This window comes from Chinchilla lanigera, unplaced genomic scaffold (assembly GCF_000276665.1).
Source record: "Chinchilla lanigera isolate Chin_1 unplaced genomic scaffold, ChiLan1.0 scaffold00052, whole genome shotgun sequence".
Lineage (NCBI taxonomy): Eukaryota > Metazoa > Chordata > Mammalia > Rodentia > Chinchillidae > Chinchilla > Chinchilla lanigera.
Genome location: NW_004955453.1, coordinates 11,366,859 through 11,438,947, shown reverse-complemented (window position 1 = coordinate 11,438,947; position 72,089 = coordinate 11,366,859). Strand labels below are relative to the sequence as shown.

The 72,089-nt window shown below is 38.9% G+C and overlaps 1 long non-coding RNA gene and 1 pseudogene across 1 annotated transcript; both read left to right on the top strand.

Annotated features, from left to right (window-relative positions):
- Window positions 1-13,661: 13,661 nt before the first annotated feature.
- On the top strand, window positions 13,662-14,285 carry LOC102011948 (annotated as a pseudogene).
- A 17,822-nt stretch (window positions 14,286-32,107) lies between these two features.
- On the top strand, window positions 32,108-44,213 carry LOC106149763. The gene is made up of 3 exons (XR_001236133.1): window positions 32,108-32,151; window positions 32,591-32,725; window positions 44,126-44,213. It is a non-coding gene; the product is annotated as an uncharacterized LOC106149763 (long non-coding RNA).
- The last annotated feature ends 27,876 nt before the right edge of the window (window positions 44,214-72,089 follow it).

Below are 72,089 nucleotides of genomic sequence, written 5' to 3'. Positions count from 1 at the left end.
TGGTGCACAGTTTTAGAGGTTTTAATCCACGGTGAGCTGATCTAGCTGCTTTTGGGCCTGTATGGTGGCAGCACATCATGGCAATTGAAAGCAGAAAGAGAGGGTGGTTATGGTTGGTCTGATACCCCCTTCAAGGGCTTACCCCCTTCCTCCCTCCAATGACCTAACTTTTTTCCATGAGACTCCATCTCTTAAAGGTTCCACGATCTCTTAACAGCACTATAGGCTGGTAACCAGGCCTTCCCATGCCCTTAGTAGGGGACACTTATCCAAACCCTGATTTTTTTGTGGTACTGGGGATTGAACTCTGTTCTGTACATGCTTGACAGTCGCTCTACCGCTAAGCTACATTGTCAGCCTGAATGGGTTGTTTTCAGAAAAAGACTGTCTTTTTAAAGTTTGGATGATTTATGAGATATGCAAGTGCAAGGCTACTACAATTCCTTATTTTGTTTGTTTTTTGTTTGTTTGTTTTTTGTTTTTTTTTTTTTCTTCTGGTACCAGGAATCAAACTCATGACCTTGCGCATGCCAGGCAGGTGCTTTGCCACTGAGCTAAATCCCCAGCTCCTAAATTCCTTATTTTAGATGAAGAGCTATGTGTATAGCTGAGTGATAGAACACTTTCCTGGCTTGTGTGAGGCCCTTGATTCAAATTTGAAAGTAAAATGTTTTTTGAATTAAATCATATCTATTCATTGGCCTTTGTACCATCACTTCAAGTAAAACTCATTAAGCAAATATGAAAAAACTTTCAAGGGAACATGTTGTTTAGCATTTATTATATTAGGGTATCATTGTATTTTTTACAATATCCAAATAATAGCAATTTGTTAAAATGTACAGAAGTCATGCAACTACATTAAAGGAAAGTAAGACAAGAGAATGTTAAAATCTTCTGTATCTCAACATCTCAGCATAGCTGGTACCATTGTTGAATTTATCCTCATAGATATATGTTTTATGTAGTTCTAATAATAATGTGAATAACTTGCTTCACTCTAGGTGTATCTATAAAAATGACTATTTCTGGTGCCTACAGTGTGAGACAGTATTTGGAAATTGATTCACAACAGACAGTGAACAAAATCCTTGCCCTTGTAGAATTTATATTCTAGTGGATGGGAGTGCATGTGGCAGATGATACACAAATGGATGAATATGTAACATGGCAGAGATGGAAAGTACTATGGAGAGAAATATACCAGGATCAGAGGACAGAAAATGATGGTATGAAGGAGGTGGTTTGTTCCTCAGAGGTGGCCAGGAAAGTTCATCTAATAAAGTGACCTTTGAGCAAAGACCTTAAGGAAGTAAGGGACAGAACTTTGTGGTTATGTGGTCATGAGGAAAGTGGATTTCACACAAGGTAAGCAGCACATGCAATGGTCCTGAGGTAGTACTGTGCTCACCCCATTCTACAAACAAACCAGAAGCCAACAGCAGGAGCAGAGTGAACTAGGAAAGGGGACAGAAAGGGGACCACAGAGGGCACTGGGGCAGGGACAATCACATAGGCACTTATAGATATTTTAATTTCTTCCTTCCATGCCCCCCACCAGTCTCATCTCTTTCATGGTACTGAGGACTGAACTCAGGACCTTGCACCTTTTAGGCAAGTACTCTAGCATTGAACTACATTTCCCCTTTTTTATTTTTATTTTTTCCAAAATTTAAATTGCCCCAGCTGGTCATTGTAAGCTTGCCATCTTCCTGCTGCAGTCTCTTAAATAGATGGGATTGCGGGCAGGCATGTGCCTCTGCATCCAGCTCCATCGTAATGATTTTTCAAATCTTCAATTACAGTGAGATAGAAGCCTTTGGAGGGTTTCGAGCATTGAGGTTTTTGAAGTACTAAGAGTCTAATTTAGGTTTCAAAAGGACAGACCCACTGTAGCTTCTGTGTGAACAGACGAGAGGGTATATGTAGACAGGTAATCCGGGTAAGTGGGTCAGTTGACAAAGCAGAAGGGAAAGCAGTGTGGACTGCAAGAAGAATGCTGAGATTGCATGGATTCTGTAGGCCATTTGAAGATGAAACTTACCAGAGTTCACTGATAGGAGGACCAGAGTTCACTGGTCAGGAGGAAAAAGTAACTTTCAAGGAAGTTTCTGAGGCTTTTGACCTGAATCCCAGAACACCAGCATGGGTCTGTGTTTTTTAAACAGCGATTATTAATGTAACAAATATGTATAAGCATTTTCCATCATATGTGTCATCTCTATAACTAGGATCTCTTGCCTGTCCTGTTCAAATGTCACATTCTGAGACTTTCCTTGATCACCGGATCTCAAATTACAGCCCCTCCCGGCTTCCTGTCCCTCTTGCCCTGCTGTATTTCATTTTGTAAGGACACAGTTGGCTGTGTCTGGTGCGAATTAAAATGTGGGGTCTTTGTTATAAAATTAAGAATTTCGAGAAGGTTGTCAGCAAAGCATTAAAGCAGTTGGGAAACCTTTCTGGTTACAAGGCTGTCGCAGGGCCGTGAAGCCAGCCCCTCACATGTGTGACATGTATGCATTTGTTTGCTGTGTGTCCTTCTGCACACACATGTGGGGCCATGGGCGGGGGATGTCTCTGTGTTCTTGTTTCCTGACCTTCCTCTGGTGCCCAGAATAGTACCCTGAAGGTGGCAGGCACACAGTAAATAGTTTGGAATACCTAAGTTATTTTAATGGCTAATTAACATTTCATACCATTACGGCCCTGGAACTTTCTTAAGCATTCCTCCCTTAGCGAATATGCAGGTAAAATATTTGCTACTACTATCTCTGTAAATCATATGGCAATAAAAGTTCTCATCAATAAAGCTTTTTCCGGTTTTTGATTAATTCTCTAAGATTGGTTGTTAGAGTAGAATTTATGTAGGCCATGTCTGCTAAATGTGATTGGCTGGTTAACTTTACATCATATTAATTATCTTTTGACAATTTGAATGTATTTATTCATTTATTTATCACCCAAAAAAAGTGTCCTTTTCTGTTAACCCTCATGTATGTGAGTTTCTTTTTAAAAGAAAAAGAAATGGAGAATATTTTTCTTTTGCTTCAAGAATTTATTGTGTTAAAAGCCATTTTTCTACTGCTTGTTCTAGTTTTATGTCATTGAACTATCAATCAAAAAAGAGTAGTTAGGTTAATTTTATCATTTGCTCAGTAAATACATCCCATTTCTTTATGTGTTCTTGTCTCATTAGACGTTTGGTGTTCTGGTACTTTGCCACTGCTTTATGTCTCTCTGCTGAGACTATAGTTTGGGCAGAAAATGCATGATATCTATGCTCCCCCGGGGAATATCAGAAATTACCCTTTCAAATTTTTCAAACATTGATCCCTCTAAGTATTAGAAATGCCAACAAAATGAAAGCTCCAGTGACTTGTCACCCTGGAATCTGTCACTAGTTATGCAATCTCATGAAGCTTTTAGTGGCTCAGGTTTATGCTCTTTGTCATTTAGATGAGCTCTGTGGTTGGTTTTGGCATCAGGCAGCGGTCACCAAGAGCTATCAAGTATCTTCATACTAAAGCTGAAGAGAGTCAAGCCTAAACAAGAGATAGTAAGAATGTCACAGACTTCTGTTTTATAGGGTATTTTCTAGATAAGGAATGGCTGTTCTGTGCTCTGAATTAGCAGATCTTCACAGCAATATTTTGCAATTCCTTTGCCATTCATTCTGCTCCCATTTCCTGCCAAGGGTGAAAATATAAAGCATGAAGGTCCAAACCTCTGATGCAGGGCCACTGGGTGAGTCCAGCTAAAATCAAAAGCTGCATTCCTTCTGGAGGCTCTAGAGAAGAACCCACTTCCTTCCTCAGCTTGCAGATACCAACATTCCTTGGCTCCTGGCCACATCACTCCATCATGTTGTCTCCTCTTCTTACTCTGACTTTGTCTCTGCTGTCTCCCTCACTAAGGGCTCTTGTGACTACACGGATCTATATAGGTAATCCAGGGTACTTGCCCCATCTCAACATCTGTAGGTTAACACATGCATGAAGTCCTTTTCTGGGAATGTAATATTCCTTGGATCAGAACGTAGCCATCTCTCAAGTCATTGTTCTGTCAACCACTGAAGCTCTGCAGCTTCAGTTGAGTGGCCCTCACTTAGATGCAAAGGGGCTGGGGGACCAGAATCCTCAAGTTCATCTGTGACCTGTGGGGCTGTGGGAAGCTTTGCTGTAATTGTAGAGAGACATAGGAGCAGATTTCTCATCACAGGAAGAAGAGAAGCACAGTCAGTCTGAGTCTTGCATGTAGCAAACATGGCCAGTGCCCCGCCCACGTGTCCTGGCCCTTCCCAATCCAGTGCACTTGCTGACTTCACCCTCGAGCATCTAAATTTCTTTCCTTTTTTTTTTTTTTTTTGGTTTTTCTCTGGTACCAGGAACCGAACTCACGACCTTGAGCTTGCCAGGCAGGCGCTTTGCCGCTGAGCTAAATCCCCAGCCCCTAAATTTCTTTCCTTGAAGCTTTTCTCCTGCAACCACAGTCTCCTTAGCTGCCTGGAGTTCTTAAAAGATTAACACCCCAGGAGTAGCCCTGCACCTCTGGCAGACGGGAGAAAACTTATTTGTGAAGCATGTGTTCTCTCTTTGGCTTTGGAGTTTCACCCAGCACCGTTAAGTGCCTAGATGCACCCAGTGGTGGCTGCCTCAACAGGCAGTGTTAGTGTCCATCTGTTTTTCCCTGCCTGTGTTCTTGATCCTTTCCTGGTGTTTCCATGGGATTCCCTCCATCTTGCTTCTGCCTCTGGAAGACCCTAAGTTAAGCCCCAGGCAGAGCTCTGACAGGAGAGGGGCACAGACAAAGAATATCCAGATAAATGGGGGAAAGTGTTTCTCTCTCTCTCTCTTTTTTTTTTTTTTTGTCTTTTTGAGACAGGGTTTCACTTCAGGCTGGCCTTGAACTCACTTTTGTCACCTAGGCTGCCCTCAAACTCAGTGATCCTCCTGCCTCAGCCTCCAGAGTGCTGGGATTACAGGCATGAACCACCACACCTGGCTTGGGGAAATGTTTCTTGCAGAACCCTTCTTCAAGTAAAGCCCGGGGCAGGGACCAGGAACTAGTAAGTCACAGACATAGTATAGGAGATTTCACGGATGAAGGTTGGTGTCTTCCTTTGACAGTGTTCCAAGGAAATTTGAAGCCCTTCAGAGAAGCTGCATTTGAAAAGGCAACGGGTGTGGGTAATGACGGGGCGGGGCAAGCCCAAGCAGAGGGGACGGCCCAGCTCACGCTATCAGCCAGCATCCAGTATCTTGATGTGACAAGAGCACCCCAGCAGGCCACGCCAACCTTCCTCAGCCCAGGCACCATCCTGAGCCCAAGGAAGCCAATGAGGAAGAGGGTTCCTTTCTGAGCTGGCTGGACAGTTACCCTAAATAGGTGGCTCTTAAGTGCAAAAGAAAGCAACTGGGCTCTTAGCAAAATTAAGCTTGTATTGCTGTCATTTAAGAGAAACAGGGAGCTTAGAAATCTGAGCATAAAATACTACATCTGTCAGCAGAGAAGGTGTTTCATTGCCTATTTGATCTGTGTTCCACTCATACTGGCACCATAGGACCACACCCAGGGAATAATAGGTTTATTAGGTTATGTAGATGAACATGAACACGTTACACCCAAACCACTGTATTTCAGTCTCCCCCAATTCCCCTAAACTGCTTTCCTCTTGTGATTCTAAAGAAGTCAGGGGTCAGAGCCACCTTGGAAAGAGAAGGACTCTCAAGGTGCCAGTGTCGTGAGGTGGTCTGGTAACCCTTGGCCCAGCACAACGTCTGCAGGAGGGCGAAATGGGAGATGTGTCAGAGAGGGGTCTCCTGGCTGCTTCCCTTGGGCCAGTGAGCATACATGAGATGGAGCCTGTGCAACTTTTTATCGGGTACAATGGAATTACTGTTGATTTTGTTTGTTATAGTAATAGCAGGGTAGTTATTTTAAAAAAAGCTTATCTCCTAGGAGTGCATACTGAAATATTGCAGGAGAAATGGTATATCTTGAATTTTCTTCCACATTCTCCAGTAGACAAATACATTTAAAAAGTGGGCAAAGCCGGGCGTGGAATCTCACACTTGTAATCCCAGCACGGGGGAGGCTGGGAGGCAGGAGGATGGCTGTGAGTCGGAGGCCCACCTGGGCTACATAAGTGAGCTCAAAGCCAGTCTGAACTGCACAGGGAGACCCTGCCTCAGTGAGGAAGTAAGTAAGTAAATAAATAAATAGTATCAATAAAAATAGTTGGAGAAAAAACAAAAGGTGGGTGGAAAAGATCAGTGTCACAATGTATGAAAATGGCTGACGCTAGATGATGGGAATACAGGGGTTCATCATATTGCTGTCATCTGTGGTCTTTGAAAATGTTTGGATCGGTCTTGGAGACAGGCTTACTGCTGGCATCATGCATGCGATAGCAGTAACACTAACGATGCTTACATTTGAAAGACCTCACTAAGCACTTTAGAAAGATCAAGGAAATGATCTTGAATCCAGCTTCCCTGTTTCATTCTGCTCTTTTCTTCTTCTCTTCCTCCTCAGGAAGTCAGGGAGGGCTGAGGACGTAGCTCAGTGGCACAGCATCTGCCTGCAAAGTGCAAGGTCCTGAGTTCAATTCCTGGTACCAAAAGAAAAAAAAAAAAAGTCAGGGAAACCGTGTGTCTCTTTCCAAGGATACCAGGTGGGGAAGCTGGTGTTCTCCTTGCTCCAGACATCAGTGATGTCATTGCTGTACATCCTGGGGTGAGTGGATCTGGGGAGGCAAGAGGGAAAGGTAGGGGATTATTGATGCTATGCAAGCAGAATAAAAACACAGGCACTGCCTCTCCACGTAGTCTGTGAAGCTTTTTCCTTCTCACAGATACTTCTGAAATTTTAGTGCTATAATGCTGAGCTACATTCCCAGCCCTGATACTTCTGAAATTTTAAAGAGAGGTATGGTGTTGCACACTTATAACCCCAGCACTGTTGTAGGCTGAAGCATGAGGATAGCAAGCTTGACAGCCTGGGCAATTTAGCAAGACCTTGTCAATAAATAAATAAATAAATAAATAGCTAGGAGTGGTGGCACGTGCCTGTGGGAGGTTGAGGAAAGAGGATCACGATTTCAAACCCAACCTGTAGCTGGGGATATAGCTCAGAGGCACAGCACCTGCCTGGCAAGTGCAAGGTTGTGAGTTTGATTCCCAGTACCAAAAAAAAAAGAAAAAAGAAAAAAAATCAAACCCAACCTATGCAGTTTAATTCAGTGTAAAAGCCCTGAGTTTAATTCCCTACCTGCTCCAGGGGGGAGGGAAAGGAAGGAAAGAGAAAGGAGAGGAAGGGAAGGGAAGAGAAAGGAGAGGAAGGGAAGGGAAAGGAGAGGAAGGGAAGGGAAGGGAAGGGAAGGGAAGGGAAGGGAAGGGAAGGGAAGGGAAGGGAAGGAAACGACTCAGCTTTGTGGGACTTGGCCATTTCCTTAACTGGAAAAATCTGTGTGCTAAGATTGACCTATCTTCATGTCTGGGAGCCATTCAAGAGTTCATGCTGTAGATGCCAACCAATCCCAAGCTCAATCTTAAAAACCTGATTCCCCTCCAATCACGTAGTAACCCTTTGTGCACTGAAGAGCAGATCAGCTGGGCACACACCCAATGTACTGTTTTCTGCAAGATCTTTCTGCAGTCTGGGGATGTAACTCAGTGGCACAACACCTGCCTGACAAGCGCAAGGGGGGGATAAGTCTGAGTTCGATTCATGGTACAAAAAAAAGATCTTTCTGCAGCCTAGGAGCCTTTGAATTAAATCTGTGTATTGTCACAAACCACTTCCTCCCTTTCCAAGCCTGCCCTGTTATTAGATGTCATAAAAACACTTAACTAGGTAAATGAGGTGTTAAAGTTACAAAAGTACTTTCTCTTGGAGCTTGGATCTTCTTTTTGAGACATGAAAATAAGGTAAAGACTTATTAAAAAAAAACAACCTTCTCAGATGCCATAAGTAGGAGTTAATGAAGCTAGGACTGTATTGCTTTGCTTAGCATTGTGTGTCCTGATGTTTCTTTGACAGCTATGAATCCCAAAACTCTAAAGTGTGCTTGAGGGCTGACAAATATTAAAGATACCCAAGTTTCCAACCCAGCACTAATCTCTAATTCTTTGCAAAGGCCTCTGGAGTAAAAGGCTTCACAGACTATATGACCACACAAGTGGTCACACATGTCCCTCGGGTGTGTGATCACCAACTGAAAAATCTGAAAGGAAAGGGGATTATGAATGAAAGCATTTCACACTATCAACAACTTCACACTTTTGGTTTCCCTTGTTTTATCCACATGTGCATCTATTTATAATATCTTAGATATTCTGTCACCAACATTTGATAAAACAAAGGTAAACAGAAGTATTAGAAAGTCCAGATGTAAGTGAACTTATCTTTGAGTAGCTTCAAAACCCTCACTGGTGTAAGTATGTGTGTGTGTGAACATGTATACCATAACATTTGCCATCACAGCCATTTTTAAGCACACAGTTCAGGAATGCTAAGTACATTCATCACTATGAAACTTCTTCAGAAGGTTTTCACTTTGCAATTACAAAATTCTGTATCCATTAAACAACAGTTCCCTTTCTACTCACTTTCCTCCAGCCCCTGGTCACCATCATTCTACTTTCTATTTCTATGAACTTCACGATGAATCATATAGTTTTTGCCCACTTGTAGCCGGTTTAATTTATTTAGGATAATGCCCTTAGGGTTCATCATGGTGTACGTATACCATTTTGTTTTAGCTACTCATCTATTGGACGTTTAGGGTTGCTTCCACTTCTTTGCTATTTATGAAAAATGATTCTATGAATATGGGATTGCACATATTTCTTCAGTAAACTGATTTCAGTTTCTTTGGATATATATCCAGGAATGGGATTGCTAGATCAGAAAGCAGTTCTAACTCATTTTTTAAGGAAACTCCGTACAGTTTTCCATAGTGATCGCACCATTTTACAATTCCACTAACAGTGCAGAAGTGTTCTGATTTCTCCACTTCCTCACCAATATTTGTTATTTTCTTTTCATTCTTTTTTTAATAGTAGCCATCTTAATGGCTGTGAAGTAATAGCTCATTGTGGTTTTGACTTGTGTTTCTGATGGTTGTTGTCGAGTTGTAGTTCTTGGTATATTCTAGATATCAACCCTTTATCTTTTCACTATGTTAAGTGTATTCTTTGATTTACAACCGTTTTAAAATTTGGATCAGGGCCAGGGATATAGCTCAGTGGCACAAGCGCCTGCAAGTGCAAGGTCTTGAGTTCGATTCCCGGGTACCACACACAAAAAAATTTGAATCAGTTATCAATTTATCCATTTATCTATTTTGCTTCTGTTGCCGGTGCTTTACTGTTGTGGTCAAGAATTTATAGCTGAGGCAATTTTAAAAATTTCCCCCTATGTTTTCTTCTAGGAGTTTCATAGACTTAGGTCTTTAATCCATCTTGATTTAATTTTTATATACCATGTAAGAGTCATTTAGTTTTTCCAACACTTTGTTGAAGAGATTGTCATTTCCCTACTGGTCTTGGCTTCCTTGTCAAAGATCATTTGATTATATATGGGAGTTTATTTCTAGGATCCGTTTTCTGTGCCAGTGAGACAGTTCCTCCTTTTTTCCCTGGTGTGAGAAGTTGCTAGGGATGGACTTAGGTAAGTCCTCGCCCACTGAGGTCTGCCCCTAGCCTGGTACCAAACTTTTGACTCTTGTAGCTTTGTAACATCTTCTGAATTCAGAAAGTGGAGTCTTTTAGTTTTGTCCTTTTTCAAAATTGTTTTGGCTATTTGGGGGTCTGTAGATCTTCCATATGAGTTTTAGGATGATTTTTTTTCCATTTCTGTGAAACATGCCACAGGCTTTTCATAGGGATTGTACTGATAGTCTGTTCTTTATTGGAAAATCTTTCAAAAATAATGTAGTGAAATCTACCAGCAGCAGACAAAAGCTTGAGGGTAAGATTCTATAATTTTTCTCAACTTCTTTTGTAAAAATGCAGAAAATTATGCAAGTAAACACACTTATCTTATTATATATTTTTCTCAGATCTATGTAGTATAAATGGACCCCAGTAGAAAGGAATGAAAGAACAATTTATTCATTTGACATTGTGGCCTTAATAATAATAATAGAAATTATTACCATAATATCAGGCAATTTGCTTAGTTTTTTATATTGTATAAAGAGCATTTGTACTCATTTGCGTCTCATTTTGTTTGGTCCATAGCAGCATTTCTCAAAGTTATGGTCCCTGAAATACTAACTCCTCAAAAAAGAATTAAATAATTTGGGAAGCATTTCAAACTACACTCCATAGAGTCTGAACTCACAGATTGATTAGTAAAGGCTCTGAGAGGAAGTACCATGGAAACCATGTAGAGAAATCAGTCCAGTGTAGTGCAAGCCAGCGTATAGCACACTTTACAGTCACATTTTTTAGTAAATCTATTAATGAATCCAAGGTATGACTAGAGGCATTTGGAGCAGAGAAATTTAAGTGAACAGTATTTTTAGATGCTGGATTGTAAATACTGAGATTGTTCAAAGTGGTGCAGAAAATAAGATGGAATTGATTTCTCTCTTTATCCCTGTTATAAGGGGCCAAAGCTGGGAACAAGACATGGCCTGCATGGAAACCTGGCATGTTTGTAATAAAGAAATGGGGCAATTTCTTCCATATGCTATTTGCGTCATCTCTGTGAAGCCCTGTGCCATCCTGCTTGTGGCAATGCCCTTCCTGAAGAGAAGCAGTTTGAGGGTGCATTGAATCAACTCAGAAGGTCTCTGCTCCATGGGATCTGCTTTACTGACTCTTCCCATGCTGATTTTGTAACATTTCCTAGAGATGAAAATGAGAGATAAATCACCTTTCATCTAGCCTGGTCAATCACAACTTCTTGTTTATATGTTTTTCTCCCTGAACATGATTTAATCTCCCTCCTAATTTCTTTCGTATTTTAAAGAATGGCTTCTTCTGAAACACTGTAAGAGTTCAAAAACCTTTAAACAATGTATTATTTATCTTCCTGGCCACACGGATTCCTTCAGAGTCATTACAATCCATCAACTATGCATTTGCTGACTTAATCACAAGCAGATTTGGTTTTCAGGAGACTGAGGCAGTCATAAAGGACAAATCCATTAGGGTCTTTCACATCCATTATGAGAGCACTGGGGCGAGGTGCTCACTGCAATCCACACCAGCCTGTGGACTTGCAGCTTGTTCAGTTTTACAGCTCCTTTTTAAGAAAAATAATTGAGATTACTAGGTTAAAAAACGAATATTTATCTAGAGTTATAAAATAAGCCACCACCACCACAAAACGCTTCAAATTTGGCAAGCGTTGGAAAGATCTCAAAGTCCAGAAAACATTTTTTTTATTAATTAGCTACCTGATACACCTCTCGATAAAATTAGTTGCACACATATTATTGGATTCCCTGCTTGTGCAATAATGACTTTTGTTATACTTTATGCAGAGAGCCTGTGAGGGGAAATCAATCTTTCCTCCAGAATAGTGGATCAAATAATGTTTCTTTTTATTTCTAGTGTGGACGTTTCTTTTGGCATTATGACATTATTGGTATCAGGGTGTACATTTTTAGGATTGTTATCTCTTTTAGGAAAACTTGTCAAGTGTTTTTCATGTATGAGCTGAAGATATCAGGGTTTTCAGGGAATTGTCTATTGACAACTTGATTTTTTTTAATCTCTAATGATTGTACTGAATGGCTTGTACCACTGAGATTTATCCCTAGTCCTTTGTTTTTGTTTTTGTTTTTGTTTTCACTTTGAGACAAAGTCTCTATAAATTACTCAGTCTATCCTCAAACTGCAACCCTCTTGCCTCAACCTCCCAAGTAGCTAGGATTACAGGCATGCACCAGGGCACCTGTTTACAGGGAATAATTTTAAATCCTTTGAATCAACCATACTCATAGGCAGCTTATCTTATTTGTCCCTAGTGTTATTGCATATTATGAAGGTAATATTGAACTTCGATTTCAATACAATTGGATTTCACAAGGTTGTGTACACTGATACAGTGGTGGTAGGATTCTTACTGGAAATCATTCCTGCAAAGCACAGCTAGTAGTAACTGAACTATAAAGAAGAGACCGTGAACACTATGACCCGCACACATATCTCACTAAAGCCAAACTGATTCATCCTTATTCACTGTCCAGAACTGCCCATGGCTACTCCCATGCCACCCAGCGCAGGAGGAGATAAGACTAAGGGGAAGGTAAACTGGAAGGACAGTGGTTTCAAGCATTTGCAGTTAAAATATCATATTTCTACAAACATTACGGGAACAGATGGCCATGAAAACACTTACAAGTTCAAGCAAGGGGCCTTGAAACTTAAGCTTCATTAGTTTCATGGTAAATCCATTTCTAGTTTAAATTCAAATTTTCTTCCACCAGACATGCTGTTGTTTCTTTTGGAAGGATGTAAGTTTGCACCTTGAACTGAAGGGTCAGATCTCTAGGAAATACAAAGCAAATGCATAGGAGCCTATATTTCAGTTGGCCAATTTATTAAATCTAATAAAGCAATTACTTAGCATTATGTGGATCAGTGACTCTTAAATCTAGCAGTAGGTTAAAACACTATATGTAGCTTTTAAAAATATACATTCCAGCTGGGCATAATGGCGCATGCCATGAACCTAACAGAGACTTTGACTTGGCATAATTAAGGAGAAGCAGTAAATTTCCCTCCAAATTGGCTAGATTGGAACCAAGTAAGAAGAATGTGAGAAGGATTTATAGTGCCCCAACTCTTTTGGAACAAAAGTAGAGAAGCCCTTTCCAGGTTAGCTTAGGCACAGAAAGCAGTTTACTGTCTCCTGTGGCTGATATGTTTATTTTAGGCATGGCTGAATCAAGACTTAAAATAGCCAAACTCCGAACATTTGTCATGAGGAGAAGGCTCCTTTCAATAATTTCTGATAGAGCTGGCTTGTTCAAGTGTCCACTTCTAACCCAATCCCTGTCTAGATTGGCTGCCTGGCCACCACTAACCTCTAACACCCAGGAGAAGAAGCCTCACCAAGCCATATGACTTTGGAAAGTATGGTAGCTCCCCTAAAAGAAACTGGGATTGTAGGCAGAAACACCCGATGACTCAGTCTTAGGTTCAGTGATCTTTGGAACCACTTTTTTTTTTGAGACAAGGTCTTGTTACATAGTTCAGACTGGTCTTGAGCCCACTATATAGCCTAGCCTTGCCTCAAACTTGCAGTGATGCTCCTGCCTCAGCCTCCTGAGTGTTGAGATTACAGGTGTGCGCCACCACACTCAGATCTTTGGAGCCACTTCTCAGTGAGGGTGAACTAACTTGCTTTGTGTTCACTGAATTCTCTGACTTTGCCACCTTCTGGGGCCCTACATGTCTAAAGCCTTTCTTCAGAACACCAAGCCATGGAGAGGGGTGCTATGGAACTTGTTTGCAGCTCTCTACCTACTGTTGAGAGAGGGTTCTGAAATTGCACTCAAATACTCATGCTTGAGCCAATCTAACAGTTCAAAGTCAGTCTATTGGGGCAGGAACCTAACACTGGTGGCCATGGACCCCTGGGGAGCCTGCATGCTGGTGTCTTCTGAGTCGGCTGGAGCTACAGTGATATCCTGACAGAAGATGGGAAAGGGATGCAGTGTTGTTGTTTGTGGTTTACTATCTGTGGGGAAAACTGCAACGCTGGAGCAGCTCCTTCATGGAAATCATATTGCTGGAATAGACAATGGTGAGACAATGGAAGACGTGTATGTGTCTTCTGCGAGAATGGATTAGAGAGTATAGGAATAGTTACATCTTGTTGACACCAGAGGCCTATAAGAAGGCTCTGAGATGCCAAAGCATTGATTTTTATTTGCTGATGGGTTTGTTCTTGCATACAGTGTGGAAGAACTTTGAATTCTTTCAAAGAGTGGAGCTTCCGAGGTAAGAAACTGTTAAATTCAAAGACAAAAGAGAGGTTGCAATTTTTGTAATGAGAAACAAAATCGACCTTTCTGAGCAGAGACAAGTGGCTGCTCAAGTGGCACAGCCGTGGGCAAAAAGTGAGAGGACGAGATGCTGGGAAGAAGCTGTTACAGATCAGAAAACTCTGATCAAATTGTTTGCCTTTTTAGCCATAAACTTTCCCAACCCAGGAGCAAGTCAATCTTTCTTTTCCCTGGAAGGAAAAACAAAGGCAGTCAGCAATTCCACAATTATTTGTTGAATAGTGATTGCCTGAGTGTGAATACTGAGAGAGCTTAACATTTAAAATAGGCCTTTGTATCAACCTTTGGCCATTAAGGAAATCCTGAGTAATTTAATATACTTTAGGTTATAGTTAAATTATTAAACTATTGGACTGTTCATTACTGCTTGATATGAAATATATTCTCATTCTCTTTTGAAGCCTGTCCCTAAAATCAGCATCTCTTATTTATATTGTACTTGCCAAAATAGTAAAGTAAAGTTTGAATACTATGTAAAAAGGAAAAACCAACCAACCAAACAAACAAACAAAAATCAAAACCAGTCCAAAGTCAATCAAGTGAAGCTAGGTAGAGAGGTAAAGTCCAGAACCAAAGCCGAAGAAGGCAGAACCAACAGGAGTCGACAACATGCTCCTGAGTGTATGGAGGACTGTACACGCTAATGTTTTTGAGCAGAAGCTAGGATAGCTAAAATCACTTTCAAAGCCATTTCTCCCAAATGCTGTGGGCATAGCTCAGCTACCTGCATGCTCAGTTTATCAAACACGTTCTTCATAATCAGATATACTTCGTAGTACATGGTTTTGGTACTTAAAAATCACAAAAGAGTGGTGTAAGTGGCCCAAAGATGTGCCACTCCAATCCCTCTGGGGAAAGCCCTTGGCCGTTCCGGTCTAGTGTGGACCAACTTTAGCAGAGCATATTTGCTGCAGCGCTCCCTTCTGGTCCGGAGGGCCTGGGTGCCTGCTTTGCAGTTCATGTTTTCCCTCAGACCAACTCTGCTTCTTCTTCTGCTTCCTTTCATGGCTACCGATCTCTAGTAAACACCTTGTACCTCAAACTTTGTTTCAGCATCTGCTTCCAGAAAACCCAACCTGTGGTAAGCATCATTAGCACCTATCATAATTGAACTGTTAAATGTAAAAGGAAGAGTTAAGCCTGCAAACTGTTGTTCCATCAGTGAAAAAGACATCTTTCTAGGTTCTTTTTTTCTTTCTCTCTAATAAAAAAGTGCAGATCCCACCTTTATTCCTTTTTATTAACATCTCTTAAGACTCAAACTAGGATATTTTTTAATTTACCAAATTTTGAGAGCCATGTAATTGTGCAAGAAGTTGTTCTAGAAAAAGATCTAGTTTAATCAAGTATCTGGGTAGTAAGGAATCATTGTTTCATTCACATTTTAAATTTTAAACATTTTTCATTTTTGTCACTATGTGTTTGCAATACATAAGTGCATTTATCACGGGGACTTGGTACACATACAAGTTACATCTCGATCCCATTTACTTCCTTTCTCCACCTCTCCTTCCTCTCTCCCCATCTCCAGATCCCCTTCCAATCTCTAAAAAATCTATCTCCCTGTTTCCTATCATCTATGCTTTATTTTGCTCTTTTAATTATTTATACTTTGGGTTTTTCATATATGAGAAACCATGTGATATTTAACCTTCTGTTTCTAATTTATCCCACCTAGTATTATAGACTCAAGGTGCATCTATTTTCCTGCAAATAACTCAGATCTATCCTTCTTTATGTTTAAGTAATATGTGTGTGTTTTTATTATATATGTAATATATATCATGTTCTTGTTAATTCATCTGTTAATGGGCATATAGGCCAATTCCAAGATTAACTAATGTGAATCTGTTGCTCTAAACATAGATATGCATGTATCACTGTGATATTATGTCTTTAACTCTTTCAGAAAGATACCCAGAAAAAACAGAGCTTCAAGTGAAGTCTATTCTTAGCTTTTTAAGAAATCTCCATACTGATTTCCGTAGCAAATGTACTAGTTTACATTCTTAACAACACTGTGAAAGTGTTTCTTTTTCCCCACAGTTTCACCAGCATTAGTTGGTTTTTGAGTTTGTGATGATGGCCATTCTTTCTGGAATAAGATGGAATCTCAGTATTGTTTTGATTTACATTTCTCTAATGACCAAAGATTCTGAAATTTTTTTTTTCATGTACCGTGAGTTATTTGTACTTCTTTTGAGAAGTGTTTATTAGTTTGAAATGCCCATTTTTGTTTGTTTGTTTTCTTCCAGTACCAGGAGTTGAACTCACAACCTTGCACTTACTTGCCAGACAGGCACTGTCCAATGTCCATTTTTGATTGGGTCTTTTATTTATTTATTTATTTATTTATTTATTTATTTATTTATACAATTGGGGGAATTTTATTCTGGAGGGCATACTTTTTGAGTTCTTTGTATATTCTAGATAGTAGTCCTCTGCTCAAGGGGTAGCTTGACAATTTTTTTTTTTTAGCTTGACAAATTTTATCCCATTCTCTTTACTCTGTTGCTTGTTTTCTTTGCTGTGCAGAAACTTTTTAATTTGATGTAATCCCATCGCTGGTTGTTGGTGTTCTTGCTTGTGCAGTTAGGGTTCTGTTCAGAAAGCCCTTGTCTATTTCTTTTTTCTTATTTTAAAGAGAGAAAATAACAATAAAACAGAGTTTCAAAACAGGTTAGTAGGAGAGTTACAATAATTAATACATTGTCTATTGTTTTTTTCAGTAGTTAGTCAGAGTACAAGATATAAACATGTTTTTCTTGTCCAAACAATATTACTCTTCAAGAGTTTTACCTGTTTTATTCTCCAGTAGAGATTCAATGTTTCTATTTTTATACCTAGGTCTTTGATCCATCTTGATTTGATTTTCAAAATGAGTGAGAGATATAGGTCTGCATTTTAAATCAAAATTAAAATTAAACTCTACACAATCTTCTAAAAACACAGTGTTATTTTTCAATAATAAAGACACATTTCTATCTCAAAACTTATCTGTACAATCAATTTATTTTTTTTTTTTTTTTCTTGGTTTTTCTCCGGTACCAGGAACCGAACTCATGAGCTTGCGCTTGCCAGGCAGGCTGCACAATCAGTTTAAATCTCAGTTTCATTTCATTACAGTTATGGAAAATAACCAATTAGTAGAGGCCATTTCGTAGAGTTTTTAGAGTCTCTTGTTACTTTATTTTGCATAACTGAGGTAGAATGCCATAACTCAGACCTTTAAAACTGTGATACCTTTTTAGTCTAATAATGAATGGCATAGTTGAAAAATTCAGTTAATTCATTAAAACGAATAATGAGAAAGAACCAGCTGCTACATCACTGTTCCTTACATAAGTCCATTTGTTAATCGTTCATATTCTTAAATTCCATGGGTGGTTACTTAAAATAACTCTAAATTATTTTCTTTATATCACTACTTCTTGATCCATCTGCTTTGAATATTGATTACTGACCTTTTTATATGGTGGGTAAAAGTTCAGCTCCCACGTTGTTCCATTTTAAACTTTTTAAAATTGTCTGTCTATATAGTACAATAACAACTATTTCTTATTCTCAAGGCTTTCAAAAGTTTCTCTTTTTCATTCATCCTCTACAATGAACATGTTAGAAGCTTTATTCTTTCTTCCCTCTCTGTCTTACTGAACTCTGTTAGTTATTCTCTGACCTTTACATTTTCAGCATTGATAAATTTGAACTATTGAGATACCTAGTTATCCATGTTCATCATGGCACAGTTCAAAACACACAGGTTATGGAATCAGTTTAGTTAATTCCATTTAGTTGATTCCACTTAGCTGTCAGTGAAAAAGTGGGTAACAAAAATGTGGTAAAATATTAGCCACAAAGAAGAACAAAATCATGTCATTTGCAGGAAAATGAATAGAACTGGAGACCATTATGTTAAGCAAAGGGAAACCAGACTCAGAAAGTCAAGAATTGCATGTTTTCCCTAAAATGTGGAATCTAAAAAAAATGACATGAGAGTAGAAGGGAGATTATTAGACAAGAGAAATGGGATTGGGAGGAGAAGCTAATAGGGAAGATGTATATGATCAAAGTATATTATACACATGTATAAAAATGCCACAATAATACCCAATAAAAATGAGAATATCAACTCTATCTGTTGCTGCATTTCAGAAATATGTTGAGCTGTCTTATCCACAAAGTCCCCTCTGAATAGCTCAGCTTTATTCTTGTACTATAATTTTAGGTATTACTGGAAGAAGGGAGTAAAATAAAATAGGCGCTTGAGATGTAGATAACCATCTCAAATTAAAAAAAAGAGTAAGGACTTTTCCATACTGCCTTCGATTTAAAAATTTACAGCCTCAGCCAGGTATGGTGGCACATGCCTGTAATCCCAGCACTCGGCAGGCTGAGGCAGGAGGATCTTTGCAAGTTTGAGGCCTGCCTAGGTTACATAATGAATTCAAGGCCAGCCTGAACTACATAACAAAACCCCCGTCTCAAAACACCAAAAATAAATAAATAAATAAATAATAAATAAAAATTTACATCCTCATAGAAAATCTAGAAAATTGATGACACAATTCTCCCAAAGGAACACACAAGAATAAACTTGTATATCCTTTAGATAGAAAATAATCCAGATTTGGAACCAGATTGGATCTGGATGTGTGAAGACGAAAGAATAGTTCCTATTAAATGCCTTTTTGTACCTAGCACTTTACAAATATTGTCTCCTTGAATACCCATGTTACACATGAAGCAAATGAGGCTCAGTTAAGTGATTCACATAGAGTGCTACAGTTTCAAACGTCCCATCTGATACCTACCTCATGCATGCTTCCTATGAGGAAGCAAAGATGGTAAAAGGATGAACCATACCAACAGAGGCAAGGTCTGACCATAAAATAAAGACCTGAGTATCTAGTTGAATGAATGGGAGCCATAGTCAACATGTACAATGTAAGTGATGGGGAAGTTATTTGCATGGGACTAGAAGGGCTTCTCCATAGCTTTCTCTTCCCAGGACAGAACATTTCTTAGGAGCTGGATGAATTGACTCACAAGTCTCATTGGTGAGCAGGCTGTTGTCTACTATTTGATTTCTGCTGTTGAGAAGCTCTGCTTCAGATCACATTGGCATTTCATTTCAGAGAAAAGCAGTCATGGATTAAAGCACCTATTATCGAACACTCACAGTATGTGTAGGGTTCTAAGGGAATGGCAGTTAACGGACAATTCATTAATCAGTCATTGCTACAAATACGAACCATACTGACAACTCATATCAGTTATGTGACCTTTTTTAAAAAAATGTAACTTTTACGTGTGCTGATCTCATGTTTCTTCACTTTAAAGTTTTAAAAGGCTGATATTTTCTGCAAGTTAGTTAAATATTGATTACTATTTTTAAAACCACCCTCATGACAATGACTTTTACATATGCAAATGTAATGCAAAATGAGAACCATGGCTGTCCAGATGGAGGCTATGCAGAACAGATGCTGTCTTCTAGATGTGTGCTCTGGAGGAAGAGCTAGTAGTCAAAATAAGGCTAATAACGCAGCTCATAATGATTATAGCTGGTTTCTAATTTGCAAGATGACTGACGTATGCAGGGCAGTCAGAGCACATTAGACGGAAGCAACAAACCTCTGCTTCAAGCAGTAAATTTTCAAGGGAATGAGGGACAAGGATATATTTTGTCTTGTTCCTTAATTACTGAGGTAATTAATTGCCAGAAGTGAAATTGTGGTCTCTAGACACCTTAATATCGGCACAGCGGAAGGAAAATACAGAGCTCAGAGCACCAGTGTGACAGCTCCACAGATTAACGAAAACATCTAACTGGGAGAAAATTCTATCAGCTAATATTATTGCCCTCAATATGTCTTTTTCCATTAAATTAAGAAACCTTTAAGACACTTTCACTTTTTACACTTGATAGAATGAGAAATGGTATTTTGCTTATAATAGTCAAAGCAAGGGAGAAACAGTTCAAGCAAAATAGAGCATTTTTGTTACAGTTAGTTATGAAGGATTTAAATGAGGAATTCAGATGAAGTCTATCAAACTTCACCCTATTTTCAAAAGGCAAATCAGGCATAAGTTGGCCAAAACTTGTGCTCCACTTTCAAATATTAAACCCACATTTATATTTCACTTTTCTCTGACTGTATCTGTGAACTAAAGGTACACCTGAAATGTTAGTAAGGTCAGCAAAACAAGATATCTTGGGGAAGATATTAATCTTGTCTAAGCCAGGTGATACTGGCAAAGGAAGCATTTTCATGAGAGAGAAAACCTCAGTCCATGTAAGATAGCATGATTTGTTTGTTTGTTTGTTTGTTTTGAGACAGGGTTTCACTATGCAGTTCAGGCTGGCCTTGAGCTCACTTTGTAGCCCAGGCTGGTCTTGAACTCACAACAATCCTCCTGCCTCAGCCTTCTGAATGCTGGGATTACAGGCATGTGCCAGCACACCTAGCCCCCAGATCTGTTTGAGTTGAGGTCCTAGCAGAGCTGAAGAAAGATGGAAGAAGGGGAGCAGGAGAAGGAACAGGAAGAAGAAGAGGAGAAAGAGGAGGAGGAGGAGAAGGAGGAAAAAATCAAAGAGGAAAAGGAGGAGGAGGAGGAAAATTGTAATTTAGTAAAAACTGTTGATTGCCTCTGTACTGAAGTTGGAGTGTAACTCGCTCAAGAAATGCACCATGGAATTATAGATGGTGTAATACAATTTTAGAAAAATATTCATACACAGGGAAATGGAGAATTGAGGTCATCATGTACAAAATGAAGACTAGAAAGGTTTAAAAGACTAGAAAGATAATCTTAAGACTGAGATGGGTTAAAGGACTACATGGAGACCAGAGAGTGCATAAAAGGACAGTTACCATGGTCTCATACAGTAAGACCATGGGAGTCACATTTTATAGTAAAACAAAAATGAATATTCAGAGAAAGAATATTTTATTTGTGATAATTAACAGAGTACTGTACTCAAGAACATCAAAATGTGCAGTAATCACAACCAGACCAAGGGAAACTACACATTAAAATGAAAAATTAGATTTTGCTTTTCAAATTATATGCATTTGTGAGTATTTTGAAATAATGGGTGAAATATTTTAAATGACATGGCAATTAGAATTGGAATTCAGTAATGCTATTTTTAAGCTTTGCAAATCAGAAACAATTCCACAGGTTGCTTTCACTGTGAATACAAGGCCATCATTTCAACTCTGTCTGATTAACATGGTGACTTCTACCTGCTTTGGCCTGATTGGAACACCTTCTTTGAAAATGCAAAGTTCTGAATTAATTGCAAGCATTTAAAAACCTGAGCGCTCAACAGAAACATTAAAGGCAACAAATATCATCTCTTACTTTGCCAGCTCTAGCATGCTTTCAAATTGTCTAATTAATCACAATGTTAACCAGTTGCTGAAGCCTCAGCAAATTGCATTAACTAGAATGATATATCACAGGGCTTAAAAGCTCCACTTCACCAGGGTATGAAGTAGGTCACACAGGATTGTGGCTGAGCACTATTAAATTCCGTGGGACTCCTACTTCTACTGTGACATCATGAAAGTGATTTCTAATTCTGACTCATAGCTACCTTGGATAATTTTTGGCACATAGGTTCCATAGTTTGTTTACATTCAATAAAAACTCTTGCTTAGAGAACAATATTGCTGCATTCATTTATTTGTCAATTGATTCATTCATACATCCACTAATTCATGTACTCAACAATCATATTTCTTCTGTCTGGAATTTGAATCAAGGAAGCCAGAGGAAAATTCTTGCCTGAAGGAGGAATTTGAGCTAAATGTCATTTAGATCAAAGCCAAGATGGCTGAACTGGAGCAAGTGGGAGATGGAGAATCAGAAGCAGAGAGGAAGGATAAGAGTGAGACCAAGAGCCACGCGAGCCAGACGCAGACACAGATGACCAGGGCCAGAGGTGGGGACACGGTTTGGGGTTAGGACAGTTTCTGATCCTAGACCTATGACTACCTTTGGGTTCTGAAAGGTTTCCCTGCTGTCCTAATTACTGCCACATCCTTCTGCATTTCAACTACCCCAACTGTGTGTGTGTGTGTGTGTGTGTGTGTGTGTGTGTGTACATGCATGCGTGCACGTGTGTATGTGTGCGTGGTACTGAGGGTGTTTCCCAGGTGTACTGTACTACTGGGCAACACCCCCAGCCCTTTTTAGTTTTATGTTGAGATAAGTGCTCACTAAGTTGCCCAATCTGGTTTCAAACTCGTGAACCGCCTGGCTCAGCCACTGAGTAGCTGGGATCACAGTCATGTGCCACTGTGCCTGGCTCCATTTTAGGTTTTCTGAGTTTTTGTGTCTTACAACTTAAAGTCTAATACATAGTAGATACTGAAAAATATTCCCTTTGGATTCTGTACCTGGGTTCCCTATTGACTCAAGGTGGGATTATTTCTTGGAGGTTGGTGGGATTTAAGACATTATATTAATATCAGCATTTTTTAATTCTAGTCAATCCAAAGGATCAAAAAAAAAAAAAAAAAAGAATTTTAGGAGATGCATCAGTGTGAGGCACAGACTTATTAGGCAGAGTTAGATAATAAGGGGAAAAAAAAAAAAAAAAAAAGATAAGGGAACAAAAGAAGGGAGAGGTCCTGGTAAGGAGCTTGATCCTTAATAACATTACTTTGTCTGTCTCCTTACTTGCTGACTTTGCTGGCTGGTAAATGAACATGATGGAGACAACAGCACATTCTACATTCAAACTAGAAATAGAAGGGAAAGATCAGAAGTAGGAATATTTTTAACTGACTTGTCCTTATTTCTATGAATAACATGGTCCTTTAAAAAGATGGTATCTGTCTTTGGGGATGAAGAAGCAGCAAGTAACAGTTCATTCAGTAAGTGACATTCATTCAGTAAGACTGCGTGAGGCAGTATGGTTCAGTAGGTCCTTCGTAGCCAAGATCCTGTACCCATAGGTTCTGTCAACCTCAGATGGAAATGCTTTTTTAAAAAATTGTGTCTGTACTGAATATGTGTAGAATCTTTGTTCTTGTTGTCATTCCTTAAACAATATGTATAACAGCAATCTATGTAGAATTTATATTGTATTGGGTACTACAAGTAATCTGAAGATGGTTTAAAGTATACAAGAGGATGTGAGTAGTGTTTTTGCAAATACCACCATGTTTACACAAGGAACCTGAGAACTTGAAGATTTTGGGTACCCACCTTGGGGTGGAAGGACAGTTTGGAACCAGTCCCCATGGTGGATACCAGTGGAAGGTTGTGTTCCTGTTTCCACTCTTTTTTTCTACATTACATTTGTTACATAGCATTTATTAACCCTCTCTAACACGATAATATATCATAATAAAGTGTACCATGCTGGATTCATACAATCAGGCTTCTTTGCTGAGCAGGAATATGATTCTTTAAAATGTCCTAGTTGCTGTAGACAGAAACTGCTTCAAGTGACTACCCAGGAATATCAGAACATCACAGTTAGCTAATGGAGGCTAAGATTCCACACTGTTAACAAAGCATGACATTTAGGTATTGCAATGAATTGTCTATTTCAGCATGCAACTCTAGGAAATAAATATTTTTACAATTACAAGTTAAAATGAACTATGCAGATATTATTTATTACCTTCAAATATTTAGCATTTCATTTTTCTGTCAATAATTAACTACTATTTATGGAAAACAAGTACTGTTATTAGGTGATAAGGAAAGATATCTCATAATATCTATTATAAAGTCATTTATGCACAGTATATAGAACTTTATTATTGTAATGATATTTATAATTCAAATATTAATTATCTAAATATCATGTGTACTATTCATTGCATTATAATGTATACTACTTTATCTAAAAATAATCACTGGCCTTTAGCAACACTAGCTTTTATTACTAGCAATACTAATATTTAGTAATCCTTTATTAAGTAATAATTATTATTCTTTAGCTTAAAACATACAATTTGTAATATTATATAAAAGCATTATTTGCATATATTGTAAAAGTTAAATAATGTACTATATTAGTACTATATTTATCCTTAAATAATATTCCTAAATAAATCCTAAATAAAGGCTAATGCATCTATAGCGATATGATGCTACATAGTAATAAAAGTTATCTTAGAATATTTGGGAAATACCAATAATAGAAATAAAGGACAAAAATCCCATGTATACAACTCCCAAAGACATCCTATTGTTGACAGTTTAGGCTCTTTCCTTTTGATCTTTTTCTCTGTACAAAAGTTATTATTGTTGTTAATAATATTAATATATTAATTGATATATCAATATTCATATACTAATATTATCGATAATACTAATATTATCGATAAACTAATATGCTAATTAATTATTGTTATCATTTTCCTTGGTCACGAAAACAACATCAAATTCCATATCCTACTTTTAAAAAGTAATACTACAGCCATAGTATTTTCTAAATTTTAAATAAAATCTTCATAGAAATTTAATAACACCACAAAATTTCACTGTATGATGGTAGAATAGGGAGTATATCATTTCAAACTGGAATCTGAAAGTCTTTCTAAGTACTTGTTATGAGTATTCTTTCCATTGCTGTTGTTTGTTCTGCAGTGCTGGGGATCGAACCCAGGGCCTCGTGCCTGGTAGGCAAGGTCTTGACTGCTGAGCTCTGCCCTCAGCCCGTCTTTGGATGTTTTGGGTAAGTCTTCATTAACATGTAGGACTATCTTCCTATTATGTATATTTCACTCTTTTAAATATGCTTAGGTGTTTTAAATAGTCACCATAATTCATATGAGATTTACGGATTTCCACTTATGATACCATGGAATTTACTACAGCCTGCTAAGGAAGCTGTGATCAGACTTGGACACTGAGCGGCTATTTCTGTAGGTTTTGTGTTTGGGAGTCTGTGAGAAAGTGATTCAGTGCTAATATCGGCACTATTTTTCCTACTAGTACTTTGTTTAAAACTTTTCATATAACAAAAGTGACATCTTTTAACAAGCTAAACAGTACAGAAACACAAGAAACCTTGGTAACCTATCCCGTTCCTATTGAGTCCCTCCTGCCTCCCACCCTGCTAATCGGTGAACAAGTGCAGCCTTCTGCATCTCTCTCAGCACTCATCTTACAACATATATACATATAGACACACGAAATTGTTTAAAATTATATACCATCTACACTATTCCACGAAGTATTTTTCATTTAGTAAATATGTCGGGGACCTCCAGAGCAATAATGTATACCCGACATCCCTTTCAGTAGCTGCATAATAGCACATGACACCAGTGCATAATAATGTATTCAGCCACTCCTTACAGTGGACATCTATTTTGTTCAAATGTGGGTTTGCCTTGCCATGATGTATAAATAATGTCATCATAAAGATTCTTAAATTTGTATATATTAATTTGTATTTCTCTCACATACATTCTTCTAACACTTTAAAGTATATGTCTTTTAGAACCTTTCAGGAGCTATTTCCAGTTTGATTTCACAAACGACTATAGTAATTGGCATTTTCATCAGTTCCAGATTGGGCTGCCGATTTCGGCCCCACCTCCAACAGGACTAACTCCTGTGGCTCCTAATGACTGACAATTCGAAGTTGAACACTGGCCTTGCTTATCTCACATTTCCAGCCTACTAACGAAAGTTTGCACATTCTTGATTGTTTCATGTTAATCCTCTTCTTGTTTTAAGAATTGCCCAACATTTCCTTTGTGCTAGAGCAATATACTGACGTGCACAGATATTGTCAGTATGTGTGCTGTTCTGCTGTTCTGCTGTCTTGTCTCAGATTTATTGATGCACAGATCACAGCATTTTCTGTTTCGAATATGAATTAATATTTACTTAGTCACCAAAGTAAATATTCTAGAGAGGTAGGATAAGAAAATAATTCTTTCCTAAAAAAAGAACTGTCCAGGCTTTCATTGCATCATTAGTCTTTTTTAGTACATAACTGGAGACGATTGTACGTAAGGGAAAATGCTGCTGGGCCCATCTCATAGGACAAAAATATTTGTTATTTTTTTTAATTCTCTTTAAAATAAAAAAAAGAACTAAAAGTTCTTTTGCTCTAATCTATCATTTACTTTTCAGTCATTGGTGAAATCTTTCCCAAATAGCTTAAAAATAACCATGGGGTTTTTTGGCTAGCAGAGCATATTTCAGAGGGACACTAAATTATACCAACACCACTTATTCGATAGATTATGCATTACCTTGAGTTGAAATGCCAAGCTGGTTATTTACCAAGTTATCATGTATCTTTAGATTTGTTCTTGTCCTCTGTATTTTATTGCCTTCTCTATTAATATCTTTACTATGCTAAATCATGGTGGAGAGCTTTATGCTATAATAAATAAATAATTAAAATAATAGTGTTACTTTGTTGACTAAGAATAGAAAGTTCTTAAATACTGTCAATATTGTACCAAGAGATACTAAAATGTACAGGAATACCATTTTAATCACAGTGGCTTTGTAATAAATTTCAATATGTGGCAAGGCAGGGTGGTTCCTATCCATCAGGTACATATTTAATCATGTGAACATGCAAGCACACGCATCTTCTTCTAAAATTATTGGCTTTTCTCTGATATTGATATTTCATGCAAATTTACATTCATTTTGATGAGGGCTTTTCTTGCTTGTCCATTTTGCTGGGCTGAGGATCAAACCCAGAACCTGACAATGCTGGGCAAGTATTCTACCACTGAGCTACATCCCCAGCCCATGACTAGCTTTATTTATTTATTTTTTGTCTTTTTGAGACAGGGTCTCGCTATGCAGGTCAGGCTGGCCTTGAGCTCACTTTGTAGCCCAGGCTGGTCTCGAACTTGCAACGATCCTCCTGCCTCAACCTCCCGAGTGCTGGGATTACAGGCATGTACCACCATTCCTGGCCCCCATGACTAGTTTTAAATATTAATATTATTACTGGCTTTGCATTAAATTTTTTCATCCTTTAGAAATAATTAGCATTTCTGATACTAAGTTTTCTCACATAGCATCTGGAAATCTTTGTCTCTTAGCTCAGGTTTTATTTTACATCCCTTAATGAATGTTATATTTTTCCAAATAAAGGTCTTATGCCTATCTTGTGTTGTGGGTTTTGGTTTATTTGCTTGCTTTTGGTTTGGCCAATATGAATGGAAATTTTTTCCCATTTCTACTTCTAACTACTTAATGTTATTAAATAAACTTATTGTGGGTTTTTGTATATTTATCTTGTAGTTAATCACAGTAACAATTTCTCTTATTTAAAAAAAGTTAACTAGACTTGGCTTTTCTGAATCTATACTAATATTAAGAGGAAAATAATAACCTAGCATGGTGCTGCATGCTTGTCATTCCAGTATTCTGGGAGACTGAGACAGAAGGATCGCAAGTTCGGGCTCAGCTGGGGCACCTTACTGACTTAGTGAGACCCTGCCTCAAAAATAAAAAAACAAATTAACAGGACTGGGAATATAGCTCACTGTCAAGGCCCAGGATTCCGTCGCTAGGACCACACACACACACACACACACACACACACACACACACACACAGAATAAAGTGTTTTTGTCTTTTTTTTTTCAGTATTTGTACTCACTCTTTCCTTACCTCATTTTTTCAATTTAAGCTACTTTCTTTTTTATTGCTATATATTTGTAACACATAGTCATTGCATTCATCTGAGGGAACTGGTACATACGCGTGTGAAGGATTAATCACTGTTGTTTGCCCTTCCCTTTCCTGCTGTGCTGTCTCCCCCATCTTCAGATCCTTGCTGAATGTGTCTGTTGTAGGATTTTTTTATTTTTATTTTTATTTTTTTGGTACTACAGACTGGACCCAGGGCCTTGCACACGCTAGACAAGGGCTCCACCACTGAATCGCGTCCCCAGCCCTTTGCATGTTCAGACAGGGTCTTGTTAAATTGCCTAGGCTGGCTGGAATTTAAATGCTACCTTTGCCTCCCAAAGCACTGGGATTACAGGCACGCACCATCAAGTCCAGCTTGTCATAGGATTTTTATAAAGGTTTTTGTCATGTTTTTTCCCATTTTGCCACTGTTAATAGATCCCTAAAATGGAACAATGCTCATCAAATAAGGAAACTTGAATTTTCAAAAGTGATAATTTCCATTCCAACGAAAACCTTTTAATATAGCTTTTTAAATATTTGAAGTTATTGTATTTAATATCAAATGTCAAATGAATCAACAGAAAACATTTTTTAGGGCCCTTGTAACATTTTTCTACCTTTACAGAGTTTCTTTTCTTTTCCTTTTTTCTTTGTTTTTCTTCTTTTTGTTTTTGAAACAGGGTCTCACTATTTAGTTCAGGCTGGACTTGAACTCACTTATGTAGCCCAGGCTGGCCTCAAACTTGCCACAATCCTCCTGCCTCAGCCTCCCAAATGCTAGGATTACAGGCCCGTAGCACCCCATCCAGATCTTACATAGTTTCTAAAATCCCATTTTACAGACAGTCATACTATATAAGTAAAAAATTCAAAGGCAGCATACTTATAAAATAAATTATTTGGGAAGACTCTAGTTTTCTCATATTTGTATGATAAGTTGAATAGAAAAAAAATTTTGACTAGCTAATGATGTGTATCCCAGGAAAAAAGCACATCACCATTGCCCTATAATGTTTTATACCATTTTCAGTAAAGGAAATCCACTTTTCTACTTGAACAGTGTATTAAAACAATTTTATGTTTATGCTTCCCTTTCAATTTTTAAAACAGAAATTAATGGCCATTCTTGAGAAATATGCAAAATGATTGCAAAGCTATGCAAAAATATACAAAACTCTGACATACAAGTGCATAAGACAAAAGATACACTTTAAACTGCTCGAAAGTGAGTTTAACAGCAAGGTTGCTCTTGCTTAGTGGGGAACGAGAGGGTGAAACTATGGCACGTACCTGATGAAATGCAACTGTTGTCTTTGACAGCCAGTGGGTTTCATGCTTTATTTTGACTGACAAGTGACAAAAACTCTCATTCAGGATCATGGTTCACAAAAGCAGCAGTAGAACCAGAGCTCCCCCAGGATGCTTTGCAAAATAAGGGCAGATTAAAATCTGCCCAGCTTTCCCCAAGACTCTTCCAGATTTAAGCATGTAGCATCAGTTCCTTTGTGAGGTCATCTTTGGCGGAGACTGCAGACTTGATGTCAGCAAGTTTGGGATCAAGAACACACGTTTAATTTCAAGATCACTGGAGCAGAAATTACCCTCAAAGGAATTTTGCGGAGTTTCAGGTGACTACATATTTTTGCCTGTAGGAAAATTGAAAAAGAAATGACTCTACTTCAGCCTGAGGAAACTTTTCTTCCCCTAACACTGAAAAGTTAATGTGATTGCCTCCCCCAGTATCCCTTCCCAGAGCAGCAGTTTGGACAGAAAGGCACATAGTGGCTCTGAAGTTTTCCTAATGGCATGTAAGGCTTTGAAGGGAAAGAATTACCTCACTGGGTTGATCAAAGGTATTCACCAAATAAGCCAACCATGAAAAACTCATCTGTGTCCAACTGTCCTAAGTAAATGTTCCTATGTTCCTTCACTCTCAATATTCCCTGTTCTACCCAGTTTTGTTTTCAGTGTGTGTGTGTGTGTGTGCGCGCGCGCGCGCGCGAGTACACACACACACACACACACACACACGCGCGCTTGGCTGGCTTCTGTCTATTTGAAGGACGTTCAGATGCTCAAGGTTCATTTTCTAAAAAGCCAGCAAATTTTTGTCTGGGAAAAGTACATTATTTTCTACTGCTCTTCCTTTATTGGAAATAAAGTTCTTGAAAAAGTGATGACTTGAAGCCCTGAGTCTGATAAAGTTGATTTTTTTGTGGAAATGGGTCAGGTTTACTGCAGAAAGACCGGTAATTGCTTTTGCCATCAGCATGTGTTTAGATAGCCGCAAACACACATTTTTTTCCCCTCCAAAGCCACAAGCACAGATGCGCTGTCAAAAATCACAGAGCTCTATTTCTATGCCAAATTATTAAGATTCTTTCTCTTATGGAAGCTTTGCTCTGGGAATTCCATTATAAAGTTATCACTTGTCTTTGCATGTTCAAAAGGACATTGCAGCCAGGTGTAGTGGTGCACACCTGTAATCTCAGCTTCTTGGGAGGCTGATGCAGGAGGATGGCAAGTCTGAGGCCAGCCTGGGCAACTTTGAGAGAACTTGTCTCAAAATGAAATGTTTTTGAAGGGTTGGCATGTAGCTGAGTGTAGAGTAACGCGGGACTCAATCGCCAGGACCACAAAAAATTGAGAGAGAGAGAGAGAAAGAGAGATTATAAAATGGAATCTTTGATAGTATCACTGCAACACAAAGAAGGAAAAGCAAAAAATTCAAGGAGTGATGGTACTGATAGGTCATGCTAAATACAGAGCTGACATGACAGTCCCTCTGTGACCATCATAGAAGCAATGGCAGTATTTCTGGAGTGGGTGGTGTCCTTTCATGAAGGAACCATTTCAGTCTCCTTCCTCTGCTTTGAGCCACAAGCCAGCTTTCCCATCTCCGGAGTATGTGGCTTCTCAAGCTCTCCAAAGTTACCTGTGCACAATTTTCTTTTCACTTGGGTATCTGATAAGCAAGCATAAAGAAAGAAGAGTTTTGTGCTCGAGCAAACACAAATTTTGATAGCATTTTCGTCCTCACTGAATGATCTGTTTTCTCCATAATTTTTTTTTTGTTTTTCTGAAAGTAGAATCTAATAACATCTCACTGTCTTTTATTTCTCACCAAATTTCCCCATATATCTCATCTCTTTTTGGAGAGATGAGACGAACTGTCTTGTAGGAGAGCCTACCTCTTACATTTGTCTAGTTGCTTAGGGCGGGGGATCTTGTTTAACCTCTTCTCTTCCTGGTATGTTCTGTAATCTTGAAGTTAAGTACTAACAGCTTGCTAAGATCCAGATTAAACCTTTCATGTGATAATAGGTGATACTTTCAACTTTGTGGATTATTTCAGGAGGCACTGAATGTCAGATTGTCCCACCACCATTGGTACTAAATTGGATCTGGTGGTTACCATGGTACCAGCCGGGTCTCTCTTTTGTAATGATTTGTTTTTCCTTGTTCAAGTAGCAGTTAACCTGTGGGTATAGATTAATTAATCTGTCAAGTGGATCAATATATCCTATCATCTTTTCTTAGTTTCACTGACATATAATTGCCATTTGGTAAACTGCATGTTGTAAAGTGTATGACTTGGTAAGTTCTGAAGTGTACATACCTGTGAAATCATAATAGAGTAAAAATAATGAACATCTTTATTACCTCCCTTCCAAAAACATTTCCTCTTGCTCTCTCTTCTTCCTCTATCCCAGGCAACCACAGATCTACTGTCACTATAGGTAAATTTGCATTTTCTAGATGGAATCCTATAGATTCTATAGATGGAATCCTATAGTGTATACTTTTATTAAAAAATTTGAGTTTTCTCACTCAGTATAATTATTTTGAGATAGATCCATGTTGTAATATATGTCAGTAGTTTGTTCCATTTTAGTGTTAAATAAATTCTACTGTAAAAATATTATAATACTTCTTTATCCCTTCACGTGTTGGTGGAAATTTGAGCTCTCTTTGTGTTTGGGCTATTTCAAATGAAGTGGCTATAAATATTTATTCATAAGTTTTATATAGATATATGATTTCATTTCTCTTGAACAAATACCTAGCTGGATTATACAGTACATGGTAAGTATATGATTATGTTTTAAAGACACCGTTCAAAGTGATCTTGCCATTCTATATCTTCACCAACCATGTATGAGAGTTATAGCTGTTCCATGTCCTTGTTGACACTAGCTATAGTCAAATAATTTTGTCATTCTAATCTGGATGTAGTGATATCTCCTTAATGGTTTTAATTTGCATTTCTTAGTAACTAATGATGTTGAGCTATTTTTCTTTTCTTTTTTTAATTTGGTGTGGTACTACAGATGGAACTCATGACCTCACTCATGCTCTGCCACCGAGCTACACCTCCATCCCTTTTTAATTTTATTTTGATACAGGTTCTGGCTAAATTGCCCAGCTGATGTTGAATTTATGATCAACCTCCCAAGTAGCTGGGATTACAGGTAGGTGCCCCACACCAGCTACTTGAGTATCTTTTCCTGTATTTATTTACCATCTGTATATTTTCTGTTGAAAAGATATATATTTAAGTTTTTGTCTTTTTTTTCGTATTTTTTTTTTATTATTGAGTTTTGAGAGTCCTTATATGTTCTGAACATAGGTGCTTATCACCTCTATGAACTGCAAGTTTTCTCCCAATGTGCTGTTTGTCTTTTAATTTTCTTAGTAGTGACTTTCAATAAACAAAAGCTCTTAATTTTGATTACATGCAATTTACCAAGTTTTAATTTTATCAATATGCCTTTGTTGTCACACCTCAGAAATCTTTGCTGTATTAAAGGGTATAGGGTTTTTCTCTTGCTTTCTACTAGGAGTTTTATAGTTTTGGCTTTATATTTTAATCTGTAGTCTAATTTGAACTAATTTTTTATATGATTCCAGGTATACACCACACATACATCAAACTGTTCCAGTGTCATCCATCGAAATATTATTTTTCCAACTGAATTGTTTTGCATCTTCTTTGAAAATCATCCATGATTTTCTATTTCTGAGTACTCATGTTGTTCTGTTGAGGTAATGTAATTCTTCAAACTTTGTTTTCCTTTTCTTTTTCTTAAAGCTGATTTTTTATATTCTATACCTTTTGTTGTTCCTTATTAACTTTGGAATCAACTTGTCAATGTCCACCAAAAAAACCTACTAGGATTTTAATGGAGATAACATTGAAGCTGCACATAAATCTGTGGAGAATTGATACACTGACAATATTACATCTTCTGATCCATAAATAGTATAGTCATCTGTTAGTAGTATAGAGGGATAGATTCCAAAACTTCCTCTCTAATACCAAAATCCATGGACACTCAAGTAAATTTCTTATATAAAATGGCATAATACTTGACATTGCATTAACATAATATCGGTATATAACCAACAGTTGGTAATATTCAAATATTATGTTAATGAAATCATGTTAAGATTACTTAAAATACTTAATACAATGCAAATCCCACATAATTAGTTGTTATAGTGTGTTGTTTAGGGAATAATGACAGGAAAGAAGTTTACATGCGCTCTCTGCAGATGCAATTTTTTTCCTGAATAGTTTTGATATGCAATTGATGGGGTCCATGGACATAGAATCTGCAGATGTGGAGGAATGTTTGTCTCTCTCCATTTATTTAGTTCTTCTCTAATTCATCTCAACAATGTTTTACAATTTTCAGTGGACACTTTGTACACATTTTCATCATAAGTATACCTAAGTATTTTATTCTTTCAATGCTACTGTAAATTGTATTGCTTTTTTATTATGTATTATTTCTAATGCATGCACATCAGCTGACTTGCTTTATATTGACCTGATATCTAACAACCTTGCTTAATTCACCTGTCAGTTCTAATTGATTTTTGTAGATTCTTTAGATACCCTTGCAAATGGTCATGTGATAGTTTTATGCCTTCCTTTTAACTGTCTGTTTCTTTACTCGCCTTAATGCTCTGGCTACAACCTCCACTATAATAACTGCATAGAAGCAGTGAAAGTTTTTCCTGAGGGATATTGGTCCATCTCTTACTATTAATTATGATACAAACTGTATCTTTAGAGCTTTCCTTTAACAGGTGGAGAAGGTCCCCTTCTATAGCTCCTTTGTAAGCTTTTCTTTTAAAAAATACTGATTGATTTTCAAACTCTAAGACAACTTTGTATTCCTGAGAGAAACCTCTCCTGGTCATGATTTTTCTATTCTGTTGGATTCCATTTGCTAAAATTTTACATAGATTTTCTGCATATATGTTCATAATGGATATTGGTGCATACTTTTCTTTTTCATTTTTAGTAGAATTTAAATCTGATTTTGGTATCAAAGCAATGCTAGTTTTAGACAATGTATTGGAAAGTATTGCCTCATCTAATTTCTGAAAGACTATGTAAAATTTATTATTTCACTAATAAAAACATCTTTGCAAGTTTTTATTTGCTTGTTTGCTTGCTTTCAGAGTTAGTTTAAGTATAAAATTTAACTCGCTCAATTATTTTGGTTAGTTTCTTTCCCTGGTCTTAGGTAATTTCTTTACATGCATGTGCAGTATCTCTGGATATACAAGTAATATTTCCCTCCAGAACTTTCTTGATGGAGGTCACTTCTTTTCTGCCCTGCAAACTCTGGGCATCTTAGCTTTTTGGACTGCCAGTTCTATCTCCTAAGCTCGTGGAGATCTCTGAGGGCCAGTTCCCTGCACCAAAGCCTGGAATCTGACTCTAAGCAATAAGTGTGGACATTCAGAGAGCTCAGTTTCTTTGTTTTCCATCTCTGAGGGATCACTGTGCTCTGTTGCCTGATGTTCAGTGTCTTGAATGTGGTCATTTCATGCACTCTGTCAGATGTTAGGTGTGTCAGGTGGAAGAGTATGTAGCATTCCTGTTACCACACTCTTAACAAGTCCCATTAACATGTTCCTTAATATTTTCATCTCCCATTAATGATTGTTGCATTAATCAATTGTTTCATTAGGTCTTGGAGATATTTTTTAAAACTTACTTTCAAAAAAATTAAGCAGTATCCTTCAGTAAAGAAGAACTTTCTTGCATCAACTGGAAATGGGTTTCCATTCCTTGGAGAAGGGCAGAATTAATGTCTCACTCTTTCTTTCCATTCAGAATGAAGAGCTGTAATAGTTGACTCCAATAGGGTCAAATCAGTGTCTCCTTTTTTTTCTGTTTCTTTTAGTTAATTTTGAACATCACTACAGGCTGGAAGTGTTTACTTATTATGTTACAGTCACTTGATAGTCATTATCCCTTCCATGGCTCCCATTGTACCAAATTTGGCCAGTGGAAGCACTGTCAGTCTGGCTTTTGCACCTGGATGAAACATGCCCATCAGGCGGAGAAACTTTGCTTTGGAGCCAGCAGCTCTAAACAGCTTTAAGATTTATCATGTAATTTCTATGCTCCAGAGCTGAAATTGTCCATCTCTTTAAGAAGTCCTCCTGGTTCCCCTTCATAGAAAATAGTATTTATAAATGCAGGTCAAGGCCCTCGTGGATTTCCCTGTTGTGGGGGTGTCAGCAGAGAAACCTATTTTATTTTATTTTATTTTATTTTATTTTATTTTATTTTTTTGTTTTTGGTTTTTCTCCGGTACCAGGAACCGAACTCACGACCTTGCGCTTGCCAGGCAGGCGCTTTGCCGCTGAGCTAAATCCCCAGCCCCGAGAAACCTATTTTAGATGCTGGACCAGACAACGGTACTAAACCCACTTTACCCTGCTGTGCACAGCAGCACTTCACACCAGCAAAGGCACCTTTGAATAAATCCTGGGATGAAATGAAACTTTAGCGTATTTATTGTAAGTATTTTTTAGGATGAATTTTAAAATCAAAGAAAATGATTCAGAGGGATAATTAAAGGATGTTTTCAAGGCTCTCCAACACTCGCATAAGGACTTCTTATGGCTTAGGACTTCATTTTAGGTTAGAGCACCTGCTCTTGCTTAGTTAAAGAACAGGTCCTTATTACCTGAAAAATGTAAAAAATATATAATACCAAAATCCCACCCAAAAAGAAAGAAATTGGAATTTGGGGGGATATGTCCCAGCATCACTGTTTTTGTTTTTAAATTTTTATTTTGTTTAAATCTTCTCAGTTGATCATAATGTAAGCATTGAGAATTATTCTCTTAGGGTCTTGATGACATTTAAGAATGCAAACATTATTGAAATAAGTAATAACTGAAGGTGTGATTGTTTCTTTTTACACTTCACTGCTGATGCTAGACAGAAAAGAAATAGCCAGATATTTCGGGTGTCTAGACAATTGCTGAGAGGAACAATAGAAAGAAGAGATAGCAATGTGAGCAAACAAACTGCTTTCTTGCTGGGTCAGATCCAGTGGTCAAGGCTTGTTTAGGAAAGGAGCAAAATTTTATAAAGAAATACTTGTTTGACCTGTTGGCTGACTGAGGGAGTTAAATGCACAGCTTGGATCATCCACCTCTTTTATTCCTGTCATTGTGTTCCTTTGTTGGCCGCCTGCAAGCGCTTCTGCTTTCAAGCGACTGGGAGCTGGAATTCATGGCAGTTCCCCACTGTCCTTTTGTTCAGTTGCACAAAATAAATTTCCAAATTAATCATATCACTGTCTCCCTCCTATAAAGGCCTGAAATCTGAAACAAGGGAGTCGCTCGTGTGGTGAGAAATGGTTTTCTCACTTAATTTGTCAAACTTTCAACTGTTCATGCCTTCTCTAAGCAGAGCTGCAGCCAACTCTTTATATTTCAGAACTCAATTATGATTGAGTGAAATATTGTTTCTAAAAAGCCACTTGACAGAAGAAGGTATTCTAGAAGGTTTTCTTCTCTTAGTCTATTTGGGCTTCTAAAACCAAATGCCATAAACTGGGCAGCTGATGAATGACAGAAATTTATAACAGCTCTGGAGACTGAGGAGCCCAAGATTATGGCACCAGCTGATACATTGTTTGACGAGGGCTCACTTCCTGCTTCTGTGCCTATTTCCTGTGTTTTCCCATCTTGGAAAGGTAGACCTTCAGTCCCTTCTTACGTTCATGAAGCCTCCACTCTCATGAGCTCATCACCCCGCCAAAGCCCCACCTCCTGATTCCCAGCAGAGTGGGCATTAGATTTCAACCTAGGCATTTTGCAGGTCATCATATTCAACTCAGAGAACCCTCCCAATTTCTTAGTATGTAAATATTAAAATATGCAGAAAAGTTTTAAAAAGAATAGTACCATGAACACCTGCACAGCCACACCTGGTTGTCACAAGGGGAAGCGTTTTGCCATGTGTGTTACTCACCAACTACTCCTGACTTCGTGGCTTAAAAAACGGAAATGTATTTGCTCATAATTTTAGAAGCTGGAAATCCAAGACAAAGGTGTGGTGGGGGTTGACTCTACGACCTTTCCTTGAAGATGGCCATCTCTCCTGTGCCTTTAAATGATCCTTGCTTTGCATATTTGTGCCCTAATTGTTTCCTATGGGACACCAGTCAGGTTGGGTTATGGTCTACCCCAGAAAGCTCATTTCATTTAGTCCTGTCTTTAAGGATTCTCCTCCAGATGGATTTGCATTCTGAGATACTGCTGATTAATGTTTTAACATATGAAATTGGAGGATGAATTTACCCAACTACTTTATCTCTCTTCCTGTCATGTATAAGCATATTGATTTGATGCTCCATTTGAAAATATGCTACAGACCTTATTATAGCTCACTATAAAATGCATCACCTTGCATCTGCTGAGAATAAGAGTGATCTCCACCTAGACTTAGTGACACACACGTGTAATCTCAGCTCCTTGAAAGGCTGAGGCAGGAGGGTCAAATACTTGAGGCCAGGCCAGATAATTTAGCAAGAAAGAACTTGTCTCACAATAAACGATAACAAGGACTAGAAATGTAGCTCAGTGTTCCTTGGATGCAATTTCCAGTATTAAAAAAATAAAAGAAAGAAATAAAAAATGGTCTGCTGCATAACCTTAATGCTGTATCATGTTTAAGAAAATAAATGAGTATTTAAACCTTGTTCAGTTTTACTCCAGTGGCCAGATAATTTTCCAGTGGTCATTATTTTCCTGAGTAATATTCCAATAAAGTTCTTATATTCAATTTGGATATCATGTCTTTTTAAATCTACCATGTTCCCCCACCCCAACACATCCTTACATCATGTCTTTTTTTCCCCACTAGGACATTGAGTTTTTAAAAGCATTAACCAGGTTACCTATAAAGTGTTTCACATTTCAGATTTATGTATGTATTAAAAATACTGTACTGTTTGATGATTTCCTCTCAGATAAAAACTAGAAGTTGGAGTTTTAAAAAATTTTTAAAAATTTCTTTTAAGAATAAAAGAAGGAAAACATATTAACAAATAGACATCCATTTACAAAACAGCATAAAAACAATACATGCAATACAGAGTTACAGACAAAGTGGTAGGAAATTAACAGTTGTTGCTGTATTACATATTGATATCTTCAAAGTGGTTTCTTAGGAAAACAAATAGAGACACAGAAGATTGATCAAATAATTAATCATTAACTGTTCCTTTCAGTAAAGCAATAGAAGTCAGTAGTACAACTACGTTAGCTATCCTGGATATACATACATACACAATTTCCCTTTCTTTTCTCTTTTCCCACATCCCAGTTGCTCTTTACCTTTGAGCATTTTCCTTTCATTTCACAATGTCTGTCATACCTCCTAATTTTTATTCACTCTTTCAAGTTCTTATGCTAGTGAGACAATACATTGCTTACACATGGAGGTCTGGTTTATTTCACTTATGAGTATGGTCTCTAGTTGTGACCATTTACCTGTAAAAGCCTCCAGTTTATCTTTCTTTATAGCTGAGTAATATTCCATTATATAAAAGCACCACTAATTTTTATCCATTTCTCAGTGGATGGTAGAAGTTGGATGTTGTTTATATTGAAAAATGGACAGTAACTTTTCCTATCAAATAGTACAATCTCTTTATCTCCTTGACTCTGGGTCTGGCCAGGCGACTTGCTTTGGCCAGTGGAACATTAGGAGATGTTAGGAGACAAGCAGAGGCCTCACACACACTTGTGCACAGGGCCTTGCCCACCTTAGCTGCTGGTCATGTGCTAGTCTGCTGGTTAAGGAGATGCAGGTGGCCAAGTCATCCCCAAGCCCACAGCTGGCATCCAGTGAAGCCATCCTCAGCCTCCTGAGTGCTGGGATTCCAGGTGCGCATCAGCACACCCAGCCCCCTTTTACAGTTTTTAAAGCAAGTTCTAGACATCATGCTATGGTAGCCTTAAATATTGCTGCCTGAATCTCAAGAAAGGGCAACTTCTCTTGCAGAACCACACATAATAAAACTCAGAATAATCCCTAACTCCATCTAATAACAAGGCCATAATAAAATTTCTCCTTTCAGTTAAAAAGAACTTTCTAAAAATTGTTTTGTATGTATCGAGTTCTAAACAAGCTCCACCCACGGTATTTGGCTATTGATAATCTTTTGATCCAGCACATTCTCTGCTTTCTTCTATTTGTTTGTTTCTGGGCCATTGGTTTCTGCTTTGCATTGCTTCTTTGCACTGGTACAGGGATTAAAGCCAGGGCCACGCATGTGCTAGGTAACGGTTCTACAGTGAGCTACATTCCCAGCTTGAAGAAAGATGGCCAAATGTCCTGTAGCGTGCCCCACACTGAGACTTGGCTAAAAAAATAATTTTAAAGAGAAAAAAGCAGCGTTGTGAACATGATTCTGTAACACTGGCCTGCCTGGACATCAGCAAAATGTGAAATTCCTATCAATACTTATGAGTAAAAATCTATAGAGTAATGAGATTTTGACTTAATCCAGACTAATCAGATATAGTAAATTTTGTTCCATTTTTTGAATTTGTTTGAGATGAAAAAGAAATTAGGTCATGCAGCATCTGGCTTTTCAAAGAACAATTGAAACAGGACATTTAAGGAAAGTAACTAAAGAAATATCCTCCATTGCATACCTTACATGAACACCATTATATTGACTATGAATTGAACACAAATTATAAAAGGCCAGCAAGGATTAAAAGTGGGCTTTGAAATTTGAGAATACGGTGTTTGGATTCTGTTCCCAGGTAAGAGATACTGCTGGATTTCTAGAAAGAACAAGATGCTCAGATAAAATTGGAGTGCTCAGATAAACAACAAACACTTTTTTAAAGCATAAATACATCCCACAAAATATATGGGACAAATTTACACTAAAATTATTCATTGTATATCTGAAATCAAAATTTATCTAGGTATCTTATATTTTTATTTTATAAATCTGGCAACCTATGGGTAAAATCTTTGCTTCATCTGCAGAGAAGACCTGAGGATGAAGTATAGTGCTGAGGGGGAGTATAGGAAAGCACTGTCACCCCTTGACCCCTCTTTCTTTCCTTCGATCTGGATTCTGCATTTGTTGTCTGTTTTTGAGTCAGGTCTCCCTGTGTTGCACAGACTGGAGTGCAGTAGCTATTCACAGGTGTGGCACGGTTCCTGACCTTGGCAGGATCAGCCCTCCTCCGGCAGCCCGGTGGTCGCGTGTTCCCTGGAGGTCAGCAGGCTGATGTGGAACTTGGTGCGGATATGTGGAAATTCAGCACAGCACTCTGTATGCAGCAAAGAACTCTTGGACATAGAGGCTCCTCCTACCTCAGACGGCCTAGTAGCTGGGACTACAGACACTCCCTGGCCTGGTTTCCACGTTTTTGATTTGATAAACTTGACCATTACTTGTACTGCCCCTCCTCACATATAGCAGCACAAGAATGTGGCCTTTTTCTCTGTCCTTGCTGGCCAGCATGCTCTAGTTTTACCTGGGTAAAGGAGATGGATGAATTGCATTAATAGTCTCAACTTTTTACTCCTCCCTGTGCCCTCACCCTTTGGCAGTGCCCCCGTGCTCCCTGCCACCACACTGCCCTCAGGGCTTGCCCATGTGTCTTTGTTCAAGGGATCAAAAGCAAGTTTAACAAAACAAAGTTTGAAAAATGTGTGCAAAGTTCTGCTTGCCTTGTTGCACAACTGAGGCCTCTTTTTTGGACCTGTTCCACTACCTTAAGACCATGCCTCGGCTGGCCCCCTGGAGGACTCCCTGGGACATGGCAGGGGAACCAAGTCTTCAGCTTGGTCTAGAGGGCCACCCTAGATCAGCTTATTCCATAACTAACAAGCCACTGGCCGCAGACTCATCAATAAGCCCAGCCCAGATCCACAGAGCCGCTCAGCTGACCCACAGACTCAAGAGAACGGCTTGTTACCTCAAGCCATTAAGTTTTGGGGTAGTTTATTACACAGCAATAGTTGATCAATACAGTGGGGAAGATGCATCTCATACCTAAGTTAAACAGGATCAACATATTCCTGCATAAAAGGAGCTCCATGAACTCTCATCAGAAGGATGACAGCATTTTGTTTTCCCAGAAAATATTCTCAGTTTCTGATGTTCAAATGAGCCCTCTTAAAAGCCCCCCAACTCTGCTGCTTGCCAAATGCAAGTGAGTGATAACAGTCACTGATCTGGAAAATTCTAAGCCAAACCTTAATATGTCTCCTCAGTCATGAGCTATGAGGAAAATTATTTCAAGGCCAACGGAGTTTACATTTGGGTCAGAAGATTCTGGTATCGCTTAAGTGGTCCAGATTGATACCATTATTTTATGAACCATGAAATTGGGAGCTCCTCTCTGATATTTTTGATCTAGCAGCAAAAGCTGACTTCATCATTTCAATCCAAGCATGAATACTTCAATGATTACAAAAAGAGAAAGACACGAGAGGAGGAAACCACAGAAGAACAAACGTTGTTCCAGAGAAAAGATTAAGCCGGTAAAAACGGAGGAGATGAGAGAAAAGAGCGGGTCTTCAGGTTCCCTGGAAACCCACCTGAGAGTGCAAAGGGAGCCATCAGGACCAAGATCAGAGAACTACACACAGCAGTGAATTCAATTGTCTTTTAAATTAAAAAATAAAATATTCCTGGAGTCAATTAGAGCTGGATCCAGTCCTGACTCTTGTAATTGAATATGGGGAATGATTTGGGGCTGTAGCTTATATTGATGAAGAGACAATATGTGATGCACGCTCTTTTTGCTACAATGAATTTGTTTTAAAATTAATTCAAGTGTGTATACATTCTTTCAAGCTTGAGATATATATATATTAGGTCCTCCTAAAGCCAGTAAATAATAAAAATGATCTTTTAATAATTTGTTTTTCTGAGTGAAACTCACAGACATTTATTTTAGTATTACCATCTGAGAAAATGTATCCTATGGTCTATGGTTTAGAGCTCAGAAGTCGATTAACTTTTTTAAACTACTAAAAGTGAGGTTGGAAATTTTGTCAAATTACCCGGCTATTCCCCATAAGGACACCAGCCTAATCAAATTACAACAACAAATAAATCACGGATGATGAAAAATCTTTGACTTAATTGTGGTGAAGATTTGGGAAAGGCTAGAAATATAGCTCAGTGGCAGGGTGCACAAGGCCCTGGTTTGATCCTGTACACTAAAAAAGCAAGCAAGCAGGCAAGAAAGAGTAAAAGAAAGAAGGAAAGAAAAGAAAGAAAAAAAGAAAAGAAAAGAAAAGAAAAGAAAAGAAAAGAAAAGAAAAAAGAAAAGGAAAGAGAAGAGAAGAGAAAAGAAAAGAAAGATCTGGAGTATAGGTGGGTAAGGGCTAAGCACAGGTATTGTCTTCATATCTTGGAAACTTCATTCCTTACTTTTCTTCGTACAGGTCTTGCGCCTGACACAGGTCTCTGGAATGGATAGAAACTGCAGGGAGAGGGCTTGAGGAATTCAAGGTCCTTTCTCTTACTTTACAAAGACAAAGCTGCATGCAGCCATGGTCGCAGCCCATGGGCGACAGGTCCCATTCCTAGAATCACCTTTAACCAACGGATGTTCTTTGAGTACTGTGGTAACAAGTTTCCTACAGCATTGTTCATTTTTACTGATTTTATTATCATTGGCTTGAGTTTAAAAAAGATAGAGGAAAAAGAAGAGCAAATTACTGAGGTGTGCTTGGAAATGTAAAAGGGTGTATCCAGCAGACATTTCACCACCGGCTCCAGTTTTCCTTTGAATTGCACAGTTAAGATCACAGAACAATATAGGAAATGAGCCAGATTACATGGTACATTAAAATAAACATGAGTTATTTCCTCAACCCCGCAACCTAGGCAGTGCCACGGACCACTGCCTTTGCATGAGATGGAGAAATAGTTTCCATGTTTTGGAGAAGTTCTAGCTTAGTCCTTGGAAATTATATTTGGACTCCTTTATTCCATTTTCATTATACTTGTCTCCCTTGTTAACATATTTTGTACAGTACAAGGCTGAAGCCTGTTCCCCCTGGCCACTAGTTCTTTAACACACTGTGTCAGGTTTTATGAAGTTTATCAAAGATCAGGATATTTTCCTGGTATTCAGGAATTGAAAGGCATACCAAAAATTTCTTGGGGATGACGTTGGTTTTATTTTCCTTACAGGAGGAAACAGACTGCCATTACTATCATTCTTAGGAAATTAGGTTTATTTATGTCCATTTGTATTATAAATATGAATCATTTCAAGTTAATTCAATATATTTTCTTTAGGTTGGCTTTTGAGGTCTGTAGTAACCAACAGAGAGTAAATGGATACAAGATCCAGCTGCCATAAACTATATTTAAAAGAATTTTCTCCCTGCTTCTCTCTCACTTACCCTTGGTGTGTCTCTTCTGCAGAATATTTTTCAGGGGTCAGTTTAATGTTCCTTTAAAATCAGTTAGCCTAAGGTCATAACTAGAAGTATGTAAGACCTCTTTGTCAGGTAGCTTAGTCCTGAGGTCAGCTTCATAGAGATACAAGAAGCAATAATTCCTTTAAGTAAAGTTCATTATCTTGCTTGGTCTAGCCAAAAATGGCAGGAGAACAGTGCTCCCCCTAAACCTGAAAAGTCTGCATCCTTTTAAATAAAATACTTTCCTTATTAAACAAAATAAGAGAATCATTAACTAGACGGCACTTTATACCGCGTTGAGGATATCTCACACATTGAACTATGGAAAAACCAAGGTTTTCAGAAGGCAAAATGTACATTTTGCTATATTACTGAAACTGAGACGTATAGCCTGCAAGTTTATTATGCAGAGTGCAATATATCTAAATAATACTAAAAGTGCTTCTCTGCCTGTGGAGCTGTAGTTATGCCTTGCTTCTACTGTTTTGAAAGCTGTTATGATTTAGATATTTCCCCAGTCTTCTGAGAAAAGATTCCATGCTCTGGGTTTTCTTCTACCTGAATAGAATCACCTTCCCCTGTCAGGAAGTGGGGAGCACACATGTGTAGCTTAGATGCTTTAGCAGCTGGTTTATCTGTCCTGCCAATTTACAATGTCGATAATCTGTCACGCTGTAAAACTTGATCTTTTTTATCCTTCTTAGGTACCAGCAGAAGGCTGCCAAACTTCTCTAAGATGAAGAAACTGAAGCGTGGAGGTGTTTGGAGGTTGACTGACCCTCTATCTGTCTGCCATAGCCACATTGTGGTCCTCTATTAAGAGGGCCTCCCTAAGCTCAAGTCTGTTGCGGTGCCTTTTGCTTCAGACTTCCACTGAACTGAGGGTATGTGGTATGCGTGGCTTTCTATGCTAAGCCTGGGAAAATTCCAGGGACACTGGGTGAGTCAAACCATACAGCGGTCCTTTGCTTCTCATGCCTCCACTTAAGATATTCTGGATTCGTGCTGGTGTAAAAGTGCGCCTGTGGGACCATCCTGCTTTTTCACCTTCAGTACAGTATCTAAAGAAGTATGTGACATGTTCACTAATTTATTATAAAATAAATCTTGTATTAGACAGTTTTGCCCAACTGTAGGCTAATGCAAATGTTTCAGGTAGGCTAGGCAGAGCCAGGACGTTTGCTACATTAGGTGTGTTACATGCACTTTCCACTTAAAATGTTTTCAACTTATGTTCACTAGGACATAAGCCATCATAAGGTGAGGAACAGCTGTGCTCCATGAAGCCAGGAGCCTGGCTTGTTTCTTGGTGTTTCCACAGGCCTCAGAAGAGAGCCTGGCATGTGGTAAATATTTGATACCTGAGGAGATAAGCACTATGAAGAGTCAGTTCTGGTAAGAAGAGGCAGAGAGGACAAGCAGCCTAGTTTGCAAAGACAATATTAAGCAAAGGAGGCCAAAGACACAGCATCCAGAGTGTAGCAAGGGCAGCAGGGGCATTTCCAGCAGACCACTATGGTGGGATTGAAGGCATTTTCTTGGCTCTGCAGCCTGTGAGCAGGTTCCTGAGCCCTCACAAATGTGTTATGGACTACCTAATGTGACTGTAATAAAGCTGGGACTTTAAAAAAAGTATGAGAGAAGTGAGGGCAGCTTGGACCTGCACAGTTAGATGCGATGCAGCTGAGATTCCACCTCTGGGGGAGATTGGAGGACAGCAGCCACGTAACAGACAGATGAAAGGAGGGTGAGACCAAGTTGAGAGAGACTGCCAGTGAGGCCAGCCAGTGTTCTAAGCTTTGTCCTGAAGTCATGAGGATTTATTTCAACTACAGTCACGGCAGTCATCAGGAGGACAAAAGGTCTGGCTAGAGAGGGGCTGAGATGAAGACTAAAAATGCCTGAAGATGATTCCATCCAGTGTCTGCTCCCAATTACAGTGCAGAAAGTCTCAGCAGACCATAGCTGTCATCCTAATGACCAAATCAAACCAAAAACCATATTAAAAAAAAAAAAAAACTCAGAGAACTGAGGATGTGAAGAAACTAAAGGACTCAAATTCGAGAAACAGACCCATGATAGGAAAGGAGAGGCTCCCGGTTGCTCTTTCCCTGAAGAGAAGGACAAGCAGGGAAAGCATGCAGCTGGATTCTGGACACACATAAAGGCTATGCGACAAACATGACAAGTGGAAACTCTGTGGAGATGCAGCTCACAGTGAACCTGCACCCCTTGCCCTCACTTTCCTATGGGTCTTCAACAGGGGCACCTGGAAGACTTGTTTAAGGTAGAAGCAAGGCAAGAGAATAGAGACAGATCTTTCCTCAGACAAATGGGGTCTCTCAAAGGTAAGGACAGAGCAAGAGAAACAAGAGAAATCTGTGTTCAGACTCTCTGGTCTACCAGCCACCAAGAGCTGCTCATGAAACAGGAGAGCCACGAAAGCATCAGAGGCACCAGGGGCTGCCAGCATCTGATACAGGGTGGGACAGAGAACCTGTCCAGAATCCCTTCACTGAAGCATCCTGGGGGCTTCACAGCAAGTAAGGTAGAATACTCTACAGACTGGGAGGACAGAGATCGCTCAGAACCCAACAAACTGAGCACACAACTAGAAAAAAACAATGACCTACCACAGAAGCTACTGATTTCTAAAGCTGAACTAGCTCTCTCAGCACTTCAAAGCCAATGGCTCTGGTGAAAAGTACAGGGCTGTTCAGACATTTTCAGCCCCAAAATATGCCAAGGGAAAGAAAGCCTGCTCCTAATTTCAAAATATGTAGTATCAGTGATTAAGTTAGTCAAATAAGTTATAGCTAAGCCCAGATTCAGTTCAACTACAGATCAAAGTGAAGTAGCAGCCTGGCGGAAGAGAAGTATACCTTGTTTTCAAGGTAACTACTACTTACTGTAGTCTCTATTGGGCTGCTGTTTGTTTTGTTCTGTTTTATTTTTTGGTGTTTTGTTTTGTTTGATGCCAGGGTTTGAACTTGGAACCCAGAGTCATGTATATGCTACTCACTCACTCTACCACTGAGCTATGCCCCAATCCTCTTTATCTAAAATCTACTACACACAGTGACAGCTGTGTGTTACACAAAGGGATGAGAAATGTGACTCATAGTCAAGAGAGGAAAGAGTCAACCAAAGTACACCTAGGGATGGCTGAGATGATGAACACAAAGAGCAAGGAAGGAAAAGCACAGAACAGAGCATCTGAGATCTGTGTGACAATATAATATCATGAAATGAAAATTCATACATGAAATGAAATTTCGTACATGAAATTTGATTCCCAGAAATCAGGTAGAGAGAAAATGGGGCAAAAAAAATTTATGAAGAGATAACATTAAGAACGATCCCAAATGGACAAATGATAGATCCTAGAAAACTCAACTAACCCAAAGTAGGCTAAGCACTAAGAAAACCACAGCTAGGTATAACGTAATTAAACCCCTACAAATAAAAGATAAAGGCATCCAGAGAAAAAGACACATTATCTGTAGGAGCACACAATATAAATAATAGGTGACATTACCAGGAAAAATGGAGGCCAGAAGATAATAAAGTGACTTTATTTCACTTCAGTACAGGGGATTTAACCTAGGACCGTCACACTGAACTATATCCTCAGGCCTTTTATTTTTTACTTTGAGACAGGGTTTCTTTAAGTTGCCCAAGCTAGCCTCAAACTTTATAATCTTCCTGCCACAGTCTCCTCACAAGCTGGGACCATGTAACCCTGTACCTAGCTTGAAATGACTTCTTGAAAGTGCTGAAAGATGGCTGGGACACAGCTCACAAGGAGCGCGATTGATTACAAGGCCTTGGGATCAAGCCCAGTACCAATGGAAAAAAAATGTGCTGAAAGGCAGCATCAGGGCCTTGTGCATGCTAGACAAGCAGCTTACTCCTGAGTTACATACCAGCCCCCAGGTTTTATCTTGACTGCCAGCATAGTGTTGTCATCCAAAAATACCCAACCAGTGTCGTCATCAGGTATTTAGAGCTGGAATAAATCAATAGACAGGATGAGCTCTTGGTGAGAAGAAGCAGAGGCCTGAATAACACAGTAACTGGGTAAAAGGTAGAAGCCAATAAAGGAAATGGAGAACGCATTCAGAGGAGTAGCTGCACTGCAGAGCTTCCAGTACAGATGCTATTGGCTTTGGGGCTGGGAAAACTCAGTGCCTGAGACTGTGCTCCACTGCAGGGTGTTCTGCATTCTTAGCTCCTCGTGTAAATTTAGCTAGCGTTCCCAAGTCACATTATATCACCCAAATAATGCCCCTTGTGTCCTACATATCTAAATGCTCCTGAAAGCACCATACCACTAGTATGAAAGGGTTTCCCCACCTTGGCGACATTGACATTGGGAACACAGTTCTCTGTTGTGGGTGGCTGTCGTGTGCCTTGGAGGATGCTTAGCAGGATTCCTAACTCTAATCAGTCAGTGTCAGCAACCCTACTCCCCATCATGATGGCCCAAAATACATCCAATATCACAAATGTCCCGCAGGTACAAATATTTCACCACGTCCTCCAACTGAGAATTACATGGGTTAAGATAGAAAAAAAAAAGTCAGTCTTTTAAAAGAGGCCATGAAGAGCACTCTTGGAAACAAAGAGGTAAAGAAGAACGCTTTTGAAGAAAAAGAAACTTTAATTACAGAAATGGAAACTGAAGTCAAACTGCAGCATGTTAAGGAGAGAGTGAGTCCAGTCCAAAATGCACCAGTGATGTTGAATATTGATTGAAGATGCAGAGAAAGATGGCGGGTAAGTCCAAATGGGATAAAGAGGTTTCACTTCTTACCTCAGCCCCAATGCCGAAATGAATTCCAGAAGGATCAATATTAAATTCAGAACCTGAAATCACAAAGATGTTGGAAGAAAATGTGAGAAGGTCCTTAAAAAATAATACAGGTATATAGAAGAGCTTTTAATACATTATAGAATCAAAATTCCATGTATGAAAAACAATGCTAATTATGATTACATATAATTGTAAATTCTGCACGGAAAACGTGACATACAAATAAAAAAACAAATAAATTCTGGAAAAATTGTCATGCACTTTTTGGACAAAGAACTATTTTTGTAACTGTACAAAGCATTCATAAGCAGGAAAGAAAAAAATAGAGAAAAAAATGTGCAAAGAAAAAAGATTAGGCAGTTTATGTCAAGAGGGGTACAATAAATTTTTATAATTATAAAGATATAAATCAAAATATTGAGATGCCTTTTCATCAACAGATAGGCAAACGTTTAAAATATTGATCACATTCAGTATCAGTGAGCATATAGTAAACTAAAGTTAGTATCCTCTTAGAGGACCTTTAGGTTGGCGACATCTCTGTGCAGGACAATTTCAGGACATGCTTTAATTTTAAAAATATACAAATCTCTCACCCAGCAAGTGCACCCTGAGGTCCTTATCCAGGGCAGTTGAAGGAAGCCCACACCAAGTCAGGCACAGCAGGGTGGCCCCTAACACCTGGTCCCCAAAAGAAAACACTGGCTGCAACCTTAGGCATCTCATGGTTGCCAGCCAGTTACGTAGCTTAGGGGACAGCTTTTCTGAAATGAAATTAGTAAAAAAAAAAAAAAAAAAAAGTTATAAAAACTTAATTCACCACATATATGATTAAGTGTAAACCACATTAGCAAAATGATTATCTTCAATTTCTTAAATAATAAGCAATATTCTTGCAAGAACAAACTATGAGAACAGGAGATATAGCGCAGTGGCACAGTGCCTGCCTGGCAAATACAAGGTCCTGAGTTCAATTCCCAATACCAAAAAAAAAAAATTTTTTTTAAAAGCTATATATATATGTAAAAATTTAGCATGAATAAAAATAAATTTTTTTGCAACATGGAGGTCTGGATTTTTTTTAAAAGAATAAGAAACATTATGTTCAAGCTAGGTGCAGTGCCACAGTCCTATAATTCCAGCTACGTGGGAGGCTGTGGCAGGAGGATCACAAGTTTTAGCCCAGCCCAGGCAACTTATCAAGACCTTGTCTGAAAAGATACTTTCTTCAGGGGCTGGGGATTTAGCTCAGCGGCAAAGCGCCTGCCTGGCAAGTGCAAGGTCGTGAGTTCGGTTCCCGGTATCGGAGAAAAACCAAAAAAAAAAAAAAAAGATACTTTCTTCAGTTTAATTCTTAAGAAAAAGTTTTCAGTAGTAATGTTTAGTTTGGAATACAATAATGGGACTAGATAATACAACAGTTTCTCAAAAGCGGAGAGAACTCTGTTATCAAGAGCAAATAGAGGAGCACTGGGGAGGTAGCTCAGTGGTAGAGCACTCACCTGGCATCTCCAGCACCATAGAAAGAAAGTCTAAGACCTTTTAGGGTGTCGAACATGTTCTACACCAGACTGTGATATCTGGTTTATAGGTGTGCATATTTGCTAAAACTCATCATACTACTGTACATGTCACATAGGTGGATTTGATGGTAGTTCTTGCAACTCAGTAAAGTTTCTAAGTCACAAAAGAATCCCACAAAACCGAGTTTATTGCTTTTACAAAAGGGAAAGTGCAAGTGCTCAAATGAGTTGATCTCTCTTTAATGGATCAGCTATTAAGGCAAAGCTGGAAATCGGGAACTCAGGGGTATAGAAACCCCAGCAGAACCTGGAGGAGTCATCAGCCTCAGTGCCCAAGAGGACTGTGTGTCCACAGAGATGAAGTTCCCTCTCCCTGGGCCTGGGAGGTTTCCTAGAGAATAGAGCAAGGCTACTTGCAGTGGCAAAAAGGCTAAGAGCTGGGGTGGAAATCAGATCCACGCAAGACAGCCCAGGATTTACACTCCGCTATTTTAACAAGCAGTTTTATTTAAAAAAAAAAAATGTATTTAAAAGCCCTACAGAGTAAAACAGCAAACTGGTGTAGCTTCCATCCCATTGTACCTTTAGGAACCACAGTGGCCCAGGAAGCCAGAGCAAAAGGCTCATGGGGGCTGCTCTGAGTTGCGCCTGGTATCTGAGTCTGTATTGCCCTTCTCCCCAGCCAGTAGCTTTCACTAGAAAGGACAGGTCGTATGTGTCATCATTTAACTTGGAACACATATATTTGAATAGGACTCCCGTGAAGTTGTCTTACAATTTCCTATTTACTCTTGAATCTTTACACCTTAAAAGATAAACACTGCGAACATCTTTCTTTGTACGATCCGTGACAGGCTGCTCCTTTCTTTGCATCTGTTCCACACTTGAGCAAATTGCTGGTTAATTATGTGAGTGTAAAACTGGTCACCACGCTCAAAGCCAAGTTGGCACAGGAGCCGTTAATTACTGAACTAATTTCTGCACTATCAATAAGCCCAAGTGTTCCATCCATCAAATTTGAGTTTTGGAAGAAACTTCCATAAAGACATTTCACAAGAATGAAGGTTGCAAATCAAAAGCTAAATATTTTTAAAACACATGCTTGTATCTAGAGACTTAACTATATATTACAGTAGGTGGAACCCCTGAGAGTCTTCTATAAATCATATTGAAACTGACTACTGCTCTTCCCATAAAATGGAGACAGATCATTACCACACCTTGTCTGGGGATTATTTATGTCTGTATTTCCATCACATCTGCATTTTAAATGTAGCTATGTCTCCTGCCCAGATTTAGTTCAGACATTGATTTAAAAAAGACACTGATCAATACTTAATTTAACAGTTCTTAAAAGTTTATTTTCTCCCAGTTAAAACATTTTCTCTTTTTCAAGAACACAAATCAATACAGATCTTCTTAGGGTTTGTTATTGCTGTTTTTGTAATTCACCTAATACATCTGTGGTAAGGAACATACTATTGTCAATACAAAAGTATAGACTATTTTAATTAGGTAAGTTTTCACTGTAATTATTGCTTACATGCCTGTGTCTTCCTCCTTCCTAACACACACACACACATGCACACACACACACACACACACACACACACACAGAGAAGCAAGTGCTCAACAAACATTTGCTGGATTAATGATTGCTATGGCTTCTGTCTAGATGTTCCCCCAAAGTTTCCAGCAATCAGAGGTGGGGCTTTTCAGAGGTTACTGGATCTAGTATGTGATGCTGAGATCAAGAGTATGTGATTACTTAGTCCACTGATTGGTTTGGCATAGTTCAGGGAGTGGTTAATGTGAAGACCCTCCAAGAGCAAGTAACCTGGACACAGTATAAGGAATAGAAAGAGGGATGCTGTACCTACTTGCTGCTTGCAGCTTTGTTGCTTTGCTGCCTTCCTGCCTTCTGCCTTCCACAGACTGTTTCTCCTCTGTGATGCCCCTCTGCCATGCCACACTGCCTTGGAGCCAGGTAACTATGAACTGAAACTTCTACAAACTCTGAGATGAAATAAACCTCTCCTCCTTTAACTTTGGGTAACAGCTACTTTGTCTCATCAATGAGAATACTAACCAAGACAATGATGAAGTGTTCCTTCCACCTATGGGAGACACTACCTATTATCCCACCAGAGTGCACTCTTACTTTGGTTCCTCATATGAAGGAAACCCTGATTTGTTCTGCTAATGACAGGGATCTGTACCTAACCCAAGACAATGAACCGTTAGTGTCTGAACTAGTTCTAGCAATCCCATCCCCTCAGCCAACGTTGGTCTAGGTGCACCCATGATATCCTGTGCTGGTCACTAAGATATAAGTGAGTCTTCTGAGTGGGGCTTTCAGAAAACTTTCCACTTTTCCATATGAAACGTCGGACTCCACTGACAAAACTTTTTCACAACCCTTTCTTCCTGGGTAGAAAGCATGGAAGGCCTGGAGCAACCACCTCAGCATACAACACATAGAGACAAAAAAAAATGAACACATTCTAAATGGCAGAGATCCTGAAAAATAGAAAGCACTTGTGCGAACATGAGTTGGCACCAGCTTTGGAGGTGAAAATTGCTTATGCTACTGTGAGTTGAGTATCCATGATTCAAAGCATCCCTTATTGATACCACCCTTCAAGGTGCATAATAATAGGAAATGCAAGTACTTCATTGTAGGGAAGGCTCTTTTTGTTTGGCTCTCTCATTCTCTCTGTGCCATTAATTTCTGACTTCTGTTGGCTCCCCAAATTCCCTTCAGCATTAATTTTCTATTGCTGTATAAAAATTTCTACCAACTCAGCAGTTTAAAACAATACCAATTTATTATCTCACGAATGCTGTGGGTCAGGACTCTGAGCACACCTGAGCTGAGTTCTCTATGTAGACATGTTAATCAGCTTGCTGTCACTGTGACAAAATACCTGCGGTAACTTGAAAGGGGGAAAGATTTATTCAGGCTCACGGTTTCAGAGGTGTTACTCCCTGGTAGCCTTTGGGCTTGTGGTAAGGTCTGTGCTATTGTACATCATGGTAGCACATAGCAGACAAGATTGCTCACTTCATGGTAACCAAGAAGCAAAAAGAGGGAGAAGAAGGGACCCAGAGTCACAATGTCCCTTCCAGAGGACACTTCTGAACTCCCAAAGTTTCTATCACTTCCCAGTAGTGCCACCAGCTGGGCCTCAATGCATGAGATTTTGGGGACATTCAAAATTCAAACTGTAATATTAGCATTTCACAAGGTTGAAACTAAGCTATCAGCAGAACTGCATACCTTTCTGGAGTTCAGGTTCCTCTTTCAAGCTCATGGAGCTGTAACAGAATTCTGTTCCCATTTCTTTATAGTGATGACAAAGGGCTGTGGTCACCAGCAGGGACTCCTTTCACCTCTCAGGGACAGCCCACTTTTCCTGTTCCGTTCCTCTTGAAGCTAGCAATAAACTCCTCTTGCATGAAATCCCTCTCAGACTTCAAAGTTCTGGCTTCTTCTGCCATTAGACCCCCGATTGAAAAGGTTTCTGTAAAGCAGTCTGTCCTTCCTCAGTTTCCCTTTATACCGTCCAGGCAATGAGCTGCCCTAGGGTGGGCCCTCTACACCTTAGGGTGTAGAATTGCTGAGCCAATTCAGTTAAACTTCTAAACTTCTCAAGCTGGCACAATCAACCATTACATCTGGCTTGACAGAAAAATCTCCCTATTTCTAGATAAACTGATTTGAGGATGGTAATTAGATCTGGACTACCTCCACACAGAGTACCAGATTAGAACTTGAGGGTGGCATATACCAGGGCTAGGAATCTAGGAGTAGCTTAGATTCTGCTTACCATGCCTTCGGAGGGAGGTGGGCAGTGGCTGGGACTCACACACGGTTCTTTTTTAAAATTTTTAAAAAATTTTATTAGTATATGTTTGCAGTTCATGAAGTTTGCAATTGTCTTGGGGAGTGGGTACATGTATATCATAGCTTGTTTCTTTGTTTTTTATCCCTTTCCCATTTCCTCCCTCTCCCTCTCTCCTACTATTCCCTCATCCCATTTTTCATTCCTGTTCATATTATTAACTCATGTTATGGCATATAATGTTTACATTAACTGAGGTTATTAGGTTCCTGTGCATGGCAAATCTTTGTTCTATCCTAATTATTTCTCTTTCCCTCTTCCTCCTCCTCACCCCTCACCCTTTTCCCTTGGATCATTTTCTTATTGCAAGAGATCTATCTCCTTGTCCCCTTCTATTCTTCCTTTAGTATTCTCTTTGCACCTTATTGCACTCAAATGAGAGATATGCCATGGTACTTAAGCATCTGTGTCTGGTTTATTTCATTCAATATTATATTTTCCAGGAGCATCCATTTTCTGCAAATGTCTCAGATCTGTTATTTTTTGTAGCAGAGTAGTATCCCATGATATATAGTTACCACATTTTCATCCAATTATCTGTTGATGGTTATAAGGCTGTTGTCCAGAATTTAGCTACTATGAGTTGTCACGTATGGTTTTTAACTTCCTACCTTTCCTCCCACAATGACCTCGTGATGGTTTTCCTGTACCAGCAGAGGTTCTGTTTGTATCTATCTATTTCAGTGATCCCAGGTTTAAATTGAAAGCATGATAAGACACTGGCATGTTTATGAACCACCTTTATAGAATTTTAGCCAATGATTTATTCCCAGCAGATCTGATTTAGCAAGTCCAAAGTGAAGTTTTTCTTAAACAGTACTATTTGAGTATTGCAAGGTAGGTAGCTGTAATGGTTGATACACTGTGTCAACTTGAGAAGTTTAGAAGCTTAACTAAGTGACTTAGCATTCTCCATCCTAGGGTGATGGGTGTTTTGTCTCAGTAAGGAGAAAGAGTAACTAACACAGTAGCCCATGGGCCACTGGGGATAAACAATTCTCTAGACTACAAATCACTTAAGGGCAGAAGCCATTCTTGCTGGGACTGCTGTGAGGCATTGACGCTACAACATGTGGAAGTCGTGAGGCTCTTAGGGGGAAGGCAATGGATGTTGATCCCTTTGTTTCTTTGATACTTACCATATAGTACACTTTACCTGCCACACTGTACACTTTAGGTATATAGTAGTATCTACATTAAATAAATAAGGTGTGTAGCTAAGAATACAGTAGTTTTGGCTTCAAGGAACAGAAAACCTGGCTAATAGTTCTTTTAAAAGCCAGAGTTCACTGGGCATGATTGTGCACACCTGTTATCCCAACACTGTGGAAGGAAGGAGGATCAGCAAGTTTAAACCCAGACTGGGCAACTTAGTGCTGTAGTGACTCTGTCTCAAAATAAAAATTTAAAATGTGCTGGGGATATAGCTCAACACAAAGCCCCTGGGTTAAGTCCCTCATACTGAAAAAAAAAAACAAAAACAAACCAAGATTCTTTTTCCCCCCAGAAAACAAGACAGGGATCTCACCTTTTGTTCTTGTTTTTCATTTGTATGTGTTTGTGATAGTTAACGATTATGTTCATCTTGGGGAACTGGATACAGACACATTGTTGAATATACTGGTTAAACAGCTGATGATGTCTAAGCTCATGTGTCTATAACTCTGGTTTTTTTAATGGAAATTTTATTGAATATAACTTACATACCTCAAGCTTGCCTATTTAAAATTCATCTCCTATGTAAAATTCACTGATTCCCAGTATGTTTGCAGAGTACTGCAACTATCACCATAATCCAATTTTAGAACATTCCTATCATTCCCAGAAGAAACCCCATGCTTACTAGCAGTCCTTTCCATGCCCCTTCTCTTCCTCCAGCCACAAGAAGCCACTAGTCTCTTCTCTGTACAGATTTCCTTAATCTAAGTTCACGGCACCCAACGGTTTCATTCACCTCATTTTATAGAGGAGGCCTGGTTTCAGGATTAGGAGGTGGATTCACGGCCCTGGGGAACACAGTTGCTAATGTGCTACGACTGAAAATCGAGTATCCAGTGATACTAAATGACAATCAGGTAAATATCATCTTAGTGTTTTACAACAAAAGGTCGCTGTTACAATGATCTATTTTGAGGTCGAAATGCTTTATGTACACAGTGTCATCTGCCTTATTTGAGGGTGGGGTCTCATATTTCCATGAGCATTTTCTTCCACTACCACATTGATGCTTTGTGTTCATTCATCTGATGCTCCTGGGAAGTGGAAAGGGTGGACATGATATTTTAGTTTTGTCAAACAGGGGTCTGACCACCAAGGAACAGAGGTCTGTCGTTACAGCGGTGTTCCAGGGTACCATGTGACAGCAAGGTATTTTTAGCTTCATACATATGATCCTATGTCAGCCTATTTGTTATTGAAGAGCCAAACAGCAATGTGTATTTTTAGCAGCATGATTATGCTCCTTCCTTTATCTTCAGGAACCTATCTCTTTGCCTGTAGGGAGAAGCTGAAGCTGGAAATCAATCACACATGGGGGCTAAGACAAAGCCAGCCAGCCAGAGAACAGGGAGAGGCCTCCAGCCACATAAACAAGCTGTTCCAGCTTGCAAACAGGTTGCTAGGCAGAGAGGTTGAAACTGACATCAACCTCCTGGGTGTATAAACAAACACTGAAGTTCCTGGGCAGTTCCTTTCCTCCCATCAGGAGAGAAAGCTTCACCTGACCCCAGCTTCCCTCTCTTGTCTTTATTTCTGAATCCTCTCACTTTTTTCCCCCCAGAAACATCAAGAGCCATGCAGGTTTGAGGCATTCACCAAGTGTAGGAACCACTAGTTGACCACCTGCCACATGAGCTCTGCTCCTATCCCTAGACACATTTTCCTTCTTTACAATCATTTTTAGAGGAAACAGCCTCTCCTGAAGCAACATAAATTCTGCCAAGTAATATACCAGAGAGAAATTACTGACTTTTGTCATCTTTGGTAACCTTGCAACAGTTGGTGCAGCGATGACTTTTCCCTTTATGTTTTGGGGTTAATCTATTCAGATCCAAACCATCTGAGAAAAAGTGAATCCTAATGCATTTTAATGGTGTCAAATGAACCAGCTTAGAATTATTTTGTTTATAGTTAAAGTAACCTGTTAATGTGACTAACTTGCAGTGTTACTGTTCATTTACTAGGGCCAAATGTAAGTTAATTCTTCTTTAAGATATTTAATTGGCTCATGGGACTTATAGTAGCTCTTAAAGTGATAACTGGTTTTGCCTTTGTGTTTTTTAAACCAAAACATGTAGTGTAGTAACTGCTTGGATTGAATTCCATTGGTAAATTAATACTTAATAAATTATCTTCAGATTCCTACTTCATGAATAAGTTTACTAATTAGAAAGGTATTTAGGGCTGGGTGTGGTGGCACATACCTGTAATCCCAGTACTAAGGAGCCTGAGGCAGGAGAGTAGCCACAAGTTCAAGGACAACCTGGGCTATACAGTGAGTTCAAGGCCAGCCTGAACTACATACCAAGACCCTGTCTCAAAAAGAAAAAAAAATATTTAGTCTATTGTCTAGAGAAAAATTATTTAATATTTCAGTTTCATTTTCACACAGCTTATTGATGACCACCATTTACTGAGTGTCAATTAGGTGTCAAGTAATATCTTAAGTTGGCCCTTTATAAACATTAATCATCACAGCAACTGAAAAATTAGGTTTGGTATATGAAGCAACTGAGATTTGGAGAGATTATATTTCTTACTACAAAATATAATTTTAACCCACCATTAAATACTGTTAACACACTAGCAGCTAACCATTAAAGAATAGTCACACATTTTAGAAGGAGAAATCACTTATCTTCTATTAAATGTTATTAGGGGGAAGTTCCATTGATCCCACTTATCTAGGGATCCCCTATGAAATTATTGGGAAGGTTGATGTTATGTGCTGATTTGGTAAATAAACTTAACTGTGAAGTGACAAAGATGGATTGAACTTATCCAAGCTGAAGGGATAACAGGTTAAGTGGTCTGGCCTGATCTCCCCAGCTGGTTTCCAACTCCTTTCAGAATGTGGGGCTGTCTGCATGACTAGTGATCCTGTTCTGGTCTGTGAACACATTCTCCCAATGTTGTTCAAATGCCATTTTAGTTTCAGGATCTACAAATGAAAGCCTGAATTCCTACTGTGGAAGATAAAAAAAAAAAAAATCCAAGATTCAATTCAAGACCAAATTGTTTCATCACCAACTAAATGAAAAGCACCACTTCAGGGTTCTATGGGTAGAAAGTTGAAAGAATCAGCATAGTCGTTACCACCCATGAATAGTCTGTTGAAGTGTATCAATAGGTGTATATACTGGTCACTTTTTCATTGTGGGGACCAAATACTTGACACTCACAAACTTCAAAAAGAGAGATTGATTTTGGCTCACAGTTGCAGAGGTTGCAGTCCATGGTAAGCTGGCTGCAAGGAAGGAACATCATGACAGAAGGCCACAGTGAAGCAAAGGTGCTGACTTCATGGAGGCCAGGAGGCAGAGCACAGGGGAAGAGTGCCAGTGAGACAGGAATCTTCCAAAGACTTGTGGTAGGCACAAATCTACCAGCACAGTCAGCTATGAACTCATCAATGAACTAATCCCCTGGTGAATATAGTGACCCTCATGATCAATCATCTCTCTAGGAAGTCTCTTAATCCAGTCCAGTTAACAATTAAGAATCACTGGAACAATATGGGAATTACTTATCACAACCTAACTGTGGTCTAAGGTGGCATAATGGAAGACAAGACTGGTAACTCTTCCTTACCACAATGGAGAAGGAAGGGTTGGAGAAGGCCTGTCAGGGGTGAGACAGACTCCAGCAAGTTGAGGTCAGGGAAGGAGATGACCAAGAGAAATGGAAGCTGGCTGGGGATACAGCTCAGTGGCACAAGCACCGGCCTGGCAAGCACAGGTCTTGAGTTTGATGCCCAGTACCCAAAAAGAAAAGAAAAGAAAAATAGCTTAATGCTTAAAAAACAAAATCTATATAAAAAAGAGAAAGAAGATGGAAAGCACAACCCAAAGAAAAGTAGAAATAAAACAGTGTGGGTGGAAGTAAGGGACTGATGTGAAGGAAAGAAGCTATGTTAAAGTTGATAGAATAGATGAGAGCAAGATGACCCCAGCAGGGTCTCATAGAAGGTCTGCAGCAGAAAAATGATTCTGCTCTGTCACTGCTGCTAGGGTTTCTGTAGCCCACATGACTTCCAACTTTAAGTAAAGACATGAATTAATTACTGCTGGAGGAAACCGCAGAAACAACCTAATCTAACTCCTTCCCACTATAGTACATATACAACCACTGCAGCCCTGAGGAATTAAAGGGACAATGACTGCACTGGCCAGAGACCAGCAAGCACTCATAACTCCTAAAATTCTTAAGTATGGATGTTATATAGTGTAAAATATTTCAACACTTTTCTAGTGCCTGGTACATAATCGCTAAAGTCTTACTTGCAAATTGGCATCGCCTTTTGTATGAGAATTCTCCTTGATTCTGTGCTAGGGGGCAGCATCTGACTCCCTGGGACTAGAGATTATGGAAAGATTAACCAGAGGACTCCAGCCAATGGAGTCCTACGGAAATATCAGGGATATGTGGTGGAATTAAGATTTCCAAGATGAACTTTAAGAAGGTATAAAAGCATATGCACCTCAGAGGTCACTCTATAATTTGGGTGCAAGGAGTCAGTCCTGGTGAGTCCTCAGAGAGCTTTACTCTGGCTTCCTGAAAACTGATGATCTGAGGAAAGTGAGTAGAAGAAAAGAAGAATGCCTAGAACACGGCTCTCCAGCACCCCGGATCAGGCTCCCTGACTGCTGGGGTGGCAGGCACGTCCGTGGGTGCTGAGTCTGCCCTGTGGGCCACTGCCCAGGTACACACTCTAAGTGATGGATCATAAGGAAGGAGGTGATGAGAATCAGTAATAGTTTGTAATGATTTGCCCTCTAAGGAAAAAAAATGCAGTGTTCACTGCTCAGCTGGCCACCTTTATTCTCCTTCATATGGGAGCACTTGTAATAAGAACCTTTCAGGACAAAAATGTGATCAATACAAGGTAAAGGAAAAGAAATCATTCTAGATAGGAGAGTCATTGGTATACATGGCACAAGGTAGCCAAAATCGGAAGCTACTTTTTCCCCAATGCTGGGTATTAGACTCCCCAGGTCCCTTTTTATTTTTTATTTTGAGACAAGGTCTCTCTAAGTTTCTGTGCTTGAACTTTTGCTCCTTCTGCTTTAAGCCTCCCAGAGAGCTGGGATTATAGACGTGCACCACACACCCAACTCATAAATTATTTTTTATGGCTAATTTTATGTGTCATCTATGCTGAGCCACAGGTCCCCAGATGTTTCTGGATGGGCATTTGGGGGATGTAAGTGACATTTATATTAGTAGACTAAATAGATTATTCTTTGTTAAAAAGGTGTCCCTCACTCAACCTGTTAAGGGGCTGAATAGAACAAAATGGCACACACACTCACACACACACGCCTAACTGCCTTTCTTTGCCTAATTGCATTTAAACTGGGATGCCAGCTTTCTTCCGTCTTTTACTTGAACCGGAACACTGACTCTGCCCAGGTCTTGAGCCTGCCAACCTTCAGGCAGGAGTTGCACCATCAGCCTTCCCGATTCTCAGGCCTTTGGAGTCCAGCTGGTGTATACTATTGGCTCTCCTGAATCTCCAGTTTGCTTACCCACCATACAGGTTCTGAGATTTGTTAGCCTCCATTATTTCATGAGTCAGCTTTTTATAGTAAGTTTCTTTCTAAACACAGCCCGTTGGTTCTGTTTGTCTGACTAATTACTCTTTCTATTATTCTCAGTAGAAAGTTTATCACAGGGATTAGGCACTCATTACCCTTTGGAAAGAGTAATGTAACATAAATTATGGAATCTACTACTGGTCTATAGGTGACCAGGAAATAGAGGAGTCACAGGGTTCTGTGGGGATGTGTGGGAAACAGGTGAGTGACAGCAAAATGTGAGGAAGCTTCTGCCCGGACCTCGAGTCTGCCACTTGCTGAAGCCCCACACCAGCCCGCTTGGCTGTGCTGACAGAGACAAGTGGCTTCTGCTATCTTCTCACCTTCAGTAAGAGTGAATGTGGGAAATAGTTTTTAGGTCTCCTCCTACTGTAATAAGGGGGAGAGGTTATAAGAATCATAAAGAAAATGTCATAGAGGAGAAAAACAATAGAGTGAATCTCATTGATCTGCACAAGAAGAGCAACAAAATGTCCTCCCTCCCTACACCATCAGAGACACACAATTTCAACCACGATGATATGAGCAGGTAGTACAGGGATCTGTGGATTCTGGGCAGTCTACATGATTTCAGGAACTCAGACTTTCTCCTGGAAGTCTGAAGACTCCATCAGTTTACTTGTTTTCAAGTCTTTGGACCAGGTGACATTTGCCTTGTACATAGGTCAAGGACATTTGAATAGATTCAGCTATACTATTTCCCTGAAACTAACCACCAAAAGGAAAAGGTAACCAAGCAGGGAAAAAGCGATTGAAAATTTTATGTCAGGGTAGGGAGATTTTTCAAGCACTAAGAGGTCAGACAAACTCCTGGATTTTATGAATTAGTGGCTCATTAGGGGCTGGGGATTCAGCTCAGAGGCAAAGCACCTGCCAGGCAAGCGCAAGGTCGTGAGTTCGGTTCCCAGTACCAGCAAAAAACCAAAAAAAAAAAAAGAACAGCTCATTAGTGGAGGAATGCTTTGTAAAACACCTAAAACTCTCCATCATTCTTTCTGATGTTTAATAAGTCCAGATACCAATTACCCCACGCATACAAATGGTATTTATTGTGGTTACTAAACTCAACTCATGACTGGGATGTGGATTTATAAGGCTGCATAAGTATTTATTAACTGGTAATATAGTGGTATTTTAATGCGGCATAATGCCAACAATGAAGCACTTTGTAAAAACTGGAAACATTTAAGACCCTAGAATGGGAAATAACACATACTGTTTAGAAATCAAAGTGTGATTGTCCTGTTAGCTCCTGTTATCACTTCATCCAGTAATCATGAAAGCACTTCCTCCCTGCACAACCACAAATGTTAGTGATAAGCAGAGTTTCCCCACATTTAGAAAACTTTGTATCTGGACCAACAGAGTGGTTTTGACTAGGTAACAAATTAGGCTAATTGTGTGGGTTAAACTGTATCCAAGATGATGCATATAGGAAATATTTTGTGGATTTGGAAAAAATTCTACTAAAGAATAAAAGAGGGCTGGGGATGTAGCTCGGTGATAGAGTGTTTGCCTAGCATGCACTAAGAAAAAAGAAAAGTAAGAAAGAAAAAAAGCACTGCATTAACTCCATGGAATGACCCTTCAGTGATAATTGTGTAGTGAATGATATTATTCCAGGTTCACACTTGGGGAAACAGGAACACAAAACAATAAAAGTGCCCACGGATTAAGAATTAGGAGGCATGCCTTTGAAGGTGGATGCCTCTGCCTCAAACCTACACTGTTAGATCATCCCATTTCTCAACATTATTGGTAATGGAAAGGATAATGTTTTCCAATTTAAAAGGGTTGCTATAGGTAATGAGAAAGCACAAAATCATAAAACAGCACTTTCTTAATTATTCTTTCAGGCAGGGAAATATTTGTTATTTATGTCAGATACCAAACCTTACTAAAGTAACTAGTAAACATAGTGACTCTCCAAGAATGAACTGCTGAGAGTGTCAGGAGGGGTGAAATTTAAATACACGAAAGCAAACTCAAGTGCAGGATCATTTAAGGACAGAAGGCATACTGAGGAAAGCAAGTTAGATGGTCACACATAGGGCTGTGTTGAATGAGATAGATGGCTGCCTTAACTTCTCTGTACAATTTAGATGCCCAAAGACAAGGGACCATGATTTGTTTTTGGACTGAAGCATCTATAGATAGGTATGAAATGAATGGTGGGACAGAATGTGTTTTTGTTTTTTTCTGGTACCGGGAATTGAACTCATGACCTCGCGCTTGCCAGGCAGGCGATGTGCCACTGAGCTAAATCCCCAGCGCCCTAGAATGTGAAATAATAAAGTGATGCGAGCTTTGGAATCCCAGAAAAGTGCCACAGTTAGGCAGAACAGCAGGAGAACAGCACATGCTTGACTTCATCACGGTTCCATGATGTCATATCTTCAGCTTCTTAAGGGAAGACAAAGGTCAGTATTTTACATAAAATCATCTGATATATTAATTTTTTAAATTGACCAAAATTGTATATAATTATGGTGTGCAGCATGTTTTAACGTATGCATATGTTGTGAAATTAACATCAGTGTTAGCTCATATATTTACTTTTTGTGTGGTAAGAACATTTAAAATCTACTCTCAGCAGTTTTCAAGTACACAGTACATGGTTGCTAACTGTACTCCCCATGATGTACTGTAAACTCCAGAACTTCCTCCTCTCATCTGACATTTGGTAGCATTTACCAAGCCAGCATCTTCCCAGTTCTAGCCCTGTTCTCAGCCCCTGGTGGCCACCGTTCCACCCTTTGCTTTTATGAAGTCAATGTTTTCAGGTTCCACATACAAGTGAGGTTGTGCAGTGTTTATCTTTCTGTACCTGGTTTATTTCCTTTATCATAGTATCTTTCATTTTCACTTGTGCTATTGCAAATGACAAGGGTTTTATTCTTTTAAAAGATGGAAAGAGAGCTTTTGCAAATGGGAAAGGGAGCAATGGTTTGAAGGAGCAGGAAGCAAAGGGATTAATAGAAGAAGAAAAAGCAATTAAGATGTGTTATGTACACATCTTTCCATGATAAATGTAGTCATTATGTACTGCAAATATGTATCAATGCAGACATAATAATTTTATGACACTGAAGGAGTCTGAGTAGGCCTGGAAAAAAGATGAATAGTATCCCACTGTGTAGATACAAGATATGTTCACAAAATACAATGAGTGTTTAAATTTTAAAAATGTATTGCAGTAAAGGACATGTTACCCTTAATCCCCCCTCAAAATTCTCCCCCTGGCTTAGAACATAGTCATACCCTTATTCTTACTACTTTCTGAAGCAGTTCTGGGAGTCCTCTTTCAGGAGTGTCTTTCTTTAGTTGTGCTTTCATGGCTGCCTCGATGTCTTATATTGATTCAAATTTTTTTCCTTAAATGGAAACAAAGCTTTTGTAAAAAAGGAGGGGAAGAAAGGTTAAAAGTAGGGGAAGGGAATGGGGAAAAAAGAAGAATCAAAATATACTATGTACAGGTACAGATTTCCTATGTTAAATGTGATCATTACATATATCAAAAGTGTACCAATAAAATTAATTTTAAAATGTTTTCCTTTCATGGTCATTTTTACTTTGAAGAAGAGCTAAAAGCCACATGCTGCCAGATCTAGTTAATAAGGTGGATGAGGATACAATGTAAAGTTTTTATTTGACAGAAATTGCCATAAATGTTTTGAATAGCAAAAAAAAAAAAAAAAAGAAAAAAGGATTAGAACAATGGGATAAGTGTGTATAAAGGGAGGGGAGGTATTTTGAGGGGGATTAGTAGCGATGTGTGTTTTGCTCAATACATTATTTATTTGAACATTCACTGTGTTTTGTGATTACAACTCATATATCATATACACAAAGTGGCTGGATTTCTAGTGAACCTCAGGGAGCAATTCAGTTCCTCATGAAGTGAACTAATATCCCATAGATTCACTGATCTCCAAAATCTCTTGAGAACCCTGGATTGTGCAGTCCACTGCAACCCCACAGAGGCCCGAGATGGGTAGAAACTGAGTGTTTCCATGGCAAGAAGAAGAGGGCTTGCAGAAAAGGATGGAATCCAGTGACCATGTCAAAAGTGGGAAGTGGCTCAGGTCTGAGTCCCAGAGTCTCACTTCCAAATTCTGCCAGTCTCTGGCTGTCTGAGTTAAGTCTCTTGAGATCACAAAGAACAGAAAGGGGACTTTGTTAACAAGGAGTCAGAGATAGTCAAGAAACCCTGGGAAAGAAGAACCTCATGGTGACTGGAACCAGGCTCAGGAGAGCCTTCTTGTAGGGATGCTCACTTATTTTTGTCTCACTTTTGTGTGTGCTCACTTTATCTTTCTCTTGCTACCACATGTAAGAGTCATGTACCACATAATTCACTCTCTAGAGTCTGAATCTTTTTTGTTCAAGAGATACCTCCTGGCATCTCTGAGCTCAGACTCCTCAAAAAAACACTTGATGAGCCCAAATTTGGTTAAGTATCCAGTCCAAGGCCAGTTAGCTCTAGCCAAGGAGCTTGGTCACATGGCTTAAACATGGTGGCTGGTCTTCTGTCCCACGGCTTTCCTATTGCAGGGGTAAATGCTACCTTACAGTGCTGATGGAAGGGAAAACGTGAGGAACTAAACTATGGTATGAAAACAGCACAGACCTGTCACAGAGTAAGTACTTGTACTGGTGCTATGGTTTAGATGTAAAATGTCCCCCTAAAGTCTCCTGGGTTCAAAGGTGGGGCTTTTGGAAGGTGATTAGATCATAAGGATGCTATATTTATCAGTGGATTCATCCACTGACCCCAGTAGCTGAGTGTTGTTAGGAGAGGGGACCTGGTTAGAGGGGGCCACTGCAGATGTGACCAGGAACATGTGACTCTTGGGGATGTGAGCTCCCTCTCCAGCTGCTCCTTTGTCTTTCTGCCCCCCACCACAATGATGATCCAGGAAGATTTCCTCCACGAAACCTTTCTACCATGCTCTTCCTGCCTCGGGACCAGCTGACTATGGACTAAATCCTTTAAAAGCCATGAACCAAATAAACCTACCCTCCTTTAAGTTGTACCTGTTAGATATTTTGTCCCAGCAACAAGAAATTGACTAAGACAATTGGGCTGAACAATGCCCCTAAAAAAATTTATAGCCACCAAAAGCCTTTAAATGGGAACTTATCTGGAATTAGAGTAATCAAGTAAGATAAGATCACATTAGATTAGAGTGCACTCTAATCCAATGACTAGTCTCTTATCAAAAGAGGACAATTCAGACACAGAAGGTCGCACACAGAGAATGCTATGTGATGACAGAGGGAGATACTGGAGAGATAGTGTTACAAGCTATAGAATGCTAAAGATAATTGACAACTACCAGAAGCTGAGAGAGGTGTGTAACAGCCCTTGATATACACTTGATTTTTGATTTCTGGCTTTTATAACTGTGAGTTCTGTTAATAAATTTCTGGTCTAGAGGGAGGCCCTCCCATCACCATTGCAGCTGCTGTAATGCAGGTGAACCACACTGGAAGGCCCAGAGAATGGCCCCTCCCCTCGCTGCCCCCACAGTTCAAGTGAACCTCAAGGGAAGGCCTAGAGGCCAGAGGGAAAACCAGCAACACAGTAGGGTCCCAACTAGGGTGCACAAGATGGACAGCAGGACTAGTGGTGTGAAAAGTCCAAAGCAACAATAATAATATGAGCCAACAGGTGCTAAGTTAGGTGAACCACTGATGTGCTTGGGGACAAAGACACACAGGAGAGAAGCAGGTGCGTGGGGCCACACCTGTTCTCTTTTTTGTTGTTGTTATTTGTTTTTTGTTTGTTTATTTTTCTCCTCTTTTGCATCTCTTTTCTCTTTTTTTTTTCTTTTCTAAACAGCTAGAGAGAACTCCAGGCCCAGAAAACCAATCTCATCCCTCAAACCCAGAGACCAAGTTCAGATAATCCCTGGTTTACTCCCCCTTTCTTTTCCTGCTGCCCTGTCCTCTGGTTTCCCAATGTATGCATGATTATCCCTGGTCCTCCAGCCTTGCTTCTACTTCCTTTTCAGTTATCTTTGTTTTATCCAGTATCCTTCTTAAATCTCCTCACCACAGGGTAAACACACTCTACCAAGGGGAAATACTTTAAATACAAGCTTCCAATTTATGATTGGTTCATTACATAATTGTAGATTCTGCTCCTATGGTTTAAGATACAAAATTAATAACTACCACAGTTTGTCAGCTTCTAAACTGTGCTTGATGCTATTGTCATTGCTAATTATACTATTTTAGTTAGGATGTCATATCTGATGTAATCAGTTGTTCTCCTTTCTGTAACAATACTGGGAAGCTCTGCAGTAATAACCTCACCACAGCCCAGCACTGAAATACAGGGGACTGAGCCAAACAGATACCAACATCTCACTCTTAATTTACTGGGAAGGTAGGATCTTGGAACAAACATAAACCCAGCACTTCCTACACACAGAAGATATCACTAAAGAACAGACATTTCCTGGAGAGGCCTTGCTACTACTGATATAGCTACCTACCACAAAAACTGACAAGGATCAACACAGAAAACAAAATAACAATTTTTGAAATAAAAAATAATGAGACACAGATGAAATCTCAGACTTTCAGTCCTCCCAGAACAAGTCCAGGAGACAACAATATAGAGGAAAATGGAAGACACACACCTGAATTTTTTGAAATGATAACAACTAAAGAAACAAATCCATGGGGCTATACAGGAAATCAGATCAGAAATAATCTCTCAGGTTAAAAAATAAGCAATGTCAACATTTATAAAGGAATTGCTCAGCAAATCTAGAATAGAGATAAATAAAAAAATAGATGATGATAGGAAAAGGATGTAAACTCTGAAAGATCAATATAGGAAAGAAAGAGAATACATGAAACAAATTTAAACAGATATGCAGGAAATTAAAAATTAAATTGGAAGCAGGCAAAACTGAATGAAACTAAAGATAGACTTTCAGACCTGGAAGACAAGATTGAGGCTATGATCTCAAAAGGAAAGGTCTCTTAAGAACAACAAGGGATCAAGAAATAACAATTCAACCGCTACAAGACAATACCAAGAAAAATAATATAAGACTGAATGGTGTCAATGAAAAAGCAAGAGTCAACATAAATGACATAAAAAGACTATTTGCAGAAGTAACAACAGAAAAGCTCCCAAACATGAGAACAGAATTTGATATACAAATAAATGAAGCATATAGAACTCCAAATAGCCATGACCAAAATAAATCTACACACAGACATATAATAATCAAGATTCCAGAAATTCAGAACAAGAATAGGATATTAAAAGCTGTTATACAAAAGAAACAGATCACCTACAAAGGAAAGCCCATTAGAATCATGGAAGACTTCTCAACACAAACCCTCAAATCAAGAAGAGCTTGCAGTGAAATATTTCACATCCTGAAAGAAAACAACTTCCAGCCCATTGATGTACCCTGCAAAGCTATCTTTCAGAATTAATGGAGAAATAAGATACTCTGATGATAAAGAACAACTGAAGAAATTCATGACCACCAAACCAACGCTACAAAGGGTACTGAAAGATATTCTAGACAGTGATAAAAATGACCACAATTCTAAGAACAACAACACAAAGAAACCACTAGGCAAGGTAAGCAATTAAACAGAGGGAAAAAGCAAGGAACCAACACTGACATAAACATGATAAAGATAAGCCAATTCACATCAGTTATAACCATCAGTGTAAATGTCCTCAACTCTCCAATCAAAAAAACAGACTGGCAGAGTGGATCAAAAAACAAAATCCAACAATATGCTGGGTACAAAAGACACATTTAACTCAAAAAGAAATTCATAGACAGAAAATCAAAGGATGGAAAATAATACTCTGTGCAATAGGAACCTAGAAAAAACAGGGGTAGCTATTCTGTTTGCACACAGTGTGAACTTCAAACCAAGAAAGATCAAGAGATAAAGAAGGTCACTACATACTTGTTAGGGGAAAACTTCCAGAGGAAGAGATAACAATCATAAGTATGTATGCACCAAATACAGGAACACCAAACTATTAATAGTTAACTAATAGTTAATTAAATAAGACAAATATTAATAGACATGAAAAATTAAATAAGCAATAACACAACTGTAACAGGGAAACTTAATATCTTATTGTCACAAAAAGATAAATCAATTAGACAAAAAGATTAGCAAAGAAATATCACAACTGAACCAAAACTGTGAACAAATGGACTTAGTAGATATTTGCAGAGTATTCCACCCAACATCATCAGAATACACATTGTTCTCAGCTGCACATAGGATGTTTCGTAAAACCAACCATATATTAGCCCGCAGAACATGCTTAAGTAAATGCAAAGGAATTGAAATTATCGCATGTATATTATCTGATCATAGTGCAATGAAATGGAAATTAATGGCAAAAGAAACCACAAAAACTCCATAAACACGTGGGAATTACATAACACACTCCTGAACAACCAGTGGGTCACAGATGAAATTAAAGAATAAATTAAACAATATCCATAATTAAATGAAAATGCAGATGCAACATACTAGAACCTATCAAGAAGATAAAAGCAGTCTTAAGAGGAAAATTTATATTGGTGAATTCTCACATCAGGAAAACAGAATGAGCACAGATAAACAACCTAATGTTGCACCTCAAGCTTGTAGAAAAAGAAGAGCAAGTGAAGCCCAAAATCCATACAAGGGAGGAAATTATGAACACCAGAGCAGAAATTAACACAATTGAGACTAAGAAAACAATACAGAGAATTAATGAATCAAAGAGTTGGTTCTTTGAAAGAATAAACAAAATTGATAAACCCTTAGCCAACCTTATCAAAAAAGGCAAGAAAAGACTCAAATTCATGTACTGAGGAACAAAAAAGCTAAAATCACTACAGGTGCTGTGGAAATTCATTTTTTATTTTATTTTATGTTTCTGGTACCAGGAATTGAACTCAGGACCTTGTGCTTGCCAGGCAAGTGCTTACGCCACTGAGCTATATCCCTGGCCCCTTGTGGAAATTCAGAATATCATCAATACTTACTTCAAAAATTTTTACTTTCATAGGCTGCAAAACACAGAAGAAATTGACAGATTTCTAGATATGTATGAATTACCAAAGCTGAATCAAGAAGATATAAAAATTCTGAATAATCCAATATCAATGAATGAGATTGAAAATGTAATTAAAAACTTACCAACAAAGAAAACCTCAGGTCCTGATGGATTTACTGCTGAATTCTACAAGAAATTTAGAGAAGATTTAATGCCAATACTCCTCAAACTCTTTAATGAAATTAAAAGTGAAGCAATACTCGCTAACTCATTCCTGGAGGCAAGTATTGCCCTGATACCAAAACCAGAGAAAGATCTAACCAAAAAGAGAACTATAGGCAAATCTCTCTAATGAACATACATACAAAAATCCTCAATAAGTTAATAGCAAATAGCATGCAATAACTCATCAAAAAGATAATACATCATGACCAAGTTGAATTCATCCCAGAAAATGCAGGGATGGTTCAGCATATACAAATCAATAAATATAATACAGCATATTAACAGAGCCAAAAACAAAAACCACATGATCATCTCAATAGATGCAAAAAAAGCTTTTTGATAAAGTCTACCACTCATTCATGATAAAAACCCTACAGAAAATGAGAATTAATGGTCTTCACCTGAATCTGATAAAATTCATTTATGACAAAGCAACAGACAACATCATTCTCAATGGACAAAAACTGAAAACTTTTACTCTAAAATCACGTAGGAGACAAAGATGTACACTACCACCACTCCTATTCAATATAGTTCTGGAGACGTTAGCCAGAGCAATTAGACAAGAGAGAGAAATGAAATGAATAAGAACAGGAAAGGAAGAAGTCAAATTATCATTTGCAGATGACATGATACTCTACATAGAAGACCCCAAAAACTCCACCAAAAGACTTCTAGGTTTAATAACCAAATTTATAGCATAGCTGGATACAAAGCCCTCAAAAATCAATAACATTCATGTACACAGACAACAATCTCACTGAGAGAGAAATCAGGGAAACCACACCCTTCACAATAGCTTCCAAAAAAGTGAAATACTTAGGAATCAATCTAACAAAAGAAGTAAAAGATCTATACCTTGAAAATTATAATACTCTGAAAAAGGACACTGAAGAGGATGTCATAAAACAGAAAGATAGCCCTTGCTAATGGATAGGAAGAAGCAACATAGTGAAATTGGCCATACTCCCCAAACTGTTATACAGATTTAATGTAAGACCAATAAAAATACTATTAATTTACCTCAGAGGACTGCAGAAAACATTCATTTTGAACCAGATGAGACCTAGAATAGCAGAAGCAATTCTGGGCAATAATGGCAAGGCAGGAGGCATTACAATCCCTGACTTGAAATTATACTACAAAGCTACTGTGATAAAATCAGCATGGCACAGGCAAAAAAGCAGACCTGAGGGTCAGTGGAACAGATTAGAAGATGCAGACACAAATACAAACACACTCAGCTACCTTATCTTTGACAAAGTGGTCAAACATGTTCACTGGAAGAAAGATAGTCTCTTTAATAAATGGTGCTGGAAAATCTGGCTCTCCACATGCTGAAGACTAGAACTAGACTCATTTCTATCATCAGACATTAAAGTCAAAATGGATCAAAGATGTAAATATTAAAACAGAAACACTAAATCTACTGGAAGAGAAAGTAGGTAGAAATCTTGAAGACATAAGTCTAGGCAGAGAGCTCATGAACAAAACCCAAACTGCATGGGAAATACTTCAAAACACTGGGATCTCATCTTATTAAAAAGCTTTTGCATATCAAAAGAAATCACCAATAAAGGGAAAAGAAATCCCACAGATTCGGAAAAAATTGTATCCAATTGTCCCTCAGTCAAAGGACTTCTGTCTAGAACATATAAGGAATTGAAAAAAATCAGGCCCCAAAAATTCAAAGACCCAATCCAAAAATGGGCATGTGTGATGAGTACACACTTCTGCGATGAAGAAATACAAATGGCAAACAAGTATATGAAAAAAAATTGGTCATTTGAGAAATGCAAATTAAAACAACATTGAGATTCCATATCACTCCAGAAAGAATGGCTATCATCAAAAATATCAACCAATAACAAATGCTGGATAAGGCTTCTCCACTATTGGTGGGTGTAGTGGATTGATAACTGGTGGTCAACCTGTAACCCCCAGCTGAACTGAATGAGTGTGGTGCTGGGTGTGGGAGGCCCACCTAGGACTGTGGCCAGCAGCATAAGAGGCAGACCTGGAGAAGAAGAAGCAAGCTGTTGGGAGCTGAAAGAGACCGTGGGGAGCTGGCTTTCCTGATGAACTTGGCTGTTTTCATCCTCTGAGGAGCTCGGGACCTCGCTGGCACTGAGAATGGCTTTGGTTCACTTTGGGGAGCTCTGGTCCTCACTTTGAGCATCGCTTCCTGGTTCCAGAGAGAAAGATGGTGCACTGCCAGCCTCCTGAAAAAGCTTGCTGCGTTGGCTTCCCTGATGGGAACTGGGCCATCCTGGTCATCGGAGGAGCTCAGGACCTCACTGTTGCCGACGATGGCTGTGGTACCTTTTGGGGGAGC